We start from the raw sequence: 72,089 nt of genomic DNA on the forward strand, positions 1-72,089 counted from the left end.
TAAGTATACTATTATACAGAATCAATTATGTAAAAACTCATCGTAAGTAAATATTTCTAAATTTTTTATTTGATTTATTTTAAATAAATGATTTATATTTGAACATTGATTGACCGGAGCAATTATTCTAAGTAAAAACAACAACAGTTACTGTATTCATAAACTTTTAAACAGATAATTCCCTATTAAAACGATGTTTATTGTGAAAAAATATGGTATTTTATTGTGAAAATATATGATTTAATTACATTTTGACCAAATGCACTATGCAGAATAAACTGTTTGAACTGTTTCATAAGTTCACAAGAGACGGGAGGTGGTCAGAAATACCATCACCGATAGTAGTGGTCTTAACGTGAATGCAGCAAGCACCTTCAGAAGGACTAGTTGCGAACACAAGTTGATCGATACGTTTTCCACAAGTATCTCTATTTGCATAGTATTGATCTCTTACAGATTTCACGAATTCGTCAGTACCATCTGACGGCACCATAGCCACGACGCATCCTCCCCAACTAAAACACATCAAAATTTATATTACTTATTGACAAATTAATACTATTATTTGTCTGTGTTTATTATGAAATGATTAACATTAATGATTATACAATATTATTATTATTATTATTATTATTATTATTATTATTATTATTATTATTATTATATTATTAATGTAATTTAATATACCCGGCACCAGTGAGTTTGCATCCGTACGCTCCTTCTCGTTTGCAGAGTGTCACTAACTCCTCCAGGTCCGGATGACTGCATTGGTATAGGTCTCGCAGTGAAGAATGGCTATCGTCCATCAACTTACCGAGGTCCGATGCTGCTCCGAAATTCTCACATAGCTTACAAAACTCTTCCATTCGCTTGGCCTCTGTAACATAAGATGAATAGATGTTAGGAATTGAAAAAAATTATAAAGAGTTATGATGAACGTTTGGTAATCATTCCCAAAAGTTCATGACTTCCAGGTAATCATTTGTATAATTTTTTTCAAAACGTCGTAAAGACACCTATAAGTGCAGAATTATATATTTGTTTTAGATCACTGAAAAATAGGTAGTAAAATACTAAATACTATTTATTTATTATTGTTGCATACATCGGAAATTTGTACTATTCTACTTATTTTTAAAATTTTTCCACTACTTATTCTATACTTTTGTTAAAATAAAAAAAAAAATAAAAATAAATAAAGATGTGTATTTATTTTTGATTATTAATACTGGAAGTACATTGTTAAATCGTTTATAATTTTTGTTTAATTATTATTAAAATATATTTTTTATAATATTTGTGAAATTAAAAATATTAAAGTAAATGTATAGATAAGAACAAATAAACCAGAATAACATGCGCGAAGGGTCGTCCACCTATTAGTAATTATTATAATTAACTAGTTATAAATGTCTAGTGTCCACGAAAATACGAAATCATGTTTAATGAATTGTTGAGTAGAATATTTTTATTTATTATTGTAGCACATTTAATTTACGGAGTAGTGTAATATCTTATTCGGAATTTTACTATATTTTATACTGAAAACACTGATAACTATATACGTTTTAAATGTTATAGTAATTTTTGTTTTTGTTCGTTTCAAAACATTCAGTACATTTTTGAGCATAAATAATTACTTTTTGAAACTATAATAGTTGTTAGCTTTAGTAGATATTTCATATTTTTCATCATAGTCGTCTAAAAATATAATATTTCAAATCGCCACCTTCGAACACATGTAGAGCTCTCTGGTGCAAAAAAAATTCAGTGAGGTCAGTCGTGTTAGCCGTCAAACTGAGCTTGTCGAGTTGGTCTTCGGATACTGATAATATTTCACACACCTATGTATGTAAAAAGAAATACATTCGTTTTAGTTAAGAAATCACTGATAAATAACACGTTATATTATATCGACCAACTGTCATACCTCTGATTTAGTATACCTATCGACGTGCAAGTATTGGTGAACTAATTCGATCATTTGGTCCAGCGTGTTGCCCGAACGCTTTTGCAACGTCGCTAGTACGGTCATCTGCTCCCATTCGAGATTCAATTGCTTAGCAATTACCTGAAACCCACGTTCACCGTTTATCAATTTATGTTGAATATAAATTTTAAATATTGTTCATGATTAAATGGAGCAATATAAATATCAATATTAACAGAAATACATATATTTATTGATTTACGTGACTGTTATTGTTACGCTATTGTATATGATTAGCAGATTTTTGAGATCTATTTCCCGTCTCGATTATCGAAAAACACAAATCAAGAGTTGAAATCTCATTTATGCTTTCAATTATGTTAGGTTAATAAAATTGTATTTGATAAAAACTCTCAAAGTCTCGATAAGCTTATTATTTATTAATCATTCGTTTAATTTAAAGTAATAACATTACAAACAATATTAAATCAAAAAACTTATGAAAATAATATACATATATTTATTTAAAATTCTATAAATAACCAGTATTTTTCATTTAAAAATAATGGCTCTTATGTCGATTTTTTGTTTATTATAGCCGAAAGAAGTATGACATTTATCGTGCAGATAATAAATATGGAGTACTGAACCTTTTCGAGTTGAACGCATAAAACATTTACCTGTGAAGCCAGTCTGCATTCCACTACCCTCGTGTTGAAGTCATTAGATGCCGCTTTATTTTTGACGGCTAAACTCTGAGCCACGACGAACTTGGCGTCGGCTGGAAGTCGGAACTGTTTGACCGCTAACGGATTAAAGTCGATACGGGCCGCATAACCTTTATGCCGAAAAATAACAGTTAACTACAATATTAATCACAAAGAAATAACGAGACTTATAATAATGGAGGTAATATTAAGATAATAATATCATACTCTACAATAATTATTATTATTGAATAATATTATGATAATATACGTAAAATAGGTAAAATTATGTTTTCGTTCGATTACCTTGTTTGGCGTTTACGGCTATCGCTTGGTCCATGCCACCGCCAGCCGTACCGATGTATCTTTCGCATTTAGCGCTAATTTCTGCCAGCTCGAGTCTACTGATTGGTACCTATAAACAACGACATCGTAAGCGTTTTGCCTACACGATACGCCGTCTTCAGATAGCTACAAGGTTGTAAATTTTGATATTTTTATCAGTACTGCATATCGATATTTACGACAAATACTGTATGACAACCTTATTTTATTCTTACATAAAATTATTTTTTAAATAAATTCAAGTGAATAATAGGTAAGTTTGAGTATAAAAAACCATATAACCATAATTAACCATAAGGTACCTATAAAATATAATTGTTATGAAACCTAAAAGCACTATATTTTGGTAGTTTTTACATTTTTTTTTTGCATAGCTTTAATATTATATTAAACTTTTTTTTTGTTATTTTTCGAAAATTTTATCGATTTGCATAATATACATAAGTAAGTAACATAAATAATTATGATATACTCACTCCGTATCCGACCAGGGTGGCCATTACGGCGGCCGTCACTAGTGCACTCGAACTGCTCAATCCCGAACTTTCAGGAATGTTACCGGTAATTGCGAACAAAAAACCAACTTTTTCAAAGGCTTTCAGCTGACTCTCGCTCAGGTACTCTCGAGCTCCTTTCACGCCACACATAAAATAATTTGACCAACTTGGACTCTTGCTTAATGACTCTGCACTAAATTTGGATAAGTCAATAGTTTAATTCGTATAGGTTACATTTTTTGCAAACAGAATTTTCGATTTATTTACCTTATATCTGATATATTTTTTGAGACGTTTTCGTATCGTTCTGTACATAAGTTGGTTAACTCTACAGTATGTCGGTCAGTTGTCCTTTTCGCTGCCACTACGATACACTGATCAATAGCCATTGGGAACACAGAATAACCGCAATAATCTACATGTTCCCCGATCAAGTTAACTCTTCCCGGTACTTTGACATAGTATTCTGGTTGAAGCGATTCGAAATTTTCGTGGAAGTGTTGCTTCAACTTTTGAACCGGTATGTTATCCGATGACGTTCCCCATGCGTAATCGACTTCCATTTTTAATCTAAAATAATATTTTACAAAAATCAAATTTTGAAGTTTTTAATACCTGGCATCTGCAGAAGTTAAATACTTGAACAATGTTTTCTTTTTCTTTTAAAGATGTGTATATCATGAGTTATTTATTAATAAATTTATACCTATATATATAATAAATAATATAAGGTATACTATGATAGTACGGTACTTATATAATAAAATAAATATGGTACATATTGGTTATGCTCGCGCCATTTGCTAATACCCGGGTTTTCCGTATCTTTTTTAATAATATTAAATCGAAAAATACTAAATGTATTTAATAAAATATAATTTAAAGAATTTAGTATAATACCAACCATAATCAATTATTAATAATAAATATCAAAATTAATCTGTTCTATAGTAAATAGTTCTAAGCCGGCTGAAACTCGGATTACACTTTCAGAATACCTTCAAAAACGTATTTGCATTCATAGCAATTAATTTTATTATCTAAACAAATACTAAATATTAAATAGATACCGTGAAAAAAAGGTTTAACAATTCAATAACTTAATTTTACGTTTATTGTTATTTCATTGATTATATCTAGGTTAAAAAAAATCTTACTTTACGTTACTTCGTCCTACAAATTGATTTTGAGATATTGACACGTTTCGGTGAGGAATATACATTTTTAGTAAGCATCACGTCACCACATGGTACCTACTCTGTATCCCAAATTCAAATAATTTACCGAACTATCAAACGTTTCCTATAAACGACGGTAGTAGAACTTTAACGTTACCACGATAATAATACAGTATATATGTATATTATGCAACAGAATAAATTATCAGTTTTTACAAATTAGGTACTATAAAATTTCTGTATTAAATAATATATATATATATATTATTATAGGAGATTAAATAATTTAATATATTATATTTACATATAACACTACAAAAAAATCGCATGTATACAATTAGTATAACATATACATTATACATTATACAAAAAAATCAAACACGATATTTTATTTCTGTGATAATCGTGCGAGAAAACAAAATATTTAATATATTCAACTAGAATTTTGTAAATCAAACTTTTTTAAATCAAACCATGTTTTGTTAAACAACATATATAATAAGTGTGGACAGTGTGGTACTTATTATAGTAAATCATATGAGTAAATTATATACTAATCGATCGTCATTTCTGCAGTCTTTATATGAGTATTAAATAGATTTGTAAAAAAATATTAAACTCTGATAGTTTATGAATTTATAAGTTTTTCTTGAAATATTAAACTTTGTCAAGTATTCAAATATAAAGTGTATACCAGATACAAACTAATAAAAAACGTGTATATCAATCCTGTATAATAGTTACTTAGTTATCTTTATGGACAATTAATAATCTTAATGCTATTTTCTAACAATAATTTATAGGGTAGAAGAAAATGTATGTCATTTAATTGGAATTTCCTCACAGATGACTATTGAAAAAGATATGCATTTATACATTTACAGATATGTTATAATGGTTTCACAAAGATATATACTTGGGACGGTATGAAACTTTTAAAAGATATTATACTATATATTTTTATGATAATAATTGAATAATTGTATAATTATATTGAATAGAAGACATCTTTATATAGTGCATTAGTGCATGTATGCAATAGTACAATAATATGACAAATTATTTTGTAATTATCATATGTTATAGAATGCAGCCTGTAAGACACTAATATTATTATTGAATTACCTGTTGAGATTAGATAACTATTTGCTGTTATAAAATACTCGCGTCACTCTCTAGGTAAATAATTGCAGTCCGTGAGCATGTGTCTATAATATAATTAAATAATTCTTATCGGAATGTTATAGTTCATAGTTTTATTATATTATTCTCAATAAATTGCACCTGCTTAAATTTGAAACCGTTAGATTTTATTCTTCGAGTTGGATCGCGTGTGACGAAATGTAATAAAATACTGTATTGTTAGGTTGGGTGAATATAAAATATACCAAAATATACAATTTTCCACACTTAAAAATAAATGTTTATAATGTGTTACTAGTTTCGATGATATTACATACGATGCGCGTTTATATAGTAATAGTAGTAATCTAATACGAAATAGCTTGCCAATTAATATAATAGGTTATCAACATTGCAGCGTGGCGTACTGTGATTTCGCTTCTACATACAACATAGTACATGCATCTTCTGTTGTGGGTTATCTATATTGTAAATGTGTATATTTACTATTTATTAAATAAAATAAAATATGCGACAGTTATTAAATATGTAAGTGTACATATTGCAGTTTGCAAATAGTACGATGAACAGGATTTGGTTGCTGACGAGAAGAACGGTAGTTATTATTTGTCGTAAAAGTCGAATAACATAGTTTGATTGTAAAAAATGTCATTCAAATTACTTTGTGTAGGTATGCAATAAAATATTACTGTAGCAAATGAACGGTCTTTGCAACATCATGAAAGCGAAATAAATAAAATTATGTCCACAAACATTAGATTATAGTCGGATGTGTATCTATACAACAATTTATTAATATTATATTATTATCATACATAAACTTAATCACGCCATTAAAATAACGTAACGTTAAAATACGACGAACGATTAAAATAAAAAAAAAACAAAAACGTATAAAAAAAGTTTTGCAACGAATATAACGGAATAATGTAATATTGTATTATAATAAACTCTACAAACCATAACAATTAATATGACGATATAAAATGGTAAACAAATAATATATATTTTTATATTTTCATATTTTATATTTTTTTCAGTCATGACTTATGGATATAAGCGATACAATAGAAACGATAATAAAAAACAAAGTCGAATTAGGTAATGATTAAAGCACAATGCGTATTATAATAAGTAGGTACTATATTACCATATTGGTTGGGACAATACAATTTTTTTTTTTTAGTGATCGTAAACTTAATTATTTGAGTATTAAAAAAAACAGTTTTGGACAAAAAATTAACACGTATAAATATATAATGTTTCATGTAAAATATCACGTTCAGGTGGTAATAAAATTATTTTTGCTAAACACAATGTCTTAAAAGCATAAAATTGTTTTATTTATTATTCATTATTCACGGTATCATAATTCATATTATATATTCTTTAGATTATACTAATGATAAACTAATAATTTGACGTTCATATTATATTTATTAATGATCATTAAATACCTAAAAACACCTAACGCCCAGAACGCTATAAAAATAAGTATGATATCTACTCGCGGGAGTCTACCAAACGTATTTGGGAAAATTATTTAACTAATAGTTTTCAAAATAACACTACGAGAATTGAAAAAAACCCGTAAAAATCCTCTTCGTATAACCCCTTAACGTAAAAATAATAATTACATGTATAGGTACAATACGATATTAGGGACGATGACACGTTTCGTTTGCGTACGTGGAACTTATCACCGCCCCTCTCCCACACAAGTCAGAGGTTTTGGTGATAACCGTTAGAGATGATAATATAATATATATATATATATATATATGTATATATTATACTCACGAGTGTGCGGCGGCGGCGTCGTTGTCGTCGTCGTCGGGAAACGTTGGGTTCGCGTGCAGGTCGGACGTGCGCTGTATGCGGACGGCGACTACAAACAGCTGCTGCTACATGGCCCGCTGGAGTGCCCGCGCCGCCGCCGCCACCTCCTTCATCCGGCCGACCAACGTCACCGGACGGCGGGCGGCCGGCGCGGCGTCGGATTAAATAATCGACTGACGACGACGTTTTTGCCTTCGGTCCGCTATTAAACGAACGCCGTTGCAGCCGTACCTACCGATCATAAACGCGACACATTGTAATGTATAATCTATCATAGCATAATACGTTATGTTTTTTGTCATCGTGATTTTCGTTTTGTCGGCCGGCGGCTGCCATGTCGCCTTCTCACCGACTTCATACTTCACGATGGCTTTCGCACGACCGTTTCCGCGGACAACGCGGCGCGGGCGATGCATTAGGCACCAACGAGTGTATGAAAAATGTGTAAAAAGTTTCACGGTCAAAAAAAATTTAATTTTTAATTCACACCAATATTTTTATGTTTATATGATAAAATTAAAATTTCATTTTTTACTTTGAGAATCCATCAATAATAATAGGTACTTTAATAACTTTGTAATATTCTGTGAATGGATAAAATTGCTTGTCCATTCAAACTTAAAGTAAAATTCAATCAAAATTAAATAACTTCTAGTAAATATTAATTTATTTAATACTAATCTTTAAACATCACTCGTAGTGATTCGATACCGAGTCTTGACTCGATTCAAACAAAAAAAATGTACGGATAATGTATATTTATTAGTAGACATATTATGTTAGACCCAAACATTTAAAACGCATAAGTCTGTGATAATAGATTGATTATATAATATAATCGGTTGTGATTGAATATAATATTCAATATTTAAAAAAATATTTATATTTCCTTAATCACTACGCTAAATACACCACTGTTAAGCGTTAATGGTTAATACACTTTTTAATTCGGAGACCGTAGTAGGACCGTGAACTTAATTATTGATAAGGTAGGCATAACTAAAATTCCCGAGAGAAAATGATGTTTTCAAATTATATACTGACGAACACGATTTTAAAAAATTTATAGCTCTTTAAATTCGTGACTACAAAACACGATCATAATAATATTATGAATGTCAAGACTTTTGTGATAAATATCAATACGTGATAACTGACAAATATTGTGTATATGAACCGTGACAATACATACCAATTTTTCTTTAATACTTATCTTTTAATATTAAAATGAAAAATGTGTATTTAAATAAATTAATATATCTATATATAATATTATTTATAATACGTATAATGCGCGTTTATAGCAATCCCAAAAAATAGTATGTGTATTACAGCAATAAATAAATGCAACTAATATGTAAATACCCACGAGATGAGGAAGTTTAATAATAAACCTATAGAGGTGAAAATGGGAGTGAAAAATATAACAAAAAAACCTCTGGTCATCGAAATTATAAATATACGCTAATAAATATGTGTACAGTATAAAAACTGGGTAGGGTACTTTACAACGGTTTTGGGAAACATTGAATATCTATACAACAAACTATTCATGAAAACCGGTTTTGATTAATATTTTTAGTGCTGGTCTTCTGAGAACATCTTCTTTTATGGTTAAAAAACGAACACACTTTCTTAAATATTTTATAAATAGTATAATTTAATTGACACGCACGACCTATAGGTACAATAACAATTTTTTGAATTGTATATAGTATAATATGTATGCATAATTATATAAACCTACGTATTGCTAGTTTGCTACCGAGAGAAACTTATTTTTATATTGGACGAAACGATCACAATATAAAATGCACAAAGCACAATATCTATGAGGCTATGAAGATATTGCTCGTGTTTTTTAATAGTAAAAATAGACCAACTTAATTATAAATGTATATAAACAATATTTTATCAGTAGATTAAGATTTACCTGTGACAGCATTTGTTATATTTTAAGTACAATTATTGTGGCCGTTATTTTGACCTGCAATATTCGTTGATATTGGGAAGTTCGAAGGAAGTTACGGTTAAACAAATTTAAATTATATTTTTCACGCGTAGCGTATTATTCGTAAACAACAAAATGGTTTACGATCTATACATTAACGAATCTTAAAAAAATATAAAACTATTTGTACTTCTTATATTATTACTTCTGCTTGGTAGTACATTCTAGGTATAGAATTTCTGTGCAGTAAAAAATTGTAAAATATATAAAATAGCTTAAATAGACCTAGTCATTATCACAATTTGTTATTGTAGAACGTAATATTAAAGAATTATGACGATGACGGAACCGGAGGTAAGTACTTGAGTGTTTTATAGCAACAACGGCATTATAATAATATGATATTGCGTTTTATTTCAATACAGAAACTTTAATATGATGTGTACAAAATTACAATATATCTAAATACAATTATTAAGTAATCCTAAAATACCCACATATAATGCTCAAACTATGTGTAGAGTAAATTATTGATAAGACAATAACAAATCATAAATACGTGATACTTATTTACTTATCAATAATTACCACACTATATAGGTCATGGTATATTTGTAAAACAAATAGAATAAACTATCGATAAAGGTGTAACAATAATTATTAACATACTACATTACAATCAAATATATTATATACAATGTATTAGAAATATAATATTGTTAAGATATCACATGATAATAAATAATAAATTACACGAATAATATAGATGATAATAAACCTCTAATACAATAAAAATTTAAAATATATTTTCTAAAATAAGTAGTCAATAATATCGATCTGTGTACAATAAATGTTCTTAATCGGTATTAGTGAGATAATAATATAATATAGGTTTATTGTAAGTCAATTATAACGTGCGTCTATGCTGCTATACGCGTTAAGTAGTTTCGGATCTATAATAATTAGGTAATAACTAATTGATTGTTATTACTACTTTTTCGACAGTGTGAAACATACAGGTACATACGTGTATGAGACCAACATCTAAACGATAATACTCAAGCGCATTATGTCAAAATATCTGGATTTAAGTCGAAGGCTTATTCGTATGAATAGTGTTCCAACCGAATAGTTTATAATATATCATAGTACTTTTTAAGTCTAGGAAAATACTTTATAATGTATAATCGTTCGACGAGTATGACAAGTATAGTCGTGCCGATATCCACTAAGACTTTGATGACTCAGTCAATCAACAGATCCGTAATCTCCACCGTGGACAGAACTCTGTTGCCGTATCGCAGCAACATCTGTCGTACCACGTCCTCGGCGACCGGCGTCACTAGGTCGAGAACCATGCGTTTGTTCGTGTTGAAAAACTGCGACGTCGTTTGCGCTGAAAAACGATCGAATGCTAAATCGTTTATGATATATTACTATTTACTACTCGTATATAATGACGGTTTTTGACACATAAATTAAGTATTATACCCGCCCGCCATGCCACCCGTCTAGACTTTAAAACCAATATATATATATACATATGTAAATATAAATATAATTACTATTAGTGTCGCAGTGAACTAGTGGCTATTCCAGAAAATATACTTTTATGATTCATGTTAAATGTTTATTAATCATATAAAATACTGTTATTTTATCTACTATACTGAATTACTGCACTAATCACTATATATAATATCCAGTTACACAACAAATTAACCTACTACAATATTATAAATCGATGCATGTGTATACGTAGGTATACGAATACATAATAGTAGGAATAAAGTAAATTAACAATAAATTTCAATAACAATTAAAATTGTTATAAATATTTTTTTTATTGAATATTTATTTTTACAAATATTATTGCAAAGGACAAATTCGTTTTTCAATTCTACTGTTATAAGATCCTATAGAGTATATTGAAAAAGTTAATTTTTGGCAATACTTATAACAATGTTATTATTTTTTTTTTTAAATTACAACTATGGAACATCATAAATAATATAACTAATAATATTTATGTTAATATACAATAATGTAATAAGTACCTTTACTGCATTTGAATATAATAGTGTATAGGTAGTGTAGGTACATACTACATATTGTATGTTGCCATTACTCTGAAATAACTTGTATACTATACCAATGCAGAAAAAACACTGTCCATTTTAAGTTTTAACTTGACGTAATAATACCTAAGTTATTCACGCAGAATTTTATAACAGAATGGCTAAATTATTGCAGAATACAATTTAGATATAAATTTGTTTTAGTCAAGTATAAATAATATCAAATATCAACACTCTACACTTTAAACCAAACTTGACATAATTTATGCTCCTAAAAAAATGGTCTGTGTAAATATTTTTTACGCAACCATAATGTATGTTTTAAATTCCATATTATTACAATGTGGGTTTTTGTCTTTGATAATAAAAAAAACTATTTTATATTATGTAAATAAATAAATACATTTTGACGTGAACGATATTAGTAACATTTTAATGTTTTCACCGTTCCCCGGAAATCACTAATAATTCGTTTTAAGTAATTTAGTCCGTATACTATATATAATATAATATCTATTACCTATACGCACATCACGTATTTTTATCTAATGTGTAAGCAATTTAACCAGAGTGCGCACGCAAACGAACCATTAGCCGTTTAAACATTATAATATTGACTAGACGTACACAATAATCTAAAAGCAAAGTAAATACATTATACGCACATACACCATTATATAAATAATATAATATGTGCACTGCTGCGATTATTGTCGTAGTCTATATATACGCGATAAGATGCAGTATACCTACTGCACGATGAGGGGCATCGACCGTCAATCGAAAAACAACAAGTGCTCAATATAATTATTATATTATATTATGTTCACCGTGCGAGACTTTGATATCAGGACCTGTGAACGATTATTATTAAGTAAAAGCGCGGCCTTACCTAATGCTGGGTTTTGCGATTTGATGATGTGCACTTCTACGTCGCCGAGGTTCAGGTTTATTTTGATATCGTTCAACTTCAATTTGCCGTCTTTCACTTCGGTGTTGGCGTGAAATCGAACGACGCTATGACCTGAAAATGTATAATAGGTCCACGTTGCATTATATTAATCAGTATTTTAATATATTGCGACTTGCGAGTTCTTATATAAACTTAATATTTTTCAATACATGATGTTTATATTTAGAACAGTACTGTTCGTATCTGCCTTAATAAGACAGATCGGGTCGTATCTACTAAAGATAATTATTATAAAGAACTGAGTATACTTCCTCCTAATTTTCTGTAAAAAAAATATTCTACATCCTTTGTATTAAAAAATCACTCTAAATTGAATCCATGTATAAAGTAAACGTGACACTTAAAAGATAATTTAAGTGTAAGCTATTCAAAATAGGTGTAGGCCAGAAATGTGTTGATTATCTAGGGCCAACACATTTAAATTGTCTAAATTATAATTTTAATATAAATAAATCTTTGTCTAATTTTTATGTATCTAAATTATAAATTTAAGAAATTAGTTTGTATTTTATATTTATTTTTATTATTATAAATGTATTTAGCTTTTGGATTCTAAGAAAATAACTCTCTACCTTTAACAAAGCCTTGCTTACAGAAAGTAGTTAAATCGAAATATTTTACAGAATACATGCATTAAATATGTATTTTTTAAATAAATTATAATATTATTTAAAAAAAAAACTAATTATTGTTTGTTACAAATGAGTATATCGTATATGATCCAATGTCGATTTTAGACTCTAATTGGCTGCAGAGGTTCGCTTAAATGCGCTAAAATATATCTGATAATGCAACACAATAATTATTAACAATAACCAACAATTTATAAATAAAATATACACATTAATTATGTAATTTAACCACAATATGTAAATCATTTTAAATATAATCATAAAATTATCTTAATCCAATATACTATTTAAAATTAGTATAAAGTGTTGCATCCAACGGCCTTACATACCGAGAACAGTGTTCCAATTATAAAAAAATAAGTAATAATAGCCAAAGACTCACTGATTTTTCCGTCACAGAGTCCCTTTCCGAAGACTGGCATTAGAATAACTTTTAACGTGACGTTCAGATTGAAATCCGTTACGAACGTAATAAGGGGAACCGCTATGGTCATGTCCCACGTGTTTTCTCTTAAATTCACTCTGTGATACACAAAAACATAGATTATAATTTAGTATTCAGTTGTCCATTTGTAAAGTGATAGTGTATGCCAACAATTTTGATTATAGTTAGGTGGTACTCGATAAATTAAAAAACAATAAGTATACCTACCTAATAAATACTAATACTAAGTACTAATTTTTTATTATTGTATATCGTATAAAAATATACATTATAAGCTATGTACAATATAATATTAAAATTAAATATTTAAATACCTATAAAATATGTAATTTTATAAATACACTGTATGGGTGATATATATTCTAAGCGTAATGCGGAGAAAATGTATACAATATTATTAAATTATTTTAAAATATTTGAATCTAGATATACTGATAGCTAAATTATTTTATATCGATGGTGTATTATCAATGAATCAAACAAAACAATAGCAACTATTACCTCTGTAGTAGGTACATACCAGGGGTGGGCAAATTGCGGCTCTCTTCATCGACGTATGCGACTCGCGGTCTTATTTACAGAAATCAAAATTTTAATTTTTTTCGCATACATTTATAAGAAAAAAAATTTTTTATTATTATTTTATAATTTGATATGTTTATCGGATGTTAGCTATCTTTATTATTTTTGTGGTATAAAAGTACAGATTAGATACTATTTGGTTTTTGATATATTTGCATTAATATATGTAGCTCGTGTACATAGCCATGTTGGCCATCCTTGGTATATACTATATATGCATTATGCATATATATATATTATATATAATATATTAGGTATATATATTTATGTTTTATAGATATGTATATTATGCATAGGTATATATTTATATTATGTATACGAACTTTAATGCTTTGAAGGTAATCGAACTTGCGCCTTTAGCCGTCAAGTTTGATAGCTCTCCAGTCACCCGAATATCTTGCATGTTCTTATATACTGAAACCCTGGGGATATGCACTGGGTCCAACGGTGGCAGATTCTGTTCCGGGTTACCTGTAAAATAAACGAATGACTGAGCGTTTAGATAATTTAAGTAAAACTTTGGATACTAGAATTAAGAAAATTTGTGAAATCCAACTAAAATATTTAATGAAGACAGTAACTGAAATAATAAGAGTTCAACCGCACTTTAACAGATATTCCAGATTTATTGTCATAAAGTATAGTTGCAACATTGATCACATTATATCAAGTACTATTACAGAAGCTTAGAAACATATAACTTAAACGGTTGTAAATTGTAATAACTATGATTTTTTTTTCCCATTTACCTTGCATAAGTTGAGGTTGAGTCTGTCTGAGCATGTTCAACAGACATTCATCCAACATCGGATCGCTTCTCTTGCACGCCGTCAGTCCATCTGTAACAGTAAAATCGTACACAATATTATAATATTTAAGTGTACTGAATGTTCGTGTTAGGTTAAATCGAATTCTAGTTTTATTTAACAATATAGTTATTTTCGCGATGGAAAACGCTTACCGACGAAAGGTTTTCCTGAAGTGGTATCCAAAGCCAGACTGTAAAGCGCGAAGGTGATTAAAAATTTTGTAGAAAACATTTTTTGGTGTTGTCTGGTACAGTATTATGGTGCTGGCTTTATGCGACTCGGTTGACGATCGCTGTAAAAATGATGTGGTCCGATAAAATGCGCAATCCTATAAATAATAAACGTATGAACACATATATATCGAGTTGTTTTTAATACAATTATAATTACGGGTCGCAAATATCGCTTTCAACGGACTGACAGGACAACGCTTAAACGCTTCCTAACTACAGTCTTCCGCGTAATGTTCTCGACCGTTTAGATTTCTCTATAGGTTCACATAATGAATTGATGTACCTATCCTTTATATTATAATACATTATAAAACACTTAAATCGTAGTCTGAAGTGCTTTTGCGCTAACCCGAAAATATATTATATAGAATCGTTTTCTCCTTGTGATTTTGTCATAACGGACTGCAACGTATAATATTATGATTACGTGTACCTATGTATTATTCTTTCATTGCAAACAATATAATTGATCATTTGTACGTTCATATTAATAATTATTATTTTGAAGCAAAAACGTATAAAAAAAACTACGATTTAGGTATGTCATCGTATTTATTTCGCTTTTCAGGCAAATAAATATTTTAAATAAAAAAACAAACATTTTCAACAGTTGTATTATGATGTACGACTATATATTTAGAGTACTTGAACTCTCATCGAACATTTTCGGCACACATTGACGCAGATCGGCTGTTCAAGCTATAAAATTATACGGCTTAGTGCTTCTAGAGCTGTACTAGAGATAAATAATATTATTTTCGTGAAAATAAATAGAGAAAAAGATAACATTTTAAAACTCATCTCATGGACTTCATTTGAAATATTATTTTAACTAAAAGTTACATATAATCATATTAAATTGAAATTTATATGAAATTCATTATAACAAGTATTTTGTTTTTAATGATGAATTTGGAAAAACATACTTTAATTTGTTCAGTTACTAGGCCGATATATAATAAGCTTATAAACTATAAGAGAAAACTATATAAAGTATAGTACCTATAGATATAATTAACGTCCAAACCTATATATTATTATGCTTGATGATGAATAAATAAATTTTTCCTGCCAAAAATTCGATCCTGTCAGTATGAATAATCAAATAATGTTCATGTATTAATTTTTAAACCAAGAAGATTTAAAATAAATTTATTATCCGGAAATTATTTCATACACGATCTTTGTAACGAATACAACAAAACAATGAATCTACCTATAGTTTAAAAATCTCAATAATAGTATTATTAGTATTAATAATATCCATTATCCATAAAGACTATGTATACATTATTTACGTAGGCTATCTATACTGCAGTCATATCTTCGGTGCTAAATATACGGATTTTCTTCTTGATATTCGTATAACTCATACGCGGAAAATCGAGTATAATATGCTCGTTATTATATATTATTAAAATATGTGATGTAATATATAGTATGTACACCTGCAACACACTTTTGACATGTTAATAGAATATTCATCCCGCCGCGTACAACAATATATATTGTGTAATATTATGTTTCTAAATAATTCGATAGCGATGTAATAAATAATAATATAATAAACGTATCGTACATGAATCGATCCTGTCCATGACTTTTGAACGGAATAAAAACCCTTTTACCTATATATACAGACAGTCATAAACTTATAAATTATAATATTATTTTATAATAAAATCTATACAAGACGGCAAGGTGTGATATATTATACCCAAAAACTCGTATTTTTATAACGTGACGTGCCCCATAAAATCGTATTTTCCAAAATGTACCTTCTACTCATCGATATAAGTCAACCGAGCGACACATTATGCGTTTATAATATGAGTCTACGACGTGCTGTTTATCTCTTTTGAAAGATTTTTTTACAAATAATATGTATTTTATTATCACCAACGAAACGTTTTTATTTCTTGTCACTTTTGCTATAAAACGCATACCCATATAATGTACATACTTATATAATATTATTGTATCATAACAGTTTTATACATTATTTTCGTTCATTTCGCCCTTTTGGAGTGAGATGTGTCTTCCGCATCGCGCAGTTATTTTTTCGGCTCTTTCTGCCACGTATTCTTGTTAAACGCAGAAAACGTTCGAGGAGACAAAATACACAAAAATATAATAGTACATATTATTATTACATCACGTTACGTCGCATTATATGTTAAAATATATATATTATAGTCATGGCGGACCAGCCGAAAATTTTCCGATTGGAACGCCGCTCGTAAAGCGTTATTATAATTTATAGTAGGTATATATATATGTGTGTGTGTGTGATATTCTACTAACGGCGAGTGTATATATATATTATATATTACATATTACATATATAAACCATAAAAACAGCGGCCATGACGGTCGCCTCGTTCGTTAAATATATTACATATATTATTTATGCGCGAGGGCGAACCGAAACTCGTGGACTGGAGGATTATCCCCTATCCCCACTAAGTCGATTAAATTTAGACGTTGGTCCAAAACGCGAATAATGATTCCGCCGAGGATCGTAAAACACACCACCGTATATTATAAATACATACATATATATATATATATATATATATATATATATATATATATATGCATATTATATATTATATATTATATATATATAGATACTGTACAACAATATAACATTAATAGTCGTATATAAATACATATACATATATCGTAGAATAACGTAAATAAATATACATGTATATATAATTAAAATGTAGTTTGTGTTTGGTCGGTATGGTGGAGACCCGACAAACATTAAGACCTTATCGATAAGAGGCGTGATTGGGGTGGTATGTTGAGGGTGATTGCTTGGATCCTTCACCCCTCCCCCCTAGAAAGTGCAGTCCACAAAAGTCATGCACTGATCAAACGTAAACGTCAGCGACCGTGATCGGCCCAAATGCTATAGGTACTCATAATAATAATAAACCAATATAACTATAACACTGCAATTTGTCACGTGAGCGATTGGCCAGATATTTGGCGAACGGTTTTTGGGGCACCTGTCTCCAAAAAAGTGTTATAAATAGTTAAACCCTTATTAAACGATCATTTTTATATTATTGTATAATTTTCTTTTTAAATGAATTATATACTCAATGATATAAATTCATCAAAATATCGAGTTACTTTTAAAACGTATTTCTATAGCCACATTTGTGTAACCAATGATGATTAAAGTATAAATTATTATGATTTACACGGATTTTACTGGTTATTTATATAATAAAAATGTATTGAACCAGATGAGGTTCATAATATAATATACCTATAGGCCATAACTGATATAATGCAGTATTAAATATTAACTAGTGTTTTTTTTTTTATTATTTAAAATAAGAAATTTGCAGTCTGTACTCTGTACTCTGTAAAAATAAATACATAGTACAATAAGTAAATTAAATGAATTAGAAAAAGATAGGAAGGCATGAGTACTACCCAGTGGCGGTATCCCAAAAACTAATACTTATAATTATTTTTATCATCGACACAAATCAAATAATATTATTATTTTTAATTTATTCTAAAAATTTGATTCACCTCATTGAATGAATTCCTTTATTTTTCATCATCATCTTTAAATATATTAAGCGAACAATAAAACTATTCTCATTTAAAGCATTACATCATAACAACTGTTAAAACCTAAAACCAAGTTAAATGAAATAAAAATACCAATTCTCCACTGGTCTATAATATAGCGACGCCAGAACTATTGCACCATGTGTGTTCCAGGCTAAAGATAATATTTTTACTTAACACAACCTAAATGGCTAAATGCTAAATCACAGCCGATGTATTATGTTTAATACTTTATTTATTTTTTATTACATTCTTCAAATGTTTTGTAAGCTAGCCGAAATTATTATGTTATATGCAATAATAATAAGGAAGGTAAGTGAGTACCTCTTTGCCGTACATCAGGTATATCGAGTGAGTCAGTATACTGTTATGGGTGCATTCAATTTGAATTCAATGACATTCTACAAGTAAAACATTTTCAAGCATTTCTACCCAGCAAATAATTTTTTATTGGCAAATATAGAAAAAAAAATGAAAATTCATCATATTTATAAATAGCTCAAAAAAAAATTGAATTAATTTGAAAATTTTATAATATAAACAAATGATAATTATAAACGTTTGATAAAAATTTCAAGTATCTACTGTGAATATATTTTTTTTGAAATACAATAATAAATCAAAAATTATTGAAGGAGAAAAACTATCTTACGAGTGAATATCGAGGGTTGTAAAAATGCTTCAAATTCTCATAAAAAATCAATTTGTTTTTTCGATAGAATTTATTGGTTTACTTAGTTTGAAAAACATATAAAACACCTTGTATTCAATTTTATTAAATATTTTTTATATTTTTGAGATTTAAACGAATTTTGTTAAAACTCTAACTTTAAACACTTTTTTTTTTATATTTTTTTAGAAAAAATAGAAGCAATTACAATCTGTATTCAATATGATACAATAGGCAACAATTTATAATGTTATATACAAGGCATGATGACATGGTAGAAGAATCTATTGACACTAATTCAAAAATCAAAGAATACAATTTTTTTTAGATGGCTAGATGCTAGAACGAGGCCTGCAGTTTCGTTTAAGACAAATTATAAATTAATGAATTAGGATGTTTGTGAGTGTGTGCATAAAAGTTTGAATAGTATAATATGTGGGCAAGAGCTGGTAAGGTTCAGATGTTAAGGTCATTGTGTGAGACAGTAAGGTATGGTTGTTGACATATATCATGAAGTTTTTGTTATTAACTTACTTAAAAAACTTATAACAAAAAAATTGTGAATAGATTTTTAATTTTTTTTTTTAATGGAGAAATAAGCAACTTATAAGAAGATTTCTATTGAAATTTCAAACATTTTTTCCAAATCATTTATATAAAAATAACTTAAAACAATTTAAAATTTCTCATGAATATAAATAGCTCAAAAAGAAATATTTCAAAAGTTTGATCGTATATAGAAAATAATAATATAAACGTTTTGTGAAAATTTCAAGTATCTATTATTATTTATTTTTGAGTTACTCCAAAAAAAAATACAATCAACTTTATCAAAATTTGGATTTTTCATAAAAATTCTCATTTTTCCTTCATTTTTTTTACGCTGATTATAAAAAAAAGGACTGAGAATTTTTTGATCTCTTCAAAGTACAATCTAGATCATATTTTATATTCAAATACACTCCCAAAGTTTAACAATTAAATATTTTATGGACTACTTGTGTTCAAACACACATCATTGTAAAATCAATACATTTATCACTCCACTCAGAATCTAAAATAACATACAATATTAAGGTCACAATATAAGTATATAACTATAATAAATTAAAAATTTATAACTAACAATATTTGAAATTTACAATAAACATTATATTACGAAATACCAATTCAAATACAAAACAAACAAACACACACTGTGCATTCCTTTTTTAATAAAACAATATAAATCTTTTAAAAGATAAAAATCAAAGTCAATTTATGTTTTCATAAAAACACTTGTGTATATATACTTATGTCTTACATACATAAATATTAAATACATTTGTTTGCATAATAAGTATTAATTAGAAATAATAATAACAGTAATAACATTATGTGTATTATATTATAATATCTCGAAGAATTTGTAAAATTTGTAAATATCTTTTTGCAATAAGTATAAATGATGTTTATAAGATTAATATAAAATATGAAAAATAAATTTGCTACATTTAAAGACTTTAGAACTTGGGTTAAGGCCCACCCAATGATGAAACTGGGAATTTTGTAACATGGAGTAACAGACTTTACTATATAAATTATACGTAAACTAGATAGAGTATTGTAGTACGTAGAGCATACAATTTCTCAAGTTTGTTTTTTTATCCTTTTTAACCATGAAAAAACGCATTCACATGCTGCAGAATAAACAGGTATCATAATAGCAATAGTACTTATATATAACTATATTTTCTCTCTCATTTAGACACTGGTTAAAACGCATCTATTTATTATAATTATTAGGCTTGACGCTTGAATACATACCTACTTGTCAACCCATTCTAAACGATGTTGTAAAACATTTCAATATTTAAATACCCACTTATTATGTTAAAACATTTCTGTATTCCTAAGCCACGATATAATTTTCAATAAACAATTATAATTTATTTTAAAACTGTAAAATTAAAATATAAATCATAAAATTAAAAAAAAGATGTAACTCATTTTTAAGAGTTACAATATAAAGGGTTATCTTTTTTTGAATAATAATAAAAAAAAGTTCAATGATGATTATTTTCATCGTTGTTTTTGTTAAGTATATTGCTTTGAAAGTTTGAACGTACAATGTATATATTCTACGAAAATGCAGTTACCAAATAAACGCCGTTAACATTTTGAAAAGCACAACAGGTGACGTAAAACAATGAATAATTGCGTTTTCAATAAAATCAGAGTTCAATTTTTAATTAGTTAATTGTCGTAATAATACAATATAAAACTTGAAACGCATGAGTACAATGTACACCACTATATCCATTTTGCTATTATGTCTAATAAGAAGGATCTTACCGTGAATCAAAATCGTTACTGTGAACTCGTACGTAACAATAATGTTCACGCCGTAAATGCATCTATTGACAGATGAACATCACTATAATAATATTATATTAGTGCAATTTTTAGTATAAAATCAAAACGGCCATTAATAGCATTTGAGGTAATGCTATTATTTTAACGTCGCACATATGTGAATTTTTTCACAGCATTTGGCGCGCGTACATTATTTTTTTTTTTACGTGATTGGATCGAATGAAAAAAAAAGTACAATCAATATAACATGATACGTGTAGGTTAATCTATCATTATATTTAATTACTAATTGCTATTGATCGTATGTGTACAAGACACCAAATAAGCGGTATATTTAAATTGCTCGGAAGTAAAATGTGATCAAATAATTTTTAGTCAAACACAATTATTTACTTATCAGATGATAATATCGTATTACCTACTTAGTACATACATATATATATATATATATATATATATGTTAAGTTTAAAAAGCGTTTCCAAAAGACTCGGAATATTGTGCAACCGTTCTAAAAATCACCAATAGATACAACCGATAGAACCGGATACAAAACACTATATGTGTTCTATTTTTCATTATCTTTAGCAATTAGCCGAACTCGCGGCGGTATATGTTTGCCGTCGGGTCGACGACAATATATGTTTGACATTAGCAAACACAGACGCCGTTGCTTATAATATGCGGTTTATCTTAACTTTCCAGAAATTCAAAGCAGATAAGCACTTTGCGTACAGCCGACTATATAAGACTCAAACCCAACTCACAATCGATACATTTGGTCGAACTGTGTTCATCGGCTGACACATTAGCTTGTGTAACAGTTTTTGGTTTTTTACCACGCATAATATTTTAACGTAACGGCGTTTTAAAATGTTTAAAATATTCGCGACCGTGACGTGTTTAACGGCTCTAGCATTAGCCGTCATCGGGCAGACGGATTATCACGACGACGAGCGTCAAGGCAGAGGTGCGTATAATGGTGTACGAATATCACGCCTATGCAATATTCTATAATGTTATTATGCTGACGTTCTTATGTTTTTACGGATTGCGTACATGTATAATAATACATCGCGATGATCGATCGCTTGGACGATTCATTTTTATTTATCGTTTTCGTCCGATCTAAACAACTGTTCCGGTCGTTGTTGTTTCAGGATGGAATATGCTGGAGGGAGCCAAACGTTCGTGCGTCGGGATGAACGGCAGACCCGGGATTTGTATGGGCCAAAGCGAGTGTACAGAAGTTAACGGAAAATCAGTGGGCAGGTGTTTCCCGTTCGATTCTTGCTGTTCAGGTATAACGATAGTAACATTGATTTATATAATCATTAATTATATATTAAATTTGATGAAATGCCTGTCAATATTATAATAACGTATTATGTATGCACCTGCAGCTGTCTATACTGGTCATTCCGTGTTTATTTGTGTTACGATCGTCCGCATGTCCGGTCGTATTAATTGTACGAGTTATAATGTAAATAATTTTCAAATTATTCAAAATGTTTTTATACTTTAAAAACAAAAATATAAGATTGAACGTTGAGTAGGTACAAAGGTAATATATTAAAGTAATGAGCTTGGTTTTACCAGTAAGCTTGGTATTGAAACATTTTATTTTAATATTTACTTAAAAATACAAACTATAATAATAAGACGATACAAATGTGTAACTATGCGTAAATCAATTTAACAAAATAGTCACCCAGGAAAATAATATGCAGTATATAATTAATTATCTTTATAATATAATTATCTTTAGTCTATAACATACAAATTACCATTTTTCGAATGCAAACGAAAATAATGCTAATTACCTCGATGTAAACTCACATTAAAATCATAAATGTATAGCACTCCATACTTATATATATATAGACACAACACACACAATAAATTGGTCCAATAGTCAATATTAAATAGGAACACACAATAGAAATAAAAGTTATGAATTCCATAAAACTAACACTAAAAGACTGCGTGTAATAACGATAATAATTCAATACAACTACTTTAAATAATAAAAAATGCTATACAAATAATGAGTTTTGAAATATTGAACTGTCTATACTTTTTATTAATTTGATCAACTTTTTATAAAAGTATTTAATCGTAGGTGTATGTATATAGCTTTATGTATTTAAAATTGTTCAATATTATAATTATTTATTTATTTTAAAGTTACGCCTAATTCATGTGGTGGATTTTCGAGTTCAAGCACGGCATATTTCCAAAGCCCAGAGAAATTCCAGGACGTTTGCTCGTACAAGATCAACGTCAGACGAAATGTATGCCAACTAAGGTACGATATCACGGTGCAACAACACCTATAATTTATACCTACGTCGGCTTTTTTCAGAGACTCTTATTTTTGCTTATACATATATATTATACAAACAAAATTTCTTTTAGAATCGACTTCGAGAGGTTTTCACTCGGCCAACCGACCAATCAGACGTCAGAATCTGCATATACATGTGAACGTGACGAGTTTACATTAATTTCGAACGACGACACCAAAATAAACGTGCCTGTTTTATGCGGTGAAAATTCCGGCCAACACGGTAAATTGTGAAAAAAATAAACTTTCCGTTAAAAAAATTATTATTTATAACATTTTATTATATACTTTAATGGTTGCCGAAATTCATTTCCTGTAACGTATATGGTGTGTATAATTGCAGTGTACGTGCCCGTAAACCAGCAGCAGTCTGACTCGAAAAACAACAACTACAACAACAAGCAACAAATAACATTAAAATTCCGACTGACTGCAAGGGATGAAGACTATACAGACCCAGAACCATATTGGAAATTAAAAATCTCGCAATTGGAATGCCAAACGACGTCGACCAACTGGTGGAAGATCAAAGACATCGCACGTCAAGTCTGGGATTGGGAAGATGAGGAAAGAGATGCTACAAGATCCAAGTATAGCCTAGGTAAGTAGATAAATAAAACGCCAAATCTGCAGCTAAATAAATATGTACACAAAACAGAATAATATATTATCTTTATCAAACTACCAGTCTATTTTCACTACGCCATCGGATAAGCCGCTGATTTATTATTTATTTACTTTTATTTAGCGCCAGAAGGTTGTTTACAATACTTTACTGACAAACACGGTTCATTCGAAAGCTTCAACTACAACAAAGGGATGGGACACTATTTGGGAAATTTAAATTATGCGACATGCTTCAGAAGGAACCAAGACACATGCGGAATCAAGTAAGTCATTGAATAACACACAGCAACAGTTTAAAGACAAAATCATGTTGTCCGTACTTAATTAATTAGGTATTAATTGATTAACCTAAAATCGTTTGTTGACAAAGTAGGTAAGTACACCATCACACTTTTTTGTTGTCAACAGCAATTATAAAAATTAAAAATATTAAATAAGGTGTGTTTCCGGTTTTTTTGAGACAACTAACAAGTTCAAACATGCCTTAGTCCTCGACCCTCGTGTTTTCAAATTACAGTTAATCCTATACTTGGATCTTTCGCCATAACACGAATTACAGACTTCTCGTCCTAGTCGGGCCTGCGAAAAATAAATGATCGAAAAAACATAATGTTTGCATAATACATAACACATCAAAATAGTAATTACAACCTTAGAAAACTATTATTTCATACTTAATATTAAATTTATTATATATTATTAAAAAAAAATGATACATGTAACTACGCATAATATGTATGTAGGTATTTATATTTATAATAAATGCATGGAGTACAATGATACATATATTCATTTATTTTTTTTTTTTTTTACGTAGTATTGTCGACGTAAGCATATTACCAATACCAATACATACTAACTAATTATACTACTAAAATAATAGATATTATAATATTTTTCAACCGAAAAATTGCCAATCCTTTAGATACGAGGCAGTGAGATTCCAAGTGGCGTACAACCAGAGGCTGACCGGTTCTACGGACCGAGACTGCGATACGGTTCCAGCCGGCGAGTCCGAACAGACCACGTCGACTTCGGGAACCACACAGCCGTCCACCGGGACCACTCAAGCTTCTGCAGAAACCACTCAGGCTCCCACGGAAACCATTCAGCCATCGAGCTCGACCGAAGAAGTGCCAAACGGACGCAGCAGCAGGAAACGGTCATCCGAACGCGGCGACTACTTGCTCATACCGGACGGCCTTTATTCGAGCTCGCGGTTCGCGTCGAAATATTGTGACAAGTCGCTGGAAAACGTCGATGACAGCACAGGTAACCGCAACCGAAACTTTTTTTAACGGCGTAGACCCAACGAATTTATTGGTGGTGGGTAAGTGGAGGTTTAATCTGAAGGGTTAGACCACAATTTAACAACCTTTAAGTCACTCGTCGAATCTCACCGACACGCAAATAGACCTGATGTGATCGACCGTCGTGTACATAATACTTTATCTACAGAATAGAAGTGTTAATGAAAAGAGTGTTTTTAAATTATTTTTCATTTTTTTTTTTTTTTTTTTATGAATTTCAGTCAAGACTCAAGGACCCCTGTACGTGGCCTTTGTCAGCGACGATTACTCTAATCCAAACGAAGATGTGGAAAAGGGATACAAGATAAATTATTCATTGACAAACACTGGATGTTAAACATTATACAATTATAATTCTATAATTCTATTTATTTTAAACACTAACAAAAGCATTTAAGTATGCGATTATTATAATACTATAATTTTATATTATTATATACTTATTTATTCGAAATCAAATTGTATTTATTATTTTCGCAACTATCCCATGATCCTTAAAAATTACTAAGACAATGATTGATAAATTTTAAATTATCAACACACATACACACATACACATGCGTATAGTCGTATAGATAAATTATAAATTTGATAATATTCACTGTCATCTTTTCAGTTTGCCACTCTAAGAAATTCCCGGAAAAGAATATTCACTGAAATGCCATCACTCGATTCACTCGTACATAAGCTCGTATTATATTATATAGGTGATGATAATTACAGAGGTATTATAAACATATTCTTCATTACTCATATCATATTATATCCATTATTGTTATAAGCTTTAAAATACGGTACACCATAGGAATATTTATAACATTTGTATTACGTTTTAATTTTGAACATTCAATTTATGGAACGCAATCATAAAAAATAGAAATAAATATGAATTAGAACGTTCTAAACGTTGTATAGAGTAATTTATTCACGGCTTAGTATCGACGTTTTGGTAATAAAATTATTATGACGTGTGTTTATCAAATATTGTTTTATAAAGATAAACAATCAACTTTTATTATCAAAATAGGATAATTTTGTAAATTGTAATACATTTAATAACCTTGATAAATATTTTAATGATTATTTTACAACATATATATAATAGTATACAGTTGTACATTTGAATAATTAAATAATGTATATTATTCATAAATGACTGAAAATCGTTAACAGTAACTATAAAAGCTTCGCCGAATAGTCAATATTTTGAGCTGATATGTAACTTTTGATTTATATCGACAAAATATCACTTAAACTATTTATTTGTAAAAGTATGTTAATATTAAATATTATCTTTTTTCACAACATTCGTCGTGAATTTATGGACGTTCTTTCCAAATTATAGTATTTTGCCACAATATGTATATTATACAAATATAGGTTTACTGGAATCCACTTTACGTATTGTGTAATATGACTTAATTACTATTACTTAAACTTACACTTAATTGTCTTAATTACTTAAGAATATCAGTATATGTCACAAACATATTGAATATTGTACCTATATATATTATTATGTAGGTAAATTACATAAATATATAATTACAGAAAGTATTTCATTGTCAGTGTTGTTTAGTTTTAACGTTTATCTAATGCCTAATTAATAATAAATGGCAAGATTATAAATATACGTGTAATTGTATAATTTATTACAACAATTGGTTAATAAGTACGAGCCCGTCTGAAGAAATCGCATTCCGCTAAGTATTTTAAGTTCCTTATAAAACATGTTAATCTTTCATAGTGCACTAAGTAAATAAATAAAATCAAAAACTTACTTCAGACTGGAAGATTGCTTACAAATACAATGTGTTAATTGGTACGCGATCAATCGGAGATGGTCTCGCTCACGTAAAGAAGAAAAATATATTATTTTAACGCTTCAGTAGAAGTAATCGCCAATCGAGAAAATCACCCATGCACGTGAAATACCAAAGGACCTTATCGGAACTTTAAAATCACGATACAACGTGTACTTACGGATAACAACGGTAGAAGACCATTTTTTTTATTTAATTTAATTTAAACAGCAGTAAAATGTTAAATTGGCTAGAATTAACTGACAATAACGAGGCCGGACGCGAGTAAAATAATATACACAGTGTACAGATAAACTTCTGAAACAATAAACACGATGATGGTCGTCAAAATAAGTTCACAGATTATTTTGAACTGAAATTTAAATAATATTTAACGTCGATTTCTTCGTATATCCGATTGTTCTAAATACATGCGTTTTTACTAAATTTGTTTGTACTTGTGCATACTATATTCATAATGTTCACATTTTTAAAGTTACGCAAAATCAATTAATCACAATAATATTATTATCATTGACAATTCGTTTTTTATTCTTTAAACACCACACAATGCATTAATGCATTAATGCAGTATTGATCACATAAAATTATCAAAAATTAAAAAACAATCGCTGCGAGGATGAGCAAGGGGGTTGTAACTTTATAAGTGGAAAAAGTCAGCCATTTATTGTTTCCACATACCCCGGGGTATACCTCGTGAGTCGTAACCATGATAATTGGTCGGCAGAACGTTATTTCGCTATGACTGTGGCGTGTCATCGTCACCCTTTACTCGATTTATCATCGTGCTGGTGGAACGCGGACATGTACCGGAAAAAAAACACGTAAACTGGAAACAGAACACTACTTCTATCTAATAGTGTGGACGGCGGCATTATTTGCACACGTACGTCACGTTTTAATTGGGAAACTGTATTAAAGTATTAATAAAGGTGGTATTGAACATTATTCCTATAGATACAGATTACGGATAACAGATGCGTGTTTTAAGAATTTTGAGCGTACATAATAATACATAATAATGCAAAATAAATAATAATTTACTTAAAGCAAACCGTAAACAAATATCGGAGCTACAATCGCTTGTATCATATAGTCTCCGATTTCAAAGTTATCATAATTTAAACAGTATTATTAAAACGCTAATAACAAAACATTGTATTTTATTTAATATTTTAATCGAAATTCAAAAACATATATAAAATATGATATAAACAAAATGCATAATGCGAATATTAAAATTGGGAAAGTGATTTACCACTCTGCTCTATAGTATGGGAGTCGAATGAACCTCGATATTGAATAAGTCATCGTATTCATCGCAATGACTATTATAATTTCAGTAATGTTTTTACTTTTAGTTTTATATTTTTAATGAAAGTATGTTTACCTATACTAAACGATGTTGATATAATGCTTAGGTACCGATGAAGCGTTTTCTCTGTTTTCAGCATACAATTAAATTAACATGTTGGTAAATAATAAATATTAAATAGCTGTATGTAAATATATATTTTAGAATTTACTACTATTTTAATGAATTAAAGATTTAAAGAAATAATTTTTATTAATCACGTTTAATAGCATTTTAATGGATATTGTAAATTTGAATTCAATGATAATTCATTGTATTATACAAAAAGCAATTTCGAGTGAAGACAGTCTGTCGACCTATATTATTATGTATATGACGTTATAACTTATAATATATTTAATATTGCTATTATAGTATACATACTATTAAAAATATAATAAATCGATAAACGATGGACCGTTAAATAATTAGGCTTAAAGTTAATCTAAATATTTTTTAAATGTCATTGCGTATATTAAATTATAATAATATTATACTTACGTAAACGATTAAAATCCTCAAGGATAATATTATTGAATTACAATCAAATAATGTTTTACGTTTTTCAGTATCTATGAAAAAAAAATGTTCATAATTTTAAGATTTTTTGGCTTGCAGTGTTAATTACTAATGAAAAATCTTGTATTCAATTTTTAAGGTTTTTATTCAAACATTCCAAACGATCATTATTTTATCGACATTTATAAAAAAAAAAAAAGCACCGTTCACTTAAATTTTTTATAAATAGCTCAGAAAAAGTGAAAATATTATTAAAACCTTGTGATACATAGTAAATGTTAAGGTAACATTATAGTTGGAAATTTGAAGTACCAACGACGGTTCTTCATTTTTAAATTAATCAAAATAAGAAAATGGTTTATCTTAAAAATTAATCAAATTTTTTTGATTATTTTGAAAAGTACTAAGAATTTTCAATATTGTTTCTACTCCAGAATCATATCTAAATCTAATCTTCTATCGAAAATCATCATTTATATTGTTAACCGTATAAACATATTATACAAAAAGCGCATTTTAAAATCAATACTCAATTCAATGCTCCGCTCAGAATCTAAAGTTATTTATAAGAAAAACTACACGGAATTTAATTTTAAGCAATTTATATTAAAACAGGTAAGTATTTATAGTTTTCAAGAAATATAAATATCTATAAAAGTATTAACATATAACGAGAATTTATAATATTTAAAATAGATAATAACAAGATTCGCGATATTACAGTGGAATATTTCTTCGTTGCAATAAGAAACACTTGCGAGGAACGTCTCATAAAGCGATGATTAAGTTTTTTCTCGGTAAAATTGTCTATTAATAAGCACGATTGTCCACGTACTTTTGATCGACGATGGACAGCATAATGATATGTTTTCCACGAATCGCGTTAATATAGAACTTTACTATAGAACACAACACGGGACCGGTCCGATCGCTGACACCGAGTCCGTCACAGAACACGGGACCGGCCGCAAGTCGGTAATAAATATATTATATTATCGTATACAAGAATAATATTATAGTTTCTTTATGATTAGAATTAAAATTAAATTTTTTATTTTTGGTCACTTTATATGCCAGAATCTGCATGCATAATACTAATACAGTATATTATACATTTTAAATATCAATAGACAATAAATATATTGTCATACACACTGCACACAAGTCAATAAAATAGCAAATAATAGTAATTTGCTTATAATATAGTTAACATTTTTATAATAAATGGTCCACCTTATGTATCTAACAAAGATCTTTTAAAATATTTTGACTCTACATAATATGTAAATGAACACTCAGAAAAGTAGGGGCTAGTAGAAAAGTAAATATTTTTAACTATGATTTTTTTTAAAAATAAATAATAGCTAGATTTTTACATTTCGGACTTTGTTATCCAAACACTTTTTGCTATGACTTCACGAGATTGGATAAAAAAAAAGTCCGGAATATAAAAAGTCTAGTTATCACTAATGATATTAGCTATGTAATACATTTAATTTGTTTATTAATATCAATAGCTATAAACCGCAAGAATCAACGATAAACGAATGCATACAATGATAGAATTCGACTCCAATATCTCAGATGTTGAGGAATAATTAATATCTACATCATTATATCAGAATTCAGTAGGTTTAATAGACTTTTAAATGTTTTTATTCTATTTTATTTTATATTGAATAGATTAATATTATTTTAAAAGTAAATTTACTCAGTCTACATAAATAAATACATTTGATCAAAATAACATACAAAATATATAAAATATTATTTTAGCAAGTTATAAATAATAATTTTGGTGTATTTTAAAATGTAAATGTAAAATATTATTATGCTAAATATTCAAAGTGCTAAAATTGTACCTATAACATAAATAATTTAAAAATTTAAATTGAAAAGCATTTTTAAATTTAAATTTGTATGTTCATTTGAACGTATTGAAATGGAAAATATGTACTTTGCTTAACATTACAAGTTGTTTTTACAAACCTATTCAAAATTAAATGTACATATTAAGTATTAAAATATATATTAAATGAATAATGGGTTAGAATTACTAAGTACCTAAATAATAATAAAAAAAAAAAATACTTTCTAAGTTTGCGGGATGTTTTTATTGATATTTAATACTGTAGCGCCATCTAGTGTATTGGCTTTACAAACACTATGCGCATTGATTAAGTGCGTTGTATTTAATCAACTGCTTGCGCGCAATAAACATGATTTCATTTTTATCTGATAACTTTAATTCTCAATAATAATATTCGTATTTTAACGTCGAGTTGTATTACAACTCTTATCAATAATCAACAAACACAATACTTCCTATGTTACAGTAAATTATACAAAACGTGTGAAAATATCTGAAGATGCACATTAGGTATAATGAAAATATAAATGTATAAATATTATAAGTATAATAAGTATTGTAATGAACTAATAATATATTTTGTTATATTGCATGTGACTCATATGAGTATTGTACACCATTGCGGAGATATAACGTTTTAGCAATATTGTGTGTGTGTATTTATTATATTGTCATGTATAAAGTATTTTACACCAATAAATAATTGTAACGTGTAACAAAATAAAATAATAAAAATATCGTAATTTCTAATAACATGTTTAATACAGTGTAGATATTTTAAGAAGGAAACGACTCACCTGATGTATCGGAAATGAAATCCTCAAAAAAGTCGGACGGGTGACACGACCAATCCTCGCCGTTCGAGACATACCGCGGACGTATATAAAGTCAATGTTATTATAAATATCAGTGTTTATAAATATTACGTGTAGCTATTGCCTATTCCAACTATTGGTTACTCTGCAGCCACCTACTACCTGATGGGTTATTACAAGTTTATTACTTTGGAAAAAAAAATCTAAAATAATATTATAATATACATTAAATCATAATTATACGTCGCGTCGCGGTCGTCGTCCGATCATCTCGATGACGGTATCTTGTCGAGTGATGAACACTAAGTGTTCACTGACACTGAGTGTCGGATCGAAAATAAATTTACCTTTGGATTAATACATGAATTGGTATAGAGGGAGGAAGTACCCAAGGGAAAACCACCAACAATAAAGACGCGTATAGTTTATTGTTGTTACGAGCATAAAATTCGCCGATAAAAAAAAAAATGTTAAATTTGACTATTTTGTGGTGCACATAACCATCATGATATTATATACCTTTAAAATATTAGATACACTATAACCTTAGGCCATTGTGTAAAAACGTTTTCTGCCGAATAAGATAATAAAACAGTCTTTTAGGGAACGTTTATACTAAGTCACCTACTATTTATTTGAATGCATTATAATATTATCTACTATGTAGGTAGTACACCAACAATAATCGGCATTCGGTATATGTTACTCACGCGTTTATTATAGGTTCAAAGTCATCACAATCACATATCATCCAATCGTTGGCTATACACGTTTAACGATCCACACACATAACGCTTACGATAATTCTTTTCGGAATGAACGAGCGTGAGATTTATAGTATATTAGTATGCACAATATTGTGAACGATCTTCGGACGGAGACGGTTGATAACTTGATAGTTAACTTCTCAAAGTCGATAAGTATTTTGTAGTAGATATCTACTACATAACTTGTAAGCTGATGCGGTAGTCTACATAGTCTATGTTTATACTTTGTCTTAAGTAACTACTTCTAGTATTACTCTATACTACATATTTGTATGTATAACATAAAATTAGTTGTGGACAGTGTAAAATATTTTGAAACCGCGGCACGTTGTCTAGGTTACCAACAATGAATAAATAAAATTACAGTACATGGTATTTTTAAATATTATATTATAAACAAATAAATGAAATTATTAGAAAAAAATTGCAAAAATTATAGGTCCCACCGAGATTTGAACTCGGATCGCTGGATTCAAAGTCCAGAGTGCTAACCATTACACCATGGGACCGAGATGATCGACAGGAGAAAATAGGGTTATTTAAGTCCATTATTACGTTAATTTATAACAATATACTAAGTAGTACTATTTTTATAATTTATTCTGTGGTAATAATGTAATATCAGTACTTTTATTGTGTATCTACCTATCTGAAATGTTAATTTTTTTAGTCATATTCTAATTTCCATTACCTGCAAGTTACAAGATCTATATTTACTAATTTAAAATATTTATATAAAATATAGATAATTCAGGTAATTGTATGATGCTATAGTATACTAGAATCAGTAGAATCATTAAATTACTGTATTGTTTACATTGCCACATTGGTACGATATGGTACTTAACTACTTAATTTAAGTTTCAAGTATTGAAGTATTCAACTATTTTGATGCATGTAGAGATGTTAAATCTAAAGTAGGTAATATAGGTATATTATAAATAAAGACCGGATTTAATTGCACTTAAAAATATGCCAAAATTGCAATGAAAATAATACAATAATTGCATAATAAAATTATATAATTGATTCAAAAAATGTACAAATTGCATTATAAAATTTCTTAAAATATTACAAAATGTATAATTATTATTTATTTTCTTACAAACATGATAGACATTTACAAATTATAAAAATAAAAAAGTTCTTGAAAGTATTCAATAATTAAAATTTATTATTTACTTATGATTCTCTATATTTGTTAATTTTAGATGGAGCTTTTAAGAAGGCTTTTTTCCTAAAATAAATAAATAAAATATTCAAAATTGTGAACATTTATAAATTAATACCGTTGTTAATTTATTTATTTATGTCGGATATAATTCACAATTTTTTTCTAATATTCTGTTAACTGCATGTACCAAACACGGGATATGAATTAATTTTGGATAAAATAATACTATAATAAATTATAACATTTAACAACAACATTTAAGGGAAATAATCATCATATTACTATTTTTACTCAAATTGATGGTGAGTAAACATTAGTAATTGTTTTAGTATTACATAGGTACTTGTAAAATTGAATTGAATTTTTTTTTTATTCATAAACATAGGTTATTCTTACTTAGAATACATTTTTTTATAAAATTTTATTGTGTTTTAAATTATATTTTTTCAGTTTTAAATTTATATGTAATTTGATAATACCGTATAATTTTGAAAGATATCTCAAAACAAAAAAATTGATTTATTTTTCAATCAAATATTATACAAATATATAATATAATTTATAAATATTATTTCAGAAATCAAAAATGTATATTTAAAAAAAAAAAAAATTATTTACCAAAAATACTTGAGTATTTTGTTTTCTTTAATTTTGTATAACATTCTGAATGATTATATTTTAATAAATACTTAATAGACATTAGTATATTACTCGTATTTTCTCTACTCGAGCACTATGAATATAACCAATAATTATTGTTTAGTATCAGTTTATACGTTTTTTTTTTTCTAGTAGTTACGCCAAATAAGTAGGTAATTAAAAAAACGTTTTACTCATGTACCTATACGTTTAATGGAGAGGGTATAATTTGCCGCATAACGGCGGATATCGTGTAAATCCGTCTCTGGCATACCAAAAAATATAACATGAAAAAATAGAATCGTTTTTCATATGTGTACAAAACTACAAAATTATATAACATCGATTTAGAATTTAACTCTACTCGAATCTACTACTCTACCAGTGACCCACTCAAAACCTAAACCGTCACTGTTGGTACAGCGGAGCGATTTATCCACTTGCCAGGGTCCGCGGAAGGAAAGCGCAGGCCCATGATGTCTAAGGCGGAATTTTCTTAGTCAGGCAGAGCCGTATTTTGTAAAAATTTAATTATTTTATTTTCATTTAGCCTCGTACGGTACCTATACAGTATATTGAAATTAAATTTAAAATAACGTATTATGTACAAACATCAACTATACGTAGCTGTTATTCTAATTATTTACTGGACAGTGGACGTGAACAATTCAATCCTTATTGAAATTAAATAATTATTATATTTCTACATTTATAATTTATAGATTAATAGTATAATGACAAAAAAAAATCAATATCGGTAGTGTACAATGTCGTACTATAACGCGACATCTGGCCGACCCGCGATTGTCATCACTCATGATCCGAACGAGGACCGCTGCACGCTGGCCACTGACGCTTTCGTATTGGGCACTCGGCCGTCGCCGGAGTGACTGCCGATTCTGATCACCACGGCTGCGGCCCAGACGCCCTTGCCAGCCCCGGGCTGATGTCACCGCCGGTACTGGACGAACAGCGGACAGCGGTCGTATGCCGACACGCGCGGCCTGTGCATGTCTAGTGGACGGAATTGGACGGCTATTTTTCTTCCTCGATTGACGTGTATACATTTTATATTCATTCTTCCACTTAAACGTGTATGTCGGCTGATTTTAAAATTGAAAAACGTCAAATTTAATAAAACCTAAGTACGAATTACACACGTAAGTGTAATAGATACACCGTACGGCGTACGGTAGTATACAATATATATATACATAACATTGTATATACGTATACACATATTATCATAATAACACTAGTGCTTCTACATATTATGTTGGTCTGCTTATTTTTTATATTATATTAATTATACGCGAATCGAAATATAGATAGGTTTATCACTTCCTAAAATCAGTTGTGCCAATGATATTATACATTTTAAATTTAACATTTTCGACTGTTAGCTATGGGTTTTCAAGTTATTTTTACACTAATATATTTCTTCAGATTGTATTAATTGAGAAAAGATAATAAAACAATAAAAACCATACAATATGTAAATCAGCTAGGTATTCATCTAACTAATATCTATTGTTATTAAATGATAAAATGTTTATAATATATTAATTACCTATTAAAAAGTATCTTATTTGAACTAATTCAACAATAGCTATGTTGGCATATTGCCTATATACGATAAACATTTATTTATTCAGCTCAATATATTATAACCATATGATTATTGTTTAATTTTATATTATATATATTATATGAATTGAATAATCAAATGTCACTTGGTATACCTACTATGATATTATTTAACTCGTTTTTTATACAAACCATTAAGACAGAAGTTGATTTTTTTACTACGGGAGTCGGTGCCTTGGACTGTGAAATCTTGAAGTTTGTTTTAGGTGTTACCTATATAATAATTAAATGTATATACGTATATATTAATTTAATTGTTTTAAAGTTATATGAACCGTTATAACAGAAGCATATTTATTACCATAATGCTTAATATTCTTTTTATGTTTTTACATAAAAATTCGTCTCGGAAACGATTTGTCCAATTTTACGTTTCACCTATATTTATAATAAAAAATTACAAAAATGAATGTGTACCATGATTTTATTATAGATGTTTTATATGAACTTGAAAAAGATGATTTGTGTGTGCTTCGGTGAAATCACTAACTTCATATTCTGTTTCCATCTCATCCTTTAAAACGCGATAAAGTAATCAATATTTTAATAATTTAATACTGTACAATATTTATTACGAATAATACATACATCGAGTTCTAAATGAAAAATTGCTTCAAAAGAGTAATATTTTTGACAAACTGGTTCCTCGTGTATTTTCAAAATCGAAATTTTAGTAGTTAAATCAATAATCTAAATGATATGATTAAATTTCAACGTTTGAATGTAGCTATATAGCTATATACATAATATGATAGAACTATAATACAGAACAGCAAACTTATCCAATTTTTATGTAATGTCTGTTAAATGTTTGAAAAATATGAATAATATGTACTGCATCATCGGTAATAGGTTTCACATCAAAAATCTCAGATTAATTTATAACCTTGTGATATTTTTCCGAATATCAAATTATTAACAAATTTTTTGATAAGCATCATCATAATGAGATCTATAAGACTGCAACTTTTTATTTTTAATGAATATCAATAGTTGTAGTATTCGAACAAAAATAATATATAAAAAGTACAAAAATCAATTGTTATATTCCATGGTTACGTAAAAGTATATAGGATTATTATATTAAAACCATCATGAACGAGGAACCAAACGTATTACATTTATTTATATGAGACGTTTTGGCGGATACAAATATTATGTTAAACGGACATTATTTAATACCGAAACATAGAGACAAGAGAATGTAGAGGGTTTAAAGCTAAAATAATTTCATTCAATTACAATGTAGACAAATATATTACCTTACTCTTGCATTTTTTTCATTTGATACCTACATACATTTAGTAGGAATTTAAATCATATTATTTATGTTAGTATATTTATTATATATAGAGTAGTCATATGATGGGTCCATGGACAGACTTATACATTGTAAAGAGCGTCAAACAATGTATATTTAATCTCAAAATGCGATTAGGAAAAGTCTTAGAAAATTATATTTATGAATCATCTATATAACTTATAGTAAATTATGAGGTGAATAAGTGATTAGCGAATCATACAATTTTACATACAAAATAAGATGTGAAGTAAACATTCTATTCCCCAGAAAATTATTGAAAAAACAATTAGTTATTTACAAATATATAGAATCTATATATATACAATACACCAGTATGTTTTAATTAATCAGTAAATCATTAAAACCTGATTTTAAATGCGATTTAATTATGTATTACTATAATAGTTCCAAAAAAAACTTCATACAGTAATACGAATGTAAAACATTGTATTTAAATAACAAAAATTTCGAATTTATTAAAAATATAATTTTAGGTTAAGTGATTAAGTTATATATATAGTAGATATAGTATTAAATAAGAAGTTATAACACAAAGTTCAAACAAACGAAATAAATAATTAATGTTCTAATAATCAATATAATATAAAATTAATTATTTCATAAAATATACGAACCATTATGACATTATATGTACTACACGTGTAAAATAAACTTTTTTAAATTTTATTTTTTTGTACGGGAAATAAAAAATTCAAAATATTGATATAAAACGAAAGGCCGGCGGTTTCATGTGCAAGCTAAACCGTTTTTACAGGCATCACAAGCAATCTTCACATGTTCACTTTTAAAAATACGTAAAATCAGTTTTTACGACAAAATTGTCAAAAAGTGACGAAGGCCGATAAAATAAAATAAATAAATCGAAGATTCAAGTAAATCGTTTCGGCAATAATTACTGTCAATGTGTGTAATATTTCGGAGTTCAAAAACATATCCCTCACCCCGAAAACGTGTAAACAAGTTTTTAGTGGACTCATCACGTAAGTATACTAAATTACTAAATAGCCATATAGATACATATTCGCGCGTTTATGATGATTAACAGATTAAAAGTAATACCTATTATAGTATTGTATCGAGTACAGAATAAGACGCATATATATATTTTATTCTGGAATGAGAATAAAAATTAATTCTATGTTTTGGAATAAATTATGTTTTTTTTTATTTTTTTTATAAACGTTCCATATAGTATACGGCTGAAATAAACAAAAATTGATTATATTATTTGCATGAGCTATTAGCAACCGTTACTATTTAAAGATTAAACCAATATTCTATTCTAAACAATCATTTGTCATATAGCAAGTGTAAATTAATCAAAATTCTATACCATATAAATATTTTATCAGTTATATTAAATCAAATGTTGATGAATAAAACAACTTTTTTTAAGAAAACCACTGCGATAGACGAAAGGTGCTAATTTTATATTTTTACCAGGGTAAAAAATATACTGGATTCGAGGCTGTGTATATAATAGAATAAATTAATATTTACAATTAGAATAATCTTACGAATAATAAGATATGGATACTAACCCCAATGAAATATTTATACCATTTTTAAGAAATTCCGTATTATCTATTTACAATGTATAAATTATAGTATGAACAGTATTTAAAGTATCTTTAAACTTAATTCCAGAAATATTAAACGTCTTCAGCCCTGGATTATACCATCTAACTATAAATCAATTTATTAGTTAACAACATTTTAAATTACCACATATCTTAACGTAATGCTGAAAAATCAAACAAAAACTATTGTTACAGTTTTAAGAAATATTTACAGTATATAATATATTACTAATTATTAATTAGGTAATACACAAAATAATATATTATGAGTAAGTGTATAAAATAACAAAATACTCAAAATAGTAGATACATGCCTAATTTTTTTTAATAAGAAGAAGAATACTGAATAGGTTATAATATTATAACTTATAATATATAAGTATAAAATAATTTAGGGATTATTATTTATTATAGGTTCAACTGTTAAAGTATTTTTATACAGTAATGGTAAATTCCCATTTTGCTACCGTGTACCACTGCAATGAGCTTATTTTTTTCGATGATTTTTTTTAAATTAAAAATTACCTTTGTTATTTAATTAAGTTTTCAGTCAACAAAATGCATAACTAAGTATCTATTACACAATTATAAATAAAATTACAAGTTAATTCGAGTATTTTATTATTATAATTAATAATAAACAAGATTAATTCAAAATTGTTTGTATATACTTAGTTTTAGTTACATAATTAGCAATGTTATATACTAGATGTCTAGATGTCTATAGAATATATAGATACCTTTACGGCTATATCTATATGAGACAACGGACAAGTTGGTCAACAGTAAACAATTTATTAGATACCGATTGGTAATTACATATCTTTTAATCTTTATAATATTGTAATTATAAAACATTTTAGTATATGATCCAATAATCTTATCTAAAACCTTAAGGTTTAGGTATCGTTTATGTATCTATAATGGCTAATACCTATATCTGTTCACACCCAAGTATTCACCTAAGAATATAGGATTCATTAATTTATTATGCATATGGTTTTATTTTGTTTATTACTGCAATCGCATCACGTGTACTTACACAAGTTATACGTATACATATCAAACATCAATATAAATCCATTATTTTATTTTTATAATGTCATAACTCATAATATACATTTTACGATTACATAAACATTAAACATCAAGCAGCTTTTCATGTGAATATTATTATTTATTATACTTAGTAATTATATCATTATTACCTGTATGATTGTAGTTGTAGAAGACTTCACTTTATAAAATAAAAAAAATTCATGATGTGGTAAAAAAAAATAAAATAAAGTAATAGGAAAAAAAATCAAAAAATCAGAAGGTTCCACCGAGATTTGAACTCGGATCGCTGGATTCAAAGTCCAGAGTGCTAACCATTACACCATGGAACCGCGATGTTTGAAGTATGAAAACATGATTATTTGTTTTATTAAAAAAGGGTCGGTAGATTAAACTTAAAACGTTAACTTAGAGGTAGACCGTACAGTAGTATGTATCATTATAGATAGGTACTAATCTGTTTATTTAAAATAAACTAAATTAAATGGATATTTTATTTATCAGTACGTTACTACGTGTCTATGTTATTATAAATACCACTTCAGTAGTAGCTAAGATCTGATGAGTACCACATTGAGTGAATATTGGTGTATAATAGGTATAGCCATACAATATACCAATATGAAAATATTATATTTTGTTAATTTTTACATATTTACAAAGTTTTCAGCATATTACCTACTATATACTTATTTTTGATTGAATTATTTATAATTTTTTTACAAATCCATGCATTCCTATGTTTTTGTGTCATCCAGTGTTGAGTTTAGATAATAAAAAAAAAATTGCATCTAACACAAATTAAACGAAAATATGATTTTTTTGTCTATAACTTATATAAATATTAAGGTAAAAAGAAATATTCTATGATTCTATATTTTTTTTAAAACGTATTAAAAAATTAATAAAGTAATATGTATCTTTGTTATTATGCTTAATTTAATATATTATTTATTATTTTATTATATTGGTATATTATGATTTAAATAAATAGCTAATATTTATGAATGTTTTGAATATACTTCTCACCTTGTTGGTACACGTCTTTAATAGCGTTACCATCAGATTCAATGTTTTTAAGAAAATGGACTTTTTTCAGACTCTATAATATAATGGTTATGGTTTGGTAATACATTATAATAAACTCTATGTTTTTATATGTTATGTTCAATTAAAAATAAAAGGATAATAAATTAATAAGTTCTTAGTCCTATGTTATAGTTAACTGTAATAGGTAAAATAATTATTTAAAATATTTTATAAGTTTTTCATTTTATTCTGTTTGTACAATATTAACTTTTTAAATAATGTGTAAAAATACATTGCCTCCGCGAACTCCGCAAACTTATAATATAATGTTTGTATCGGTAATGTTTATACTTAATTAAATATATTATATATATTTATAATGTTATTATTATCATTTATCAGTAAGTGCATTGAATGTTTACACAATCGCCGCTCGGTTGTTAGTATCTTTATCGGGCTTGGGCAGTCAGTAGTGGTAGAGGTCTATATTTGTTGCAGATCATTATTACACTGCTCACACATCAAGCGGTATCTGGATATTCACCACGGAAAATCTGTCGTCACGTCGGATACTAATTATTCCTATTAATCACATTGTTCTATCGAAAATGCGACTCTACTAGCCTCTTTATGATGTAAGCAATAAAAAAAATAAAATACATAACAATAATATTTGTGTATATGGTGAATCTATAATAGAAATATATTCCTTTAATTTATAAAGGTTTCTTTTAATGAAATCTGTTCTTATGCGTGTCTTATATTTAATAATATATAAAATATTTACTATAAATTATAATATATAGAGTAGTTTCTGTAGTACAGCTTCTAGCGTAGATAATACAAATTTAAGTTTCGCGACGTATAACAATAAACATAGAAATAACGCCCTACACGACGTGTACTGATACTTAATTTTCTATCTAATGTGTAACTGTGTAGGTAAGTCTTCCCGAGTGGTTTATACTGCAAAAGTTGAAAATCAAATGAATTAATATTAACGTATTTAACCATAACAATTAACTAAGTAAGAGTATCGGGTAGAATGGTCGATCGGAGAAGGTTATCTGTATAATAATAATTGTAAAATATTGTTGTATATTATATAAGTATAATTATTTTACAAAATTATAATAATCATAGGTCTAATGGTGATTTATATAGCAAACAATTTATATAATTAATATTATAATATTAATTATAAATAGTATAAACGATGGAGAGACTATGTTGCCAGTATTATGATATGTTGTGGGAATTAGTTTACTATGGGACTATCAACAGATCACGCATTATAAACTGCATAGTTTGAGTGTGTCATGATAAAAATATAAAAATAATAATGCCAATAACAATTATGATTAAATAGCTAGTTCATATTTAATTGTGTTGTTGACTATAATATACGTAATTTATTTTATATGATATAATGTATATATCATAATCATTCATTGTATATAACTTTGTCTAATTTGGCTATAAGTAAATGTTGAAATTTCGTATGAATTTGAAATGGAAATAATTTATTTTTTGATCTGTAGATAGTAAAAATCTCTTTCATCAATATCCTATTAATGTGTGTAGTCGGACAAGTCGTATTTATTATATTACAATATTATTAGTGACAATTTATCAGTAATTTCGCGGGTCAAGTAAAGTATTGTAGTACCGGTGCTATACCTGCTATTACTCGTTTCAGCTGGGTTGATAAAATGCTCATTATAAACGCTTAAACCAGCGGTTTCTAAAATGTGCGACACGGCGTCCCAGGGCGCCGTAGCGTCTTTACCGAGGCGTCACAATGCTAATCGTTATGTTATCCAAAAATAAATTTAAAATGTTCTATTCATTATTTTATATAAATAAATGGTCATTGGTTTTATTAGGGGTGTCATAAGAAAAATTTGGTTCCAAAAGGGTGCAGCAAGACGAACAAGTTTGGGAACCGCTGGCCTAAACAATTAATTTTATTTGTTCAATAATCATTCGGGAATAACTACAGTTTATATGATCCGATTTTGTTGTATGATCAAATTAATTAAATAAAAAAAAAGTCTTGATTACCGTGGTTACTAAATAGTATTACAGATATACAAATTACAAATACTAAATATTAACATCAGTCCCTAAATGCTACGATAATAATTTTCAATAAAAATGTAATTGTTGACAGACGACAGTTATATATACCTATCTAATTTTAATTCATATTTGAATTTATAATTTGTATTTTATAGGTACTTGAAACTCAAACTTACATTTATTTTATGTCATCAAACGTGACCTATGCATATCATAAGAATCAATGATTTTGATATAGTTTATACTGTTTATAGGTACTATTATAATCTATAAAAATAATATAATAAATTATAACCTATATAGGTAATAAGTACTTTTTCATCTTATCCAAATAAATGTTGTTTAAGTTATTAAATGTTTATGTTATTTATGTTTATTTATGTTTATTTAATTTTTTTATATTTTAAGTTTGATATAAAAATTAAATTCTAAAAAGTTAAATATACATGGGCAGTTTTAAATATTTATGAAATAATTAAAAATTATATAAATTTTCTGAGAAAAGCATTTTATATAAAAATTACTTTTATTTATTTTTTATATCTATTAAAAATTAATTATTGCAATCTATACATACTACAGAGCACAATAAGCAATTTTAATTGTATATTTGAAGTGATGGAAATAATAATTAAATTAGGAAGACATTCGGTGTAGTATAATTAAACTTATTTATAAAAATATTTAAGCCCTTGTAAATTTAAAAATAAAAAAGAATATAGATAACATAATTATTAAATAAACTTATCAAAAGTACTTGAATTGTTTTCATGCTTCGTAGCTTCGTAATTATGGTAAATATTATAATACTTTATATTTCCTATACATATTGGCTAAGTTAAGAATACATTAAACTAAAATCAAGAAATATAGTAAAAATAAAATAATACAATTAATATAAAATTACATTTTCCATTTAAAATGTATATGATATTGTATTAATTTAGCAGAAAACATTGGTAGAAAAATTTTATTGTGATAAAAGAGTTATTTTTTTCACTGCGTTATATTAAAAGTCTTGAAATATACAAAAATTCATAGGTCCCACCGAGATTTGAACTCGGATCGCTGGATTCAAAGTCCAGAGTGCTAACCGTTACACCATGGGACCGCGATGATTGTTGATGGATAACGTAATTATTTGTTTCAAAAGTGAAAAGGTAGGTTAAACTTATAAAATATTAAGTTACAGTTAACTAATACTAATATATCTGTGTCTATTTAAAATAGATTAAACCTGGTGAACCTTTATTTAACAGTGCAGTGCTAGAACTTACTAATGTAATGGCTATACTTGCTGTTTATACATCCAAAGACTCGAGTACTGTAAGTACTTGTCATGTATACACAAAAATGTAATGTATATAATATGTATTTTATTAATTTTGAATATTTATTAAGTTTTCAATATACATTTCTGATCATATTCTCATTTAAATGATTTATAGGTAATTTATTATCTGATTGGCCACCAAAGTTTGATATTTGTGTAAACGTAGTGTAATATTTCTAATAATAATTTAACGTTTCTAAGATATATTTTTCGAGATTCTGAATAAATCAACATTTATATATTTTTATTTATATAAGGTCTTTTAAACCTAAAAATAAAGTGTTACTAATGGGTTACTCGTCCTATCTTTTCATGATGTCATCAAAATTAAAAAATAAGCTTATACATACCTATATTTTTTGTAAAAACAGTTGCAAATCAAAAATATTTTTTTTTTCTAAATAACATGGTATTTTATATATTAGATACTGAAAGATGAAAGTATTGGTTGGAAATGTATTCGGTACTTTTAGGAGGTCAAAATAAAAAAAAATCGGTATTTTTTTTAAATAATTAAGAGAAAATTAAAAATAGTTATATGAGCATTTGTTAAAATTATAATATAATACAATTATTAACATTATTGTTTAGTAATATTCGTTATAAAAAAGTATGTTTTCACTCAGAAATGTTTATCGTTGTGTATATGAATTTATCATTAAATTTGAATACTAAACATCCATTACAGTGCCATTAGACGTAATAAAATATAAAAATTATAAAATGTATTTATTTAATTTATTAAAATAATATTAAGTTTTACAATAAATATATTTTGTATAAAGCAATATATTAAACGATATTATGTTTAAACAAAAGTTGAAAACGATTCATCCGTGAGTTAACACCACGTAATATAAAATATAAACATATTAAAGGTTTATTTAAAACATTGAAAAATATCATAACTATTTCAATAAATCACATATAAATATCTTTAGCCCTTATTAAAAAAATATAAAAATAACGTAATTTTATTAAAATCATTTACAGATGAAGAGTTCCTTATTATAAAATTTCATAATATTTACTAATAATATAGGAAGTATTAATATAATTTACATACAACAAATATAAATTTCACGATTTCAATAAAACTAATATATGACATGGATGTATTATAAAATATAAATAGGTACTATAATTTTGTATAATATATGCCAATAATTATCTACATTTATATATTTAACAATTAAACCTATACTATGTTATATTAATATAGAAAACTCTATTATTTTATTTTCCAGCAAAATATTAGTTAGATCTACTTAGTAATTAGTAATCACTATTATATGCAGTATGCACACATGTAAACAATTCTTATACTTGAAAAATTGCCTATACTGAACTCCTTAAAAACGATTAGTATTTAGTAACAGTTAATTAACAATATAGCATACATGTATATATTATACATAATACATATATTGGTATTACTTAACCAGTAACATAGTGTTTGCAATTTAACCTACCTTTTCATTTTGCAACAAATAATTATGTTTTCTAATACTGGTCATCGCGGCCCCATGGTGTAACGGTTAGCACTCTGGACTTTGAATCCAGCGATCCGAGTTCAAATCTCGGTGGGACCTATCATTTTTGTAATATTTTAAAATTTTATTTTTAGCGTTGTAATCTTTATGAAATAAAATAAGTGTATACAGTTATTTTTAGATTTTAATGTTTGGTAGACTGTGGTTAGTCATACCCGCGCACTCTGTTGAACTTTTTCTCATTAGTTGGTTGAAGTATCATTTGAACGACCTTTATGATTTATCTATATTTTAAATGTTTTAATTTATATAATACTTATAAGCCTAATGATTAGGTTAATTCCACAGCTATTTTATTTTTTTTTGTAAAATTTGAATGTGGATATTGCGCAATGTATGCCTTTAATCACAAAATTCGATGAATACAATTTATTGAATTTATTTTACCAATGACTAACGAGAATTAAAAATATAAAATAATAATATAATGTATAGCTGTAATATGCTATACTCGTATGTATTAGTATTATAGTTATAATTAATATTATTACTATTATCTTTATTATTTATAGCTTATATACTTATATAGGTAATATGTACTATGTAAATAAAAATGCTAACAATTTCAATAATATTATTATTTAGTTAGAGTTTAATATGAAAAACTGAATTAAGGATAAACAAAAATCAAAATAGGTCTTAATTGTCCAAACTCTAAATCGATGGTTGACAACGTTTTTAAAATCTTGGGCAATATTTAAAAATTAAAAAGTTCACGGGCCGTATCAAAAAAATTAAAATTTTAGTTTTATTTTATTTTAAAAATATTTAAATAATATGTAAAAATGTTACCACCGTCCATGGGGCGTTGGTTTCCGACTACTGGTCTAAATCAATCTTAAATATATAGCAATAATGTGAGTGTAAGATATTGTGTAATTCAACATTGTTAAGTGCATATCTGCAACCTCGTATTTTGTTGATAATGCATTTTTAAACTATTGAAGTGCACAAAATTCGAGCCATATTTTTTGATCAAGATTATTAATATTTTTTATGTGTGTAAAAAAAGAAATGTAATGTTTTATTTTTCTATAATATAGCATTAAATAGTACGGGCTATATGTTTTAGTTATTGTTGAGAATTTTTATAATAATTAAAATGTAAAAAAAAATAAACAGCGATTATAAAAATTGAAGAAAAAATTGCAAAAAATTAGTAGGTTCCACCGAGATTTGAACTCGGATCGCTGGATTCAAAGTCCAGAGTGCTAACCATTACACCATGGAACCGCGATGTTAACCTGTAAGAAACGAGTAGATTTAAGCAGATATTACAGTATGGCATATTAGTAAACACTACAAAAATTTTATAGTAATAACAGTCAACTTCAATAAGGTACGTCCAATTCTGATTTTGACATAATAATTTATTTCGACCAACTTAACCAACAAAGAAGCAAAATCTTTTTTTTATCTTAAGATTGGGGTTTAGATTTTGAATTTTAACATTAGTATCTACCATCTATTATCCAATATTTATTTATTTCCGGTGTGGGTATAAGCGATATTACAATAATATGGTATTTTGGGTAACTTTGCTAAGTTTAAACACAAAAAATACGTGTAAAACCGGTGTAACCAATCAACCCAATGTACCTTTATTTATGTTGACTAATAAACATATTATTTATTATTTATTTTATGTATATCAATTGTACAACTGTATTTACTATGTATTTAAATATTATTAAGTTATTTAGGTATATTAATTAAATAAAAAAACCATTTTTTATACCCGTTTATTTCACTGAGTAAAGTACTTACTAAAACTCTAATAAATATTTCAGGAACAATGACCAATTGGGTATCTAGTTTATGTCTAAAATCTACTTTAGATTGAGCCTTAATGAAAGTAAATATGCCAAATATTAGGTATGGACAGGTTTGCATTTTCGACAAGTTTTCTTGAAATCCACTTTTCCATATTTTTTATTTTTTGATTTTAACTTCTCCGTAGGTAGTCCGTATCGCTTCTCAAATACAATCGTCGTCCTAATACTAAATTCTTGACGACAACGGGACGCCCGTGCCTGCACGTACGTCTTATAGGTATATATCAAAACATTAATTTCGCCTCACTACATCTTGCTTCATTGTCCACTGACCAGACCTGCCTTAATAATTAGTGGCTAAAATACACTATATTTACCTATATAACTTATTATATTTTATTGACGACTGTCTACAATGTACGGAAAGTTTATTGGTGTAGCTGTTTAGGTGTTGATTTGGTATAACCGTGTTATATATTCTTAAAAATGATAGATGATTTTTTTTGCAAATTGATGACAACAATTAATACGTCGACGGTCGGTTGATCGTCGCTTCGTGATTTCAGAATGTTGACGAGGTGTTCGTCGAGTAGTTTAATATTTATATCTTATAATATATATATGTATATATACCTATGCGTTTGTAATTATATAATTATTTATAATATCTTATACACTTTATACTTATAAATAGTAATTTTTTTCGGATGGAAAGAATATATCCAATCCGAAAGCACCAAGTACCAATATATTTTCACAATGAATACACTTAAAAATATACTTGGCATTTCGAATACGTCAAGGTTATGTACATCTAAGGAGTTATATATATATATACATATACACGGGTATAATGCGACACTAAAATATAATATGTATGCTGTGCATTATACTCTCTCGTTCGTAAGTTTGTGTGTACACATAATGAAAAGTGCAGTTACGATCCGTAGATCCCTTTAGTAGGTGTATATAATATATATAAATATATACGCCTCCGCTTTATATTATCAACTTATTTCGATTTAATGTGTCGTTAAGAGTTTAATTACAAGATGGCGCGTTCTAGAATTAAGGCACTGGTCACGTTTTATGGGTCCGCAGTGACAACTACGGTCCAACGTAATAAAAACGTCGTATTTTTCCTTCGAAAATTCCCCCCTTGTAAGAGTTGAACGGCTCTGAGATAACATATCGTGAATTATGTATGATTACTTTTCCTCTTCTCCAAAAATTGAACGTATTTACGAACCCTCTCTTGGCGAGAGGGTCGAATACATATTATATTGTATATATTGTGTATTTGTGTACATAAAACGGCGTTAAAGTTTACGACTAGACTCGGAATTCCGACCTGTCACCAAATTAATTTAGGATTGATGAAATGGGATAGATATTTATATATGTACACTAGATACCTAATAAACGTAGTATAATATCGAACAGTATACTTCTATTACTATACAGGTATAATATATGATAGTACTACTACATAGTCGCCACAATTTCGATCTGTACATAAAATATATTATAAAATATAATTAATAAATTATTAATCATAATATTATTAATAATAATAGTCTACAGTATTATTGTCACCGCTTAGTATATATTCGATAAGTCGGAATAGTCGGATAAGTATATAGGATTTTGCTTAATTCGAATTAAGCTATATGTGTTTTATTTTAGTGATAATATTTTATTATTTACATATTGCGACGATTGTGATGAAAACTTGTCTATGAACAAAATCAACTTTACGAGGGTGCAAGACGGAATGATCCAGCAAGACAAAATAAAATTATAATAAAACTTTTTACGTATTATTATTTATTTATGACATTGATTGATTGATTAAGTAATTTTAAGTATTTATTAAGCGTTGAAAAATCGTCATTATTCTGTTGTTATAATATATATTATATTAAAATAATTTTTTTCCATACAACATCACAGTAGCGCTCTTATTTTCCAACAACTGTAGTATATGACAGGTGAGTAGCGTATGAAATATTAATTATAAAGGTCATACGGTAAACGGTATACCTATAGTGGTTTATGACTATTATCTTTCCTAAAAAAAAATCATTACAACATATCGTAATGTTAACAGTAATTAAATATAGAAATGAGATGAATAATCGATTTATCATTAATTTAGTAAGAATATGCTAATACGAATTAACCATGAGGACGATGAATAGCCAAAATCAGGCAGCCGAATGATTTTATAAATTATTGTAAATGAAAAATGAATCTAAAAGCGAAGACGATGTGTCATATTATAGTAATTTATTTACTTTTAGTAATACTGCAGGTTCATGGTATAAAATATAGGCAATAACTTAAAAGATAAAACTAATCTAAATAATTATTGAAAATTGTATTGAATATTATATAAAAGAATAACAATATCGTACGTTAAGTCACCATGGATTATATTTTTGAATTACAAAAATAAAAAATAAATAAATACATTTTCTTTGTTTAAATATCTGTAGGTAATTCCGTCCAAATTTGAACTTGAATATCTATAAAAAAAAATGTTTACTTATTAAATTTTAGATGTTTTGATTTTATAATCAACTACCTAATAAAAGGTATCTATCTATAGCTATTAGTTTTTAATGTCAACAAAATAAGAAATTAATTAATGAGAAATCATTATTTTAACTGTGATGATAATCCAAATTGTTAACATCAAACGCTCAAAACAAAAAATTCTCATAAAAATAAAATTAATTATTTCTCTATTAGGTATTTTCAAAAACACTAGGCATTTAGTATTTAAACCTCCCAAAGTAATAACTAGATACAATTTTATATCTTATCAGAAACACCCTTTGTAGTAAGAAGAATTCTTTCTACTATAAAATAATATGTGCACACATAATATATAATATACACATCCATTACATTAAAAATATTGCTTTTCTTAGAATCTAAAATGGACATTGTGATTTAAGAATTTTTAAAATTATATTTAGCGAAAACGATTTAAGTGACTTTAAAAGAAAAGATGAAAAATAAATTAATATTGTCTATTCATTCAGCATTGTCTATTGGTAATATAGTTATATATAAACATACAATATTTATTGTAAGAAAATATTTTCTATAATTCTCGAGGTAATATTCTATATCAGTTTACTATTCAGTTCACTAGAAATAAGAAAAAGAGAAGAATGATATATTTTACTGTATTATACATGTATTTGTATACGATTTATTAAGAAGCACCCCTCACATGAGTGTACCACGACGTATATATAAATCCACGTGATACGTATAAAAACGACTGCCATGGATGGTCGTAAAAACGGATCGGCATTTCAAAACAATGGGTATTGTAGCACAAGACGATTGAGGAAAACCTAATCCTTTGGAAGGTCGTAAAAACTTGAAAATTTCTTCGGATTTATATCATCTCACCGCGCGCCGCCTCAAACATGTGTTGGGCACATAAAATCCCAAACGTTTTCTGTTATTGAATTCGAAAAAAAAATATTTATTTTTATCAAAATAAAGCAGAGCTGAGCTTCTATCATGTATAAGTATACTGTATATAAATTAATAATAATATCTAAGTACAAAGTCTATAACAAGATCTATGACGATACGTATTGTCATAACGATATATATTTTTATGTTATAATATATAAATTATACAGAATATTTTATGTACAAGAAACTTGTCTTATCATACTATGTAAGATAATAAAATTATTAACAACTGTTATCTTATTTTTGTATAGGCTTATAATTTGTTTCTATAAAATTTACGTTTAGTATGTAAATAATTAATAATATTAATTTGGATGAATTAACTATAATTTACAAAAAGCAACATTAATTGTAAAAGTATAGGAAGGTAATATTGGTGAGAGGCAATATATATATAATGTAAATTATTATTTACTAATAATTACTAGTATAGTTATTATTTTTATTTTAATGTATAATCTCTAGACAAGACACTTAGACATGACTATTTTTCATATAATGCCTCGTACATAATTATTATAAGTGATATCCGCGATATTTTCTGTCGGTTAGTCATATTGGAAAATGATTGTTTTAACCATAATCAATCTATGTTCAGTCGTTTCACAATATTCTTCAGCACCATCCGATACTTGATCCTAAAATAAACTGTTTTTACAACTCACGAAATGGAATTTGTAATTAAATTCCAATCTCTGATAATTGTCTGTGCCATTAGCCATCGTCCATCGCCCATCGACCACCACACATCACCACTTAACAGCTCTGGTCCGTGAAGAGAACAAGATTCATTGCACATTGTTCAAGATTTAGATTTGGGTGGCGGTATGTCAAAATAACACTAATAAAATCACCGATGATTCATAGGTTCCTTATTGTAATAATATAGAGTAGGTTATAGAGGGCTATAGACAGCTTATTAATTTATACTCTTCTCGTGTACCTATATACGTTTGTTATTTATATTTAATTGTATTTAAGCATTTGTAGGTTTGTAAAAAATTCAAGTACCAACCTTGGAAAAAATATGTAAAATAGTCGTGTATTTAAAAATATTATTGTAATATATTAGTTATCATGTATTATATACGTTCTATAGACGTAGCCTGTATAATTGTGTATAATAGCGCATCCATCGCGTTTGGCGGACATTTTGCTTACGACGTATATTTCTTAAATCTTCGTAACTATTTTATGTTTTTTCCCTTTATTATTTTTTCCCCCTGGCAGAGTTCTTTATTATTAAAAACCGAACGGAGATCGTTTGGGTGATTTATGCGACGGCTGTGGAATAGAAAGAAAAAAATGGAGACCGGAGAGGCATGCAGAGGCTGTTAAAAATTACTCGGGGTGCGCACGCATTTATGCAGTATATAAGAATGGCCGAATGCGAAGTCTTTGGAAAAACGGTAATAATAGTTATAAGTTATAACACTTATAACTCTTGTGGTGATGGCGGCGCGAGAGCGGCCCTCGCCGAACGCGTCTAGATCGCATAAATCAAAACGGACTTTTATTACTCGGTGTATGAAAATGAAATAAACGATATATTATTATAATAATATCATTTTAAATAAACCTATTATAACAAAATATATTATGCTTGATATATCTGAATGCGAACAATGTGCATATCATATAGTATATAGCGAGAACTGTAATACATATTGTATTACTTGCAAGCTTTACAAACAGCTAGAGGTGATGCATTATAGTATTATACTATATTACCTTGTAACTATAATAACTAAATAAACCATAGTTTAGGATGAGGATGAACTTGATATTAAACGTATTAAGGAATGCCTAAGTTTAAATGATTTAATGGGCAAAAAAGTTATAACTATAGAAAATAACACTGACACAATATATTTGAAAATTGAGAATAACAATATAATTATCTATAGTTCATGTGTATTAATGATAAATTTTCTCTGTGCATAATAAATAGTAGATATTTTATATAATATACATAATATATATTTAAGATTAAAATAATTTTTCTTGTGAATAAAAAATTTCTCCTTATGCGTTTCTACCTATAGAAGACATATTTAATAATATTTATGATGATTTCATGCAAACAACAATAAATTTAAAAATTGATTTAAACAAAACATTTTATAATTAATAACTTATAAATGTATGGTGTACCTAGCGATACTGTTATTTAATTTAATCATATTTTAAAGACTAATGTAGGTTTATCGTATATTCGTATAGATATAAACAGTATATATTATTATATTATAAAATATACCTATAAGTTTGTGAATTTTCTAATGAATTTTACATTTTTTTGGTTAGCTATAGATGCCTAGATAACGAATTTAATTTAATTGGGAATTTTTTAACAAGCCAAGAAGTATTTCAATACATATTTAATTTATAGGAAAATTAAAAATTTAAAAAAAAAACATAGGAACATTTATTTTTTATATCATGATTGAATAAGATATTTTTTCCATTTATTTAAAAAAACAAATTAATATAGCTCTAAAAAAAATTGACTAAATAAAAATTGAAATTTATATACAATTTAATCACAAATATATATTTATAAAAATCTAGGATGTTCAAAATGTTTAAATCCATTCATATTAGATGGTTCAATCTTTAATATGCAGATCATTGTATATCCACGCACATATTGCACATATATATAGCAATATAAAATTCGTTCAGATTATAAAATTGAATTTGATACGGATTTAGTTCTGGCTTTACGAACATAATCGAACAAAAAATATAGTTCGATTTGAGGATGAAAAAAAGAACAATATTTTGGTTTGAACGAGAAAAAACTGTCGGTTAAATCACACAGTTTATATTTAATAGCGAAAGTGTTTTGGGTTACCTGCTGCGACCGTTTAAAATGGTGTTTAAACACCTAATAAGGAAGGGTTGACTAACAATAAGGAAATATACATATAGAGGTCTTGGTATGTGAAAGAGTAGACCGAATTTTTGTTATACTTCAATATACAGACTTATTTTATGGATTTACAACGTAGAATGTTGTTTTTGGAAAATAATGCTGTAAATATTGAAGTTTAATATATTTATAAATACCAGATACTTATTATATATTTCTCTACTTATATCTATATAGAGAAAATACTTAAAATTTATAAATTTAAAAAAAATCAATATGTATACAACTAAATGTATACATATTTCTATAATTTTTATTGTACATTTCTGAAATCTTTTGAAATGTGAAACTATTTTACACCTGCAAATTTTTATTTATTATTTAATTGACTTCCACAATTACAATAATATATATAGCAATTTAAATAAGCATAAGTGATATTTATAGAACGGTTCGACGTTTAAAACTTCAAAAAACACTAACGACACTCCTATTTTAAATTAAAGTAAAGTATATTTTTTTAAATATCTGTTACAAACTAAATTTTTCTTTAATAAATCTATGAGAAAATTTATTTTTATGATTATAGATAATATCATAAGATTTCAATATACATACTGATGTTAATTTAAAACAAATATAACCCTACCGTTTATATGTTTTGTTAACAATATTATAAAACATATTTTATGTAAATGATTAAATTATTGTATTATATATCTACCTATATGACGTGTTATAATACTTTTTTTTGAATATTTAGTTTTATAAAAATAATATGTTACAAATAAAAAGGCCGATAAAAAACAAAAAAACCCTAATAATACATCGAAAAATATAGATAATATTATAAAATAAAAAATAAAAATAGAAAAATACAGATTAAATGTATAACCATTTCATTTTGTAAGAGCAATCAAATTACTATAAGCATTATTATTATTTAAAAAAAGTGCACAAGTCTTTATGTATAATATATATAGCTGCAAAAAACGATTCTGAATGAAAATGTTTTTTCAACTTCTATTTCCAAGATATTTTTAAATTTATTTATAGTGTAAAAAATACATTATTTCTGTATTATAATAATATGATAGAATGAACTATAACTTTATAAAAAACATCGCATAGTATATTAAATTATATTATTATACTATTGACTATTATTATTAATTATTTTAATATTACATAATATTAACATTATAGATATATAAATAAAGACACCTTTATTATTGTTAATTATTAACTTAAATAAGTCAATACATTGATAAACCGTAAAAGAGCTTAAAATTAATTTAAATATTTTAAAATTTCATTATATATAATATAGTTAACGTAATTGCGAAAAGTCTATAAGAAAAGTTTATAAGAATAATATTTTTTAAATTACATCAAAACAACTTAAATTATAAGAAGAATAAATGTTAATTGTTATTTTATTTTTATAAATACTAAGTATGCAATTTCGACAAAATTTAATACTGTAAAATTCCCCAAAAAATTTAAAATGTTTTAATTAGTTCAAAATTCAATCATAACATTTATTGCTTTTTAAACTATAGAAAAACACGTTGATTTTTCCAAAATTTGATGCGTCAATAAATTTAGTTTTTTTTTTAACTGTTTCGATTATATTACATATAATAATATTCTACTTTCAATTAAAGTAACAACTGAATGATATTTTTTACCATAAAGTTCTTCATCAAAATTGAAGGTTGAAAATTTTAAGTACTTCGAAAATCACATAGCATTAGAAAACTAAGATATTTATTGCTCCATATAAGTATAAAGTAAATGTATATTAATATCTAATAAGTAATATTTGAATTAATATCAATTATTTCACGAATTTAGCTATAGTTTTTGTGATTATTGATGGTTATTTTTAAAAACAAAAAAATCAAATGTGGTATAATTTAAAATAATACAGTCTTTAAGGTAATAGGTACATATAGGCTGAAATAAGATACCTGTATAATATAAAGCACTCATTTTTTAACAGCATTTTCTAAACATGGTTTATAGACAAGCCGCGAGCTTTAATCAGGTACCACTGATTTGTATATCAATATTAAATGTTATAATTTAAGCTTTCGATTTTAAAAGTCATGCATGCACCCATTGCGCAGTATAATAGCACGCTGCACAACCTTGTGTGCATTACTACTAGTGTTAAATATTTATTTCTATCTAATAAATAATAATTTCCTAATTATGCATTTGATATTTTTATTACATACATAAACATAAATATTATATTATATGCTTTTAACTACTGCAGGTTGATAACATCAACATTTTTCGACTATATCATTATAATGGCAATACCTATGCGTAATTTTATAAATATTAAAAAAAAAAAATAATAAAAACTCAGAGATCATCTCCATCGATGATCACAAAACTAATAAATGTATCCTCCTCAAGAGTGTCCAGTGTCCATATAATAATAGCAATATATTACCTACACATAGGTACAGATAATAAGTGCATTAAATACGTTTTTATCACCCATATACTTATATTATACAAGGTATACTGCATACAGTGCACACTATAGCACACACTTTAGCTATGGTAGAGGTACGTATTTTATAGTTGTTTTTTTTTTTTTTTTTAATTCGGCGGCGAGCCGAGGATTTTATATTTATTTATACCTAGTTACATCCACTGAACGTTTACACAATAAATTATATCTGACAAGTTTTTTTTAGGAAAAAAATTATCCAAAAGTAATATATATTTTTTTCTTTTCTCACATTTCCAAAAGCGCGTTTCAGTCCGCCTACCCACCCGCATATTATGTACACATTATTATATAGACGCACTGCAGAGGACGAGACCTCCCGTGCGGCCATAAAACTCAGTCGGCTCGGCGCGCGGTTATTGGATCGTTTGTTCGGGGGTGTCCAATGGCGGGGGGTGAGGGGTCACTCGGTGGGATACGCCCGCAACATGAGAGCGCTTCGGGAAAATTCACAGATTTATCGTGGACCGACCCTGCGTGGATATACTGTTGTATATTGTGTATATACGTGCGCATGGCGTAGATCATATTCATTCGTACAGTACTCGATTCGTGGTAAAGTTTGTCGCATCTGCAAAAACGATTTAGATTTTCGACCGTCTATATTTCTGCCGACATCTGCTGTACAACTGACCGCGTTGACGTGCCCGCATCGCCCGTTTTCATCTCACACTATAGATTCGTATAGGTAAGTAATATTATTATAGTATACTATATATTATAGTATTATATAGTTTTGATTTTTTTAAACACAATGTTTTTAATCGGTTTTTAATTTTTTTTTTAATGGCCGTAAACATATTCAGTACGACTTTGGCACACGTATGTGTTGCGACTATAAATTATTATATATTATACGTTATTTAATTATTATATAGATAAACCTTAACAGTTAAATTTAATCGAAAAACATTAAATATAGTAATGACATAATTATTATTATGTACGGCAATAATACCGATTGAATGTTTTTTTTTTTTTGAAATATAACCATTTGCGCGTGACTTATTACGTGTACACCGAAATTTAATGTGAGTTTAATTGTTTTATTATGTATACGTACTTAATACATGCAACACATTTTTATGGGGATCATATAACATTATTAAGCTGAACAGTAAGTACGAAAAATAAACAACCCATTTGTATTCACAAACACGTGATGAACTTGATCAATAAAATGATTTTTAAATGCCTAATTGTATACAAACATATAATTTATGACAAAAATCATACATCTATAAATAATATAAATTTCTATATGCATTAAGTTTATTACTATTTACTCGTCAGCAGTAACTATTAATTTTATCTATTTTTAATATTCAATTTAATATGCCGTGTAGATGTTTGAAAACGTAATATGTATATCCATATCTACGCGTACTTAATATAGGGTTGCAGATAACTGTAGCGAAATCAGTTTTCTTTACAGTTTAAAGTCTTCGCATATTATGTAGATATATTAAATTTAAATATCAGGTATATTTAAATTCATAACAATGCAGCTTGAAGTATAATTGTATTCTATTTTGTATATTATATAATATCTTAGTTGTTTATTAATTCATACTACATTCATTATACCTATATACAATATATATACATGTTCTATAAGTATAGAATAATTTTACTATAATCAGGTAAAAGTTAGGTAAAAATTATGTAGATGAATAACATACATATTATGTGTTATAATATAACAATTATTTCAAATAAATATAACTATGTTTCATATTATAATAAAAAAAATGTGAATACAATTTTATTAAAAAAGTTTTTAGAACTCTTAAATTAATTTTGTATACACTAAAAATTATTTTAAGTTAATATAATCTTTCATTTCCTTTTAAAAATGTTAAGAAAAATAAAATATTTAAATGAGGTATATTAATAGTTTTCTATAAATAGATTTATAAATAATATTTAATTTAGAAATATTTTTATAAAATTTGTGATTTGCCAATTTTCATCACTATTAAAATGTTAACATTTCTGCAAAAATTCATTAGGAAAATCGTTGTGACTTGCACGTTTTAACGGATCTGCATCCAGCGATATACTATTTGCTATTGGGGTTTTAGCTGAACGAAAGGAAATATTTTATACATTTATACTTGAATTCTGATGGATATGAGTTAAAAATTTAGTTTTTATATTTTAGAAATAGTATATTATTTGTTGTTATTTCTGTTTAAAATAATAGTTAAACATTCTTTGGCGTTGGTACAAGTTATGGATGGTTCTGAACCTCTTGGTGGAAGTCTGTAGATATCAGATATATCTATATAGCTCGTGAGCTCCCTCACTATCACAAGGTGGGTATCATCGGGGGGAGAACATTTACCCGCAATTAGGTAAAAATGTGTATTGTTCTCAACAATGTAAAATTAACGGTACTTACCTTCGATGGGCGATTATCGTTTATTCGTTTCCGCCAAATCTATTTCTACCTATATTATTGCGATGGAATTTGAAAATCACTAGATATAGTCTATCTACAGTGCGCTAGTGCTATCAACCGTCGATATACATCGGGGTTCGGTATAATCCATTTGATATATATCGATATAGAGATGACTGATTTCGGCGGAGTACAATTCTACAAATAAATCGAAGTAGTTTGACGAACTTAAAATAACCTTCAATATTAGGACAATATCATATCATGAGATATTAGTATCAATAATTTTGATAGATAATTAACGATGTATTGTTTGGACATTTATAACCTCTTTGGTTACTAGGTATACGAGTTATTTTTAATTAACCAACCAACTAAAATTAAAGAAAAAATTTAATTTGTAAAAATGACAGTTTATAATAACAACGAGAACAAACAGTTATATGGCAACGTTGCATTTAAAATTATGCGGAATTGTATATGTATATTATTGTATCAATGGCTAGTAAAATCTACATAATTCCGCAAATTTTACTCGTAGTACCTATTTTCTATCTACTATAAATTAAAAATTTATCTAACGTATATTACGTGTATAGTATAGTGTCTGTGTTATCAAAAACGATTAATTAATACAATAAACGCAATAGATGAATACAAAAATAAAACAATTTCAAGAATGACATTTTTAAAAAAGGTATGCAACAATTATTCGAAATAATAAATATAAAATAATTTATAGAATTGTTAGAAATATTTATACACAATATTATATTAACTACTCAATTCATTTTAATTAAAATTAAAATTCGAAAATTAAATTAAACAAGTTTTTGGGGATCAATAAAAACTATCTCCTCTTGGTGGTCCCTGGGTTGTACTAAATGGTTCTCAAACTATAATTATTTAGACAGGTAGGTAGAAATAGTTTTGGTGGAATTGAAAATCAAACCTTTTTTGTTTTGATGGAAACAAAAATGAAGTATTTTTGGCGTAAATAACTGATCTCCCCTTTGTTAGTCTTCTCAAACCATCACCTTTGTTGCACTGAAATCGGTATTTGTATTAAAAGCATACTATTTAATAGCCTTTTTTTCATTGTTCTTGTCAATCTCTTGGGTAGTTAAAGCAAGTTGGGCTAAAGCCTAAAATTATACTAATTTAAAAAAGTTCAATGAAACGGCCCATTATATTCTTGTAGAATAAATGAAAGTAAAATATGTATTTACTGCATTATTCGAAATTAAAATTAATCTTGTTCGAGTAGAGCGATAAAACGATTATGATTATATTAAATTGTTTTTACCTTCACTGAAGCATATAATTTTAGGGACCCACGTGCGTGTACTAGTGCTCATAATTTTGACTTTTGTGCGCAGAATATTACTTTGCGTGAGAATACAGAGTTCAATTCTATTTTTTTTTTGCATATGTATGTAGGCGTTTTGCAAATATTATATTTGTCGTATTTATACCATAATACAATAAAAGAACCATACCCGCATATATTGTCTATTTCTTAAGACTGTTAAGAACGTAAAAAATGGCAAATTTCTGTTCAGCGGAATCAATTTTTTCTATTAGCTTTAATATTAGATTCAATTTACTTATTATCAAACTTATAGGTAATAATATTATATACCTAGGGCATCCTATAGGATTTTATTGATACTTTAGTTTTAAAGTGAGTTGAAAACATTTTAAATTTTCAATGTTTTACATAACCATAACTCACTTAAAAATTAAAATATTTATAAAAGCTTATGAAACGCCCTAGATAATATTAATATCTTTAACTTTAATAATAGGTAAGTTTACTCTTAATACTAAAACTAATAGCATAAAATTGATTATTATTATTATTATTATTATTATTATATATTATTATTTCAGCGTTCCGCTGAACGCTACAAATTTGCTATGTAATTATGTAAGACGAATAAATGTAGATATGACGTTTTCTTAATACATAATAAACGTGAGTGTCTACTAATACGATATTACATTGGTATGCACTTGTGTGTAAAATGAACACTCAACTTTATTCTTGTAATAACGTGCATCGTTGTTTTTCGTTTTAGATACAATAAACTCAGAGAAAAACCTACGCCGTACGCGGGTAGATAAATCCGGGTGGACTTCCAAATTGATCAAATTCAATCAAATTATTTTTTGACAGGTAATGCAATCATTTTATATATTTAAGTATAATATGCGCTCTCGGAACAGGATTCAAGGGTTAGCTTTTAAAGCACGAGTGGCCAAACAGTCGATCCCCTTATGTTAGAATGTATTATTATATGTTTAGACCATTTAGTAGCAAACTGCTTAAAAATCTCTGAGTTCATAATTGAAAATAGTTCCAGTTTTGTAGGCACTTTTTATTTTTATAGATCCTCTAAGAAAAATTAAGTTCTCAGTAAATTTCTATTTAAAAAAAAGAAGGTTTGACCATCTATATAGACTATAGAAAAGAAATAAGAACTAGGTTTCTACATAGATAAGATCAATACCATTGTAATGTATATTTTATCTGCAATATATTTGATGATAAATTGTAGTGTTAGTCTTACGTATAAAAATTTAAAGTCTATGAGACAATAGTTACATACATTATATAAAATATGGTTTTAAATACCAGTAATCGAATTGAATTATTATTGAATTCAAGTTCATAAATCTAAATAGATAAAAAAAGACATCGCTTTGCTATGTAGACATATAATTTGAGTGTACTTTATATATAATTGAGTAGATTATTGTACTGGATCTGTTAAATTATTATGGTATTTTCAATAATAATTCTTGACATACGAAATACAATTCTGAGCGAAGTTGGTTTGTTGGTCTATATTATAAAGTATGTTTTATGAATTAATATATTTATATTACTATTAGTAATTTATTTTTCTAGCTTTAAATGGTTATACTCGTAAAAACTAAATTGCCCGATAATACATTATTCAACCAACTTCGACTTTATTAAATGCGGTTTTAATGAAATTATATTCTTAAATCTTAATTTGTAAAAATACATGTGTATACAATACTTAATATATTATATAGCTACTTTTTTTAAAGATATGATTTTACTTTTTACATAGTTATGCGAAAAGTTTTAGTATAGTGTATTTATAAAATTATAAATGAAAATTCAAAAATACACATCGTTTAATTTTAATTGTAAGTAGGTGTAATGTTCTACATTATACTTTTTAATGATAAAATTGAAGTAACTATAATAATTATATAAAAATTTATTTTTGAAAATAACCTCAGTTTGTTAACTAAAGTATTTTTTATAAATTTATAAAATAAGTGTATATTAAGAATGACATTGTCTTTACAAACTAACAAAGTACACACAATAATATGAGTAGGTATGTACACATAGTATGAATATTACGGTAATGATCGTTAAAACGGTATATGTACGCGTGATTTTATAGTAGTCTCGTGAGCGTGAAAAGGATAGTTACAGAATCCAATATATATATATATATATAATATAGGGAATATAAAATATATTTGTAATATGTAATTATATTTTTATTGTATTCCATACACACAAACGCCTTTCACGCATGTTATCTCGAGTCGCGGAATTTTGGTTTTATTATGCTAATTATATTTAAAACCTATAGTGGTATGGTATAGTTATGTAGATAGTTATAGATATGTAAAATAACGTAATTTATAACTACCTATATAATCTTGATATATAAATATATGTATTATGTTTTCTCAATGACCTGTTGTGCAATACAGCTGTTTAATAACGTCGTAAACAGGTTAAACGTTTAACATTAAAATAAAAATAACTATACAAGGTATATATTTACTTACTTAGGTTCTTTGGAATAAATAAAGAAAAATAAGTTGAACTAATTTGGTGGCCATGTTCTACTCTTATTTATGGATATATTATAAATTATAATTAATATATACGAATACCGGAATACAGATGGTACAATACAATTAAATTGAAATTATGCAAAAATTATTGTACGACGATTTCAAATACATGTAATAATTACAATTATTTTATTTTCGCATACTATTATATCGATATACTAAGAATATTATACTATTTAATATTATATATATATATAATATTATAGTCTATGTGTATCTATGGAACCGAAGTTTAGAATTAGAAATGACTGATTTTTAACGAGTCTTTTGGAACTTATACATTTATCATTGTATTTACCTATACATTACGTTGTCTTGGTTACCATACGCGGTAATGGCCGCTTTTATAGTTACTGTCATTATATTGCACATTTATAGGGGGAGAGAGATTTATGTTAATCTTCAATACACATTTTAGAGAGGGGTGTTTTTTAACTGTTCACAAAATCTACTGAATTTTCATTTTCTAATAAATATGGTGGCTGTTATAACGACGTTAATTTATAAAGTTATAACTAAACAAATAAAGCTTCATCGTGAAAAATGTGTTAATATAAAACGAACTATAATAACTAAAGTTATTATATCCTATACACCAAAAATCTTAGTTGTATTTAGATGCTAAAAATAATAAATGTGTATAATATTTATAAAGTATAAATAATAAATATTAAATATATTATTTATACAGAGCTATATGTAGCTATCCTTGGGTATAAAATTCACGGCCCCCATATTCAATACATTTTTTTAATATCATAATCATTATAATACAGTGGTGGGCACACATTTTTTTCGCTGGAAGTTATAAGATAAATTAGTTTTAGATTCTGAGTTAAGTGATAAATGTTGATTTTACAATGATTTGTGTGAGTGTGTGTTTTTTTTATCTGCATATACGTTAAATAGCCGAAAAATTCGAATTTAAATTTTTAGGGTGGTTTTGGATAGAAAATTGAATTTTGTTTGTACTTGAGGAATAATTAAAAATGATCAGTATTTTTCAAAATGTGAAAAATAAATTATAAATGTGAATTTTTACGCAAATTATTAGTTTTCGACAAAATCGATTTTGTTTTTTTTTATGTAACTTAAAAACGAATAATCGTAGAAAATTTAACTTTTTACAAAATAATTACACAAATATTTTCTATTTATAAGATAATTTTTTCAAAATATTTTGATTTTTTTTAAGACGATTATGGCTTTATATAAGTAATTGAAATTTTCAATTTTTTTTAATTAATAAATACCGTCAAAATATATTTATAAATTGGTAAAAATATTTGAAAACGTACTACAAGCTTTCTAATAAATTGTTCATTTCACAATTAAAAATGCATAGTCACAATATTTTTTTTATAAATTTTCATGTTAGAACTTTGAAAAAGTTTTTCAAAATCTCAAAAATTACAAATTATTTTGTAGTTAGAATATTAGAAATTCATAAAAAAATGTCTGTTTATAAATAATATTTGAAAATCTAATTTAAGTTTTTTTTATACGTAAAAATATTTTTAATCTATATTTAAAAATATCTGCCAGGTACTCAAATTAATTTTTTTATGAACGTTTAAGGTTTAAATATAAATATCACCATTGGATATTTTTCTGTATACCTAATTATTTCTTCTCAAACAATTTTTGTTGTTTTTTTTTTGGAAATTAAAAACTGAATACACCAAAATATTTTATATTCATTTTTTCTTTTAAAAAAATTGTCAAAATCTCGAAATTACAAATTAGTAATTACTTTTTAGTAAGAAATTCGTGAAAAAATTTCTGTGATATCAATTTATTTGAAAATGTAACATAATATGTATGATTCATAAACATCTCACACTGAAAACCAAAAATCTAAAAAATTACAAACACAGATTGTTTATTTTTTATAAACTGTCGCGTACTGAGTATATTATAACAGCATTAAGAGTTCTATAAACCATTTTATCATTATTGTCGCGGCAGTCGAGTGTTAACGATTTGCTGTTATACGTTTTTTAATAAAGACAGTCGCCGTAGTGATCAAGGACAGTGTACTAAACTACTAAATGATACGCGAGCCATCATTTATGTTGTCCTAGTTGTACTTTATTAATTCGATTAATTATTATTAATAAATTAAAATTACGACATACATTTAACATAATATACATAAAACATATTAAATATTAAGAGGACGTTATACTCGCATATTTTTCTCTGTCTTACTAATATAGAGCATAGTAAATTTTCGTTAAGTAGAACACATTTTGTGATGTTAGCTTAAATATTAGAGTAAATTTACCTATTATCAAACTTAAAGGTAATAATGTTATCTAAGGCATCTTATAGGCTTTCATTGGTATTTTCATTTTTAAGCAAGTTACGAGCATTTTAAAGTTTTAATATTTTATATAACCATAACATAAAAATTAAGATATCAATAAAAGCCTATGAGATGTCCTAGATAATATTCTTACCTTTAAACTTGATAATAGGTAAATTTAGTCTAAAATTAAGGCTAACATCACAAAATATGTTTTGCTGAATGAAAATTTGCTATAATCTACATTAGTAAGACAGAGGCAACACATGTGGGTATAACATCCTCTTAACATAAAATATGAACAGTTTGCATCTAAATATATTTGAACGTGTTATTCTCAGAAAAGACTAGATCGATTTTAATAAATGTTATTTAGTCATATCAATTTACTTGAGGTACGGAAGGTATTTTATGTTTATTTTTCAGCCCCTGTAAGTTACTATAGGTTGACTCACACATAAATTTCATTTTGTCCAACAAAAATCTAATAATGTTTTTATATATAAAAATTATAAGGTTGCTATTTACTTATGATGTAAAATAGTCTTGTATATTAATAACCAATATTCGGGGAATTGTGTGTCTGTAGCTTATATATGACTACTCAAATACTACTCGATTGATTTTGACGAAAATTTCAAATTGCTTTTTTGGACGAATACTAGAGTTACATTACTTTTAATACCGCGTTCGATAATATATCAACACGCACATGCGAATTGCTCATCTCGGTTGAATTAGTTTGAAATCGTAACATCGAGTTATTGTGGTAGCAGGTCCATTAAAACTGAGATACCTATTATACCACTGATATAGCAATTATTATATATAGGTTCATTTTATTTTATTGGCACGTACATATAATAAATTTAGTGACAAACGCTCGTTATATTTCGAAAATGTTTACAGAATATATTGTTACAATGCAATTTGCTTGTACATTATAGTGAGTTACACTTTTTTGTTCAGGGGAGGGGCAAAGTTATGAATAAAGGTTTGAACAATTTTATAACGCAAAATGTCATCCATATACAGGTACATTTTGTAACTGTCACTGTTGGCAAGAAACCAATATAGTGCGGTTAATAATATAATATGTATCTATTATATATAAAGTCAATACGTATGTGTGACCAAATTACTTTCATATGAACGCGTTTGAGAATTCGAATAGGTATGATACGTAAATAAACAAATATAGGTACATCGTACATATCTACTGGGTAATATAATTCATTTGATACTAAATGTTTAATAACCGATTGATAAAACGAAAAATCTAAAAGCTCATATATTCCTATATATATACATGAGCGTGTGGTGCTGTATTCTGAATACTGTACGGATAGAGGACGTTCCTAGTTGGTGAATTTAAATCAAAAAATATCATTCGAAAAATTATTCATAATGATATATTGTACACGCCATCGACATTCCAGCGATTGCAGACGATTCGCGACGTCGAGTGTCGTTTGCGGCCTTCCTCCACCGAAAACCGACGATAACTCGGCAGACGGACATGACCGCTGCCAGCCGTCTGCGATGGTCAACCGCTGTCGCTAGGGCAACGGTTGGTCCGGTCATGCATTTTGTCGTCAGCTGCAAATCAGTAATGCAACAATGCGAGTTCTCAGCCGTACTTGATGCGGTCTCTACCGGTCTAACGTGACGACTCGGAGTAGCGGCTTGCTTCGACGACAGATCGCACTGCCAGCGCGCGTTCGCGATTGTCCAGTTTCGGTTTTGTCGTTAAGACCTATACTCGTTTCTGGTAGCGAAAAATAATAACATTGTAAATTTAGAACCATCACGAATTTTCCAGTAGGTTTTTTCCGTCGTTATTGCGAAATAGTGTTTCATTGGGGACCAACAGAATAATTCGGATTTAGCATAATATATTTATGGATAACGTGAAAATATATTTAACAGTTTATTTTTGTATTGCACGATTTGACGCTATATTATATTTATGTGGATCTTTGGGACTATCACTTGTTCTATTGCTAGTAATAAAAAGGTAGTGCATATGTATTTTTAATATTTTGATATATGTATGATAATAGGTCTGTTAAATTTGAATTCAATTATACAGGTATAAGTATCATAGGCTACGAAAGTACGAAATACCATACTGAGCAAAAAAGCTCTATCTACAGTATAATATAATATTATCAATAATGCTATAATGTTTTTTTTTTTTTTGATATTAATTATTATTTATTTGAATTTTAGTATTACAAATTTCATCAAATTTTAATCTTTAATACATATAAACAAATTATGCTTATGTATTTTTAATATTTTTTGTAAAGATATAAGAATATCTTTTGTAGGATTTTGTATTCAATTTTCAAGCATATTTAAATAATTTTAAAACTACTTTTATATAAAAAAAAAAATACTAAAAAATTTTAAAATTTCTTATATCTAGGTATAGATAACTTAAAAAGAGTTCAATAATTTTGAAAATGTTATCGTATACATAATACAAATGCTAATATAAACATTGAATGAAAATTTTAAGTATCTATAATTAATAGTTATTCGATTTTGAATTATAAATAAAAAAAATAAAATTAATATTGTCAAAAATATTGGATTTGCATAAGAATCATTGTTATTCCTTAATATCTTGTTTGTTTTTACCAATTATAAAAATATGGACTTTGAATTTTTGAGTTAAACCTCTCTGGAGAACAAACTAGATCCAATTTAATATAAAAAATTAACTCCATTTGCTTAGAATGTTATCAACAACTTATCGTGTACAAAAATAAAAACACATGATAAAATAATTGCATTTTTCAATCCATTCAGAATCTAAAAAATAGGTATGAAAAATATGAAAAATATTTTTCTCGAAAAAATAATTTAATGAGAATTTATAATTGATTAATTGATCGTTTGAATGTATACTATCATTTTAAATATAAATTACATTTTGAAATTTTAATTATCATCTGTTATTTTGTGTAAAAGAACTGACTAGTACCTGTAAGTATTTAAATATAATGATAAATTCCTTTATATATTATATAGTAAAGGTAATACCTGTTGGTAGGTATACCACATTTAGTATATTGTACTCGTAGTTATAAAAATGTATAACTTTATAATTAAAAGAAAACTATTAGTAAAATAGATCCAGGTATACCTAATTATAGTGTACCCACCAATAAATTGATTGTTATAAAAATAAAAATAGTTCTTATATCTTATGCCGTATAAAAGTAGATTAAGTAAAACCAAAAAAAATACGATTACTTGTTCGACTTAATATCTGGTTATAATAACAATAATGAATAGCTGTACAATTGTAAATTTTGAGACAATTTACTAAACTAGCTACATATTATTATAATAATTATTATTTGTAAATACTAAAACTATCGTAATTTAATATTGCTTGTAAAGGTTTTTATCGCTGATAAAATATGAAAAACTTTATTAGTTTTAGTTTAATTCAATTAAAAAGTATAATATTTAGTGTATAATATAAAAATATATGAAGAATATGTACTTATTTTGTAGTTGTTACACTCAGTGATAAATGTATCACAGCGTTCGTCGTACATTTATATTGATATAGACTTACTACTTTGATTGCAAGCTTATTATTTTATGATCACTACAATGAATTCTTATTCAACAGACTTTATAGTTAAATTTAAATGTGTAGAATATATTTTATTTTATTTGTTTTAAATGTACTTATCATAAAACTTAGTTTTTTAATATATTTATCGTGTTTAATACAAGGAGTAATGTATAGGCAATTTATAAACACTTATGTAAACTTTTCATTTTTAATAATAATGACGAGTAAAATACCAATAATGGTATAATGTTAGGATCTTGATAAATTGTTATCTGAAATAAGTACCTTATGACTGAAACTCTTTCATGATCTTCGATAGTCGATACAGTCTAAGCCGAGGTTATGGTTATTTTTTTGAAAAAACTAATTCTATTACCTATCTACGTATAATGTAATTTATATCTATTTATATTACGAATATCATGTACAATAAAATATAACAGGTAAAAATTGCATATGATTATACTTCTTGTACTTGCTTATATTTGTTGTGCAATTGGAGAATTTTTTTCAATATATTTTTATGACACGGTTTATCGAGGTAAGTTATAAGTGCTTTGAACATATATATATATATCATAGAGAAGGGAGATGTTAGGACTAAGAGCTTCTCCATTTGAATAAGACAAAGTTCACCATAAAATATCGAATACACATACAATTTATTTCTTTTACATAGTAAAAATTGTTGTATATATGGTATATACTACTCCCACCCACCATCCATCGATTGTATAGAACAATATATTATAAATAATATATATAATCCACGCCTATATACGTTATATTTTATTATATACACTCTGCTTACACGGTATAATACTTATATTGTGATAATATAATATAATAGGATATACCTAAGCGTGGAATATATTTTTCTTGCCATGTATAAACGTATAATAATTTATACTATATGCCTGAACATAAATTTCAACAAGTCTTGGCGTACCTATACCTATTATATATTTAGTCTGGTACACACAATCGACAGGCCGATATCTAATCGTAAAAGTAAATTAAAAAACAACACACACGAAAAATAGTTAATTAACTATAAAATGATGTCGAAAAAATATATAAAATATGTATATAGTGTACGAACACGCGTGTGCACGGCCTGGTCCGTCCGAGATGATATACGACTCCAGGACCGGGGAAAGCGATGGAATGACTTTTTTCATTTTTTATTGCCCGCCGCGCGCGCGCTCCACCGACCAATCCACCCTATTACCTACGTAACGTACGCGTTTTTACCATACACGTAAGACATTTGTCGGCTCCCCCTAACTATATTCCCAACCAGCTCTCATCTTACATTTCTCTATCGTTGTAATTTTTTCCACGTTATCCTCTTGTAAATGTATAGATATATAATATGTGTACGTGTGCATGTATGGCGCGGGTAAAAATAATATATTATACATATGCGTACAGGTATGGTGCGCAGACGTTGTCGGCTTGCCTGAAATAAATTACACCCGAGACGCACACTTGAGATTGGAATCATACGCAGATGTATATTATACCATTATATCTATATTCTATTGTATATATAATAATATACACGCCATATGTGTGTGTGTTTGAAAGGATTTGATTTTATGCCAGAAACTAGTTTTCCGTATATTATTATTGTTATTATTATTATTGTACACCTCGCCAGACGTGTGTCCATGTATTATCATTAGGAGGTATCTATCTATACATATAAATATAGTCATGTATTATATATTATTATCACCGCGTGTATCCAGTTATATATTAGTTATATAATATAAAACCGGTTGGTATACCTAAGTGGTTTGTGCAGTGCTCGCGCTCGGACGACATTTTTCTTCTGCCAATCGTCTGAACACATTACGATTACAATATATCGACGTGGTGTGAAATGTGCATCGTGAAACCTGACCACTAAAAAATAACCACTTTACTACATTAGAATCATTTGGTGTTTTTCTCATTTTTTTTTATATATACATCTTCATTTTTAATTTATATAATCATGAAACGCGATGGCTGTTAAAAACCGAAATCCAATTTAACAAATATCTAAAACGTAAAAATATAATAAATCTGTACGGTTGCAGTTCTAATTAATTATTATTTTAATATTTATTTTTCGTTGTTTTTACCTATGCGAGTTGATTGTGATTATATTATATTATCTACAACATAATTTTCATATATTTTGGTAGTTGTAAAACCATTATTTAATCGAACAGAAAATATTTTATTTGAACTATCGTATATAGCCATATAGGAGTTGTCTGCTGTAATTAATATAGATACTTGTAACAAACCTTGGTCATATTATATAGATAACAAAATAACTTTATATTTATTTATTTAATATAAAAGTTTATAACACGTAT

General features: G+C 27.2%; 3 protein-coding genes and 5 non-coding genes across 10 annotated transcripts in view; 2 read left to right on the top strand and 6 right to left on the bottom strand.

The window, feature by feature from the left end:
- The window catches only part of LOC113551579 (N-acetylgalactosamine kinase), an 8,159-nt gene extending 415 nt beyond the window's left edge, over positions 1–7,744 (bottom strand). Inside the window, exons 1-9 of one of the 2 annotated variants that reach the window (XM_026953893.1) lie at positions 7,601–7,744; positions 3,747–4,049; positions 3,459–3,672; positions 2,944–3,052; positions 2,611–2,768; positions 1,931–2,071; positions 1,730–1,844; positions 688–877; positions 249–515 (exon numbers count right to left, since the gene is read on the bottom strand). In XM_026953893.1, coding sequence (XP_026809694.1) covers positions 293–515; positions 688–877; positions 1,730–1,844; positions 1,931–2,071; positions 2,611–2,768; positions 2,944–3,052; positions 3,459–3,672; positions 3,747–4,042 — 1,446 coding nt within the window. In that variant the 5' untranslated portion in view covers positions 4,043–4,049; positions 7,601–7,744 and the 3' untranslated portion in view covers positions 249–292. Of the gene's footprint in view, positions 1–196; positions 516–687; positions 878–1,729; positions 1,845–1,930; positions 2,072–2,610; positions 2,769–2,943; positions 3,053–3,458; positions 3,673–3,746; positions 4,050–7,600 lie in introns of those variants that run through there. The other variant, XM_026953892.1, reaches the window with a different exon arrangement.
- A 2,240-nt stretch (positions 7,745–9,984) lies between these two features.
- Positions 9,985–28,224, bottom strand: LOC113551846. 2 transcript variants are annotated; one of them, XM_026954379.1, is made up of 7 exons: positions 28,028–28,224; positions 15,262–15,437; positions 15,050–15,139; positions 14,624–14,771; positions 13,656–13,795; positions 12,561–12,692; positions 9,985–10,986 (listed from the first exon to the last, which is right to left on the bottom strand). In XM_026954379.1, exons 2-7 carry the CDS (start codon positions 15,338–15,340, stop codon positions 10,835–10,837), a joined length of 741 nt encoding a protein of 246 aa, XP_026810180.1. In that variant the 5' UTR covers positions 15,341–15,437; positions 28,028–28,224; the 3' UTR covers positions 9,985–10,834. The 2 variants fall into 2 exon arrangements, with proteins under 2 accessions (XP_026810180.1, XP_026810181.1); XM_026954380.1 differs by lacking the exon at positions 28,028–28,224 and adding an exon at positions 15,500–15,642.
- On the top strand, positions 22,721–26,705 carry LOC113551845. Its single transcript, XM_026954378.1, has 8 exons — positions 22,721–22,932; positions 23,123–23,263; positions 24,150–24,270; positions 24,381–24,532; positions 24,653–24,910; positions 25,058–25,199; positions 25,862–26,208; positions 26,468–26,705. Exons 1-8 carry the CDS (start codon positions 22,836–22,838, stop codon positions 26,581–26,583), a joined length of 1,374 nt encoding a protein of 457 aa, XP_026810179.1. The 5' UTR covers positions 22,721–22,835; the 3' UTR covers positions 26,584–26,705.
- Positions 28,225–33,831: 5,607 nt separating the features above from the next.
- Trnaq-uug lies at positions 33,832–33,903 on the bottom strand. Its single transcript has one exon. It is a non-coding gene; the product is annotated as a tRNA-Gln (tRNA).
- A 7,171-nt stretch (positions 33,904–41,074) lies between these two features.
- Trnaq-uug lies at positions 41,075–41,146 on the bottom strand. Its single transcript has one exon. It is a non-coding gene; the product is annotated as a tRNA-Gln (tRNA).
- A 3,818-nt stretch (positions 41,147–44,964) lies between these two features.
- Positions 44,965–45,036, bottom strand: Trnaq-uug. Its single transcript has one exon. It is a non-coding gene; the product is annotated as a tRNA-Gln (tRNA).
- Positions 45,037–46,778: 1,742 nt separating this feature from the next.
- Trnaq-uug lies at positions 46,779–46,850 on the top strand. The gene has a single exon. It is a non-coding gene; the product is annotated as a tRNA-Gln (tRNA).
- Positions 46,851–47,972: 1,122 nt separating this feature from the next.
- Positions 47,973–48,044, bottom strand: Trnaq-uug. The gene has a single exon. It is a non-coding gene; the product is annotated as a tRNA-Gln (tRNA).
- Positions 48,045–72,089: the final 24,045 nt, after the last annotated feature.

The sequence above is a fragment of the Rhopalosiphum maidis genome, chromosome 2, assembly GCF_003676215.2.
Source record: "Rhopalosiphum maidis isolate BTI-1 chromosome 2, ASM367621v3, whole genome shotgun sequence".
Classification (NCBI taxonomy): domain Eukaryota; kingdom Metazoa; phylum Arthropoda; class Insecta; order Hemiptera; family Aphididae; genus Rhopalosiphum; species Rhopalosiphum maidis.

Excerpts from the sequence above, each read along its gene's own strand:
- LOC113551846 (XM_026954379.1), bottom strand. The coding sequence starts at position 15,340 with ATGTTTTCTACAAAATTTTTAATCACCTTCGCGCTTTACAGTCTGGCT. Across the intron at positions 14,772-15,049 it reads TCAACCTCAACTTATGCAAG|GTAACCCGGAACAGAATCTG; the intron begins GTAAATGGGAAA and ends TTTATTTTACAG. Across the intron at positions 13,796-14,623 it reads ATTACCTTCAAAGCATTAAA|AGTGAATTTAAGAGAAAACA; the intron begins GTTCGTATACAT and ends TGTGTATCACAG.
- LOC113551845 (XM_026954378.1), top strand. The coding sequence starts at position 22,836 with ATGTTTAAAATATTCGCGACCGTGACGTGTTTAACGGCTCTAGCATTA. Across the intron at positions 24,911-25,057 it reads AAGATCCAAGTATAGCCTAG|CGCCAGAAGGTTGTTTACAA; the intron begins GTAAGTAGATAA and ends ACTTTTATTTAG. Across the intron at positions 26,209-26,467 it reads AAACGTCGATGACAGCACAG|TCAAGACTCAAGGACCCCTG; the intron begins GTAACCGCAACC and ends TATGAATTTCAG.